A 72,089-nucleotide genomic window follows, 5' to 3' on the forward strand; every position below is an offset into this window, starting at 1 on the left:
ACGCTTGCGAGTTAGACCGAGAAGTGCTCTAACAAAAAGAACATCCCAACTGCGCATATGCAATTTTTTTACCCTTGAGATCAAGGGTTTCCCCCACCAGAACTTACAAACATGGGAATCCATTTTTTTACAGAGGGCTATCAGAATCAGAGAGCAAGTCATTTGATAAATGGGAATAGCCTGACCAACATGTTTGACCAGAAGGTATGAACCGCTTGGGATAAAAGTGATGTGTTTTGATAGTGGTAAATCAGATGTCGTTTGAGATTATATTTAAGACTTGATAATAGAAAACACTTAAAATAAAGGAAATATATAGAAAAAAATTGTAGCAATATTAAGAGGTACTGAGACTCATGATCCCACTAATTCTCAAATTCATGTGGTTCAACTAGTAATTCCAGACAATTATAACTCATAAAGTAACAAATATTGACTCCGTTCTTTGCCAAAAGTAGATTTTATAAAGCATTAGATGTAAATCATAATCATGACACGTCAAAGATACTAAGACCAAGCATACGTCATCAAAAAAATCACAAATAATCAAAATAATAATAATCATATATCAATTTAAACTAGTGTAAAAGTCATAAAAGAGTTAAATAAAATTACTAGATGTGTGAAAAATAGCTTCCTCCATTGTCCCAGTGTTAGGGTTTAGCTCCTTATGGTGAAAACACACTCAAAATAATAATTCATAGTTCAAAAGGTGTTTTTATTGAAGAAATAATATAAAACAAAGAATCTGCAACACCATATAAGCGTTACAGAATTCACTATTACAATATGTGTAGATTCAAATTAAGTGTTACAAATTCTCCGCTACGAACACTGTTGAAGAACGACACTTTGCGACTGACTTCAGCGCACCTTTGTTCTTCGTGTTCTTCAGATTCTGCACCAGCAGAATGCTTTCCTGCAGCTCTAATTCTTCGTGTTGATCTCCCCCAAAATCCCCCTAACACTCCATAATCCCTTTTAGGACTCAAACAACCTCTATTTATACACACAACAATCCTAAAATCTCCCCAAAATATTTCTTTTTCCTTCACAACAAGCTACGAGATTTTTTTTTCTCTCTTTTTTTTTAATCTTTCTACGCGTTTCTAATTTGATTAGAAACTTCCAAGAATCTCTCCAATTGATAGAAGCAAATCTATAAGGACAATATCTTCCCCTGAATCACACCTAACTTCCTTGTTTAACATCAAGATTTCCTGGACTTTCTCTAACTTTTCTGTTTAGTCGAGAACCCATGATCCTGCTAATTCCGATCGAATAAATCCACCATACCAACACTGTTTAGTTCATTCAAGTCCATCCCATTAATAATTATCGATTGAATCTATTTTAAAGTCGCCCAAAAATCAAACCCTAAAACTGTACTTCGCTGCAACAAGTTTCCCGCCAATTTACAGATTTCAAAAGGTAGGGGACGAATTCCTCTTATCCATTGCTGGGGTGCCGATAGTAATTTGGGTGCCCCTTATCCAATGTTGGGTCCCTTTACTACATACCTCGATGGGTGCAAATTGTAATTTTCTTGGATGCCTTTATCCTCCTCCGGGGTGCCTTTAACACATTTCTGGGGTACATTTAGTAATTTTCTCCGGAGGTGCAAACATAAATAGTAATTTTCGAGCCAATCTCTCCGCGAAAGCGTATTTCTCCAAAAACACCTACAAAAACATAAAAATTCATATTAAGTACAAAATCGAGCATTATCAATATATACAATTGAGATTATATCAGACACAAAAATGTGTCTATCAAAATGTTTGGGAAAATTGGAAATATTCCCCAAAATCGACTGTCATCTTAGGGATATGCCCCAGGATTCCAGTTTCTGGGAATATGCCCCAAAGTAACGGTTTCCTTCAAGAAACCGTTAAATAGTCAATTTTTCTTAACTTTCTCTCTAATTTCTTCGAGGTTTTTTTTGTTTGAATATGTTCCTGAACCTTGTAAAGGTGTTAGTATATAGTATATATATCTTTTAATTCACATATGTAATCCCAAGTGTGCGTGAATGTTGACTACCTAACGGTTTTGGATTTTGGACGGCTGGGGCATATTCCCAAAAACTGGAATTCTGGGGCATATCCCCAAGATGAGAGTCGATTTTGGGGCATATCCCCATATCCCAAAAAGTTTAGCATTGACAGACTGTAAAAAGGCTCATATGAGTTTGGATTTTGGATTTCTAAAAGGTTATAGGAGTACCCCATGTATTATTCACCAAGATCAAGGGAGTGAATATTCAAGATATTATAAAGTTGGATAGTCAGAGTATTGGGTGTGCCTTTATTAAAAAGAATACTATACTTATCAAAATTTATTTCCAGACCAAAAGTGATAGACACATTTTTGTGTCTAATTTGGTTCGATTCTATATATTGATAGTGCTCATTTTTTGTACTTATTATGGTGTCTTGTGTGTGTGTGTAGGTATTTTTGGCCAATAAACATTTTTGGAAAAATCGGCTCGAAAAGTTGTCCAAAGCACACGGAGGAAGTGATTTTGGCCCCCAGACTTTGGATAAGGGGCACAACCAGGGCACCCCCTAGACAACTTCTATCGGCACCCCTACTATGGATAGGGGGCACCTATTCTTCTTCACAATTCAAACGAGTTCTTTTTGGCGGGAATTAATGCAGTAGTGAAGCAACATTTGGAGTTGGATTTCTTGGCTGATTTGGAGAGATTCAACTGCATATTTCTTTTGGGCTGGACTTCTTGGAGCATAACAGAGTTGGTACAAGGGATTGGACCAAACGAATTGGGCTATATAAGCCGGGAGAAGCAAACAGAGGCGTCGGAAGTTTATCGAGTTTTGTTGCTGACTAGGCTTAGTTTTAGTCGAAGTTTGACGTGGAGATGGATTGGGATTCAGTTGATTCATCAAAACAAGATTGGTATGTGTCTCAGATTCGCAAAAATAGCAACAAATCTTCGAATCAATCAAATCAAAGGAGGAGAAGATATTACGGGCTCTGGTGATTTTATATATGGCAATTACATGATTCTGTTGGGTTTAATTCGAGATAGAATATTGCTCTAGCCTATTTGGAGTGTATACGGCTCATCTAAAAGCGTAAAGAAGATTTAGCAGGGAAAGAAATCCCGAGACTTGAGGTGGAGGAAAAATAAGAATAACCGAAGATTTCTTGAGGTTTAATCGACCTGTGGGCTATAAAAGGAGCAGGGATAGGTCAAGGAAGGGTTACGTACACTTTGGGGAAGTTTAGGAGAGAACAGAAAGCTGAAATCACAAGTTGAAGTTTTGTTTCTGCTGCTGCAATACCTAGAACACGAAGAACATAAGACGCACAACCAACTGTCGCAGACAAATATCGCTATTCAACAGCAGAACCTATTTATCGTTTATCAACTGTGATTGCCTAAGGTCTTTAGCTACTATTTCTCCTTTGTAACAGAGATTCTGTAACACACTCACGCTTGCAAATCGGTGTGTTATTACTTTTCATCCTTTTAATCATCTTTTGAGCCATAAACAAATATTTTAAGATCATGATTAATACAAGGAGCTAAACCCCATTGCTGAGGCGATAGAGGAAGCTATTTTTCCAACAAGAAGTGGTATATTCTATTTCATCTATTTATTGCAATTATTATTATGATTATTTTCCTTGAGCTATAATTGAATATGATTTTTACTTGAGTGATTGTGATCTATTTTGATGAAGTATGCTTAGTTTATAGACTTTTGATGCTTCATACTTGATATTTACAATTATTGCTTTTGAAAATCTACTTGTTGCAATATTTTAGAATCAAATTGAACGAGAAAATTGCATAAATATAAAGATTAGATTAAATCACTTTGAACTTGGTAAATAGTGGAATCTTAGCCTCAGTTGTCTTTTAATATTGATATCAACTTTGTCAGTGTTTTCTATAATTATTAGTGAGTTTTATATTTTAGTTTTAGAATTTAAGTCTATATTTTATCCTTCGCAAGTCTGAGAATCGAACCACTTTTACCACTATCTATAAAATACATCAATTTTTGGCGCCGCCGACGCGGATTTGTTTTTAGGGTTTTAGACTTATTTTTCTTTTATTTTGTTAGGTTTTTATCAGTTTTGTTTTTTTACATTTTTGGGTATTTATCTTTTGTCTACAGGTTTTGGATCATAAAGAAAATTGAGCCAAGGAGTTTGGTGATTTCGTAAAGACTGGATCTTAAAGCATAAAGACTTGGAGCGAAAGATTAAAGCGAAAAGAACGGAAAAGAAGACAGTTTCTTTTAGTTATTTTATTTCTTAGGGTTTTGTTTATTTTTCCTTATTAAAAAAAAACTGTATTAGGTTTTATTATTTTTGTAATTTTTCTTTTCTTTTTGGACACTTTGGACTTTAAACTTTGGGACATTATTTTTAAACCCTACGGAAGGGTAGTTTAAATATAAACTGTGTGCAGAGAAGGACGGCGATTACGATATCGCCTCGGCCCCTCGGGTTCGTACATGACATAGGAGTTGTGGCCCGAGTCGACTTCAGCGGTTCTTCGCCCGTCTGGTACGGGAGGTAAGTTTTTCGAAACACCCGCGAATCCCCTGTCAGCGGGTTTACTGTATTCCTTCGTTTGCATATATGCTGAGGACTTGAAAACGGCTTTAATTTCCTAGTAAAGGGCAAGGACTGGCCATACAAGATAAGGGTTCGGATTTCATCACCGTTCTCTTCTTGCCCGCCTTAGGAAAACGAAACCAAACGCGAACCTAAGCCTAAAATTTTGACTAGAACGAGACCTATAGGGTAACGAGCTTAATAGGAAAGTCGTTCGAAAAATATTGGTTACTCTTTTGAGCATACTTCGAAGTTCATGATGGTTTCTGTGAGTTGAATGCGTGACTGCGCCGCCTTATAATACCGGTGAGGCCTTTGGGTATCAAAGCTCCACCGAGCTTCCCTCGCCTCTATTCAACTTACTTTGACTCGGATTGATTCCAGAGGGGTTTGCTCAGATTGTAACGAGTTCCTTTTCGAAAGAATAGAAGCTGGTCTAGAAACAATCTAAGTGGAGCCATCATGCTTTTGTTTGTGCTAGAAATTAATAGGTTTGATTTGGTTGAGTCAGCCTTGTTTTGTGATTGCATAGAATTCCCTACCTTATTCTTTTGCATGCCTGAACGTAAAAGAGACGCCCTAGGTAGATTTGTTAAAGAGAAACCTAGTAGTTCTAAGCGTCTCGATTACCTCAATTTAGAAAGCCCGATTCTTGAAGATTCCGTTTTTGAACGTCCGTTTGAGGAGAAAATCCCTGATATTCCAATAGTGCCAGAAATGGCAACTTTGAAAGCTTTGTTGAACCCTACTAGGACTACTCGTCCCTCGTGTATCAGGTTATCTGAAACTGAAGCAAATTATGAACTTAAGCCTGGAACCTTACAGTTGCTCCCAATATTTTTAGGGAAAGAAAATGAAAACCCCTATTTCCATGTTAGGGACTTTGAGGAAATTTGTAGTACCCTAAAAATTAGAAACCTTGATGATGATGCTTTGAAACTCAGGTTATTCCCCTTTTCCTTGAAAGATAAAGCCAAATCGTGGCTATATAGTTTGGCTTCCGGATCAATTGAAACATATGAACAACTTACATCTGCCTTTTTGAACAAGTTTTTCCCTAGGCACAAAACATCGTCTATTAGGACGCAAATCTGCACATTTTCTCAACAGGAGGGAGAATCCTTGTATAGGTATTTGGAAAGGTTCAATGATCTATTAGCCCAATGTCCTCATCATGGTTTAGAAAAGGTTAGGTTAGTTCAGATCCTTTATGAGGGTTTAGATTATCCCACTACAACCACAGTAGAATCTATGTGTACAGGTGGGTTTGAAAACCAAACAGTTGATGATGCGATGACATATTTGCATGAAATCGCCGAAAAGACCCAACAATGGGAAAGTAATAGGGGACCCCAGAAAACAATTCTTCTAGGCAGGGAAACATTAATAGGGTAGAAGGAAACTTTGAATCAGATGCCAAAATTGCTGCTATAGCGAAAAGGTTAGAAGCTTTAGAAGTGGGTCACACTAGTGGTAGATTAGAGCCTTTTTGGGAAGGCCAGAATAATGAAGAGCAAGCCAATGCTCTCTATAATAACACTAGATTCGAAACCGTCAGAAGTTTGACCCATATTCAGAAACCTATAATCCTGGTTGGAGAAACCATCCGAACCTTTCGTGGTCTAAGGGCCAGAGTCAAGGTCAGTTTAGTAATTCTAATGCCCCCAGGTTTTGGTTCAGATAAGAACTCTTCAGGTCAGTTTCAGAACTCTTCAGAGAATAGAATGACGAGCTTAGAGGAATCTCTTAGTATATTAAAAGAGCCAGGATATGTTAGCACAGAGCCAGGACATGTTAGTAAAGAGCCAAGTTAGTTTTCAACAGGAAACCAAGCAGAACTTTCAAACTAATGCTCAGACTCTTGCTAAGTTAGAACTTCAAGTCGGCCAAATAGCTAAGACCTTAAGTGAGAGAGATAACGGAAGGTTCCCTAGTCAGACTAATCCCAATCCTAGAGGAGTTCATGAAGTAGGTGCAAAAACCATCGAATCAATTGAATGCTGTTAGAACCCTTAGGAGTGGCAGTAGTAACAATCAGGTAACCATGCCCGATAGTGAACGTACTGTAGTTCACCCCTCAGGATCTCATTCCTCAGGATCTCATCCCTCAGGACCACTAGCTGAGGGGACTGATAAAATTTCCGATGATGCCAACTCGGTTCCTGAGAGGTCTGATTCTGTGCCTAGAGCCCCATTTCCCCAGCTATTAGTACCAACAAAGAAGGAATCGAACTTTAATGACATATTGGAGGTTTTTAAGCAAGTTACCATAAACCTTCCTTTATTAGATGCAATTAGGCAAATTCCTGCTTATGCCAAGTTCCTCAAGGATATGTGTACGCGAAAGCGAAAACTTAGCGTCCATAAGAAAGCCTTCTTAGCTAGTCACGTAAGTTCAATCATTCAGAACACCACAACTCCAAAGTACAAAGACCCAGGTTCCCCTACCATTGCTTGTACAATAGGTAAACACCGGGTAGAAAAAGCTTTACTTGACTTAGGAGCCAGTGTGAACTTACTGCCGTACCATGTGTACTTACAACTAGGACTTGGTGAAATGAAACCTACTCAGATGACACTGCAGTTAGCTGATAGGTCTGTTAAAATTCCTCGAGGTGTTATTGAGGATGTTCTCATTGAGGTCGACAAGTTTATTTATCCAGTAGATTTCGTGGTCTTAGATACCCAACCTGTCCCTGACCCAGAGAACCAGATACCTGTGATTTTAGGTCGCCCATTTTTAGCTACGTCTAATGCGATCATTAACTGTCGAAATGGTGTGATGAATTTATCTTTTGGTAATATGACTATGGAGATGAACATTTTTAATGTCAGTAAGCTACCTTATGAGCTAGATGACACGTGTGTCGAAGAGGTGAATATGATAGAAGCCTTAGTTCAGGAGTCATTACCAAACATCTTGTCTGAAGACCCATTAGAAAATTGTCTATCCCATTTCGGTTTAGACTCTGACGACGATAGCACTATTGAACAGGTGAATGCTCTATTAGATTCTACCCCTGTGTTAGACACTGATAGATGGAAAGCTAGGTTCGAACCATTACCAGTTTCTAAGAATACCCTAATTCCTTCTTTAGAAGAGCCTCCTAAGTTGGACCTTAAACCACTACCAGATACCCTGAAGTATGTGTTTTTAGGACCATATGAGACTTTGCCTGTGATAGTAGCTTCCGATTTGGATAGTGATCAGGAAAGTAGGCTAGTAAAATTTCTTCAAGACAATAAGGAAGCTTTAGGGTGGACTATAGCAGACATTAAGGGTATAAGTCCTACCGTTTGTATGCATCCGATTCATTTAGAAGAAGACTCCAAACCTTCTAGGGAGATGCAACGTCGGATGAAACCTAACATGAAAGAGGTAGTTCGAAAAGAGGTGCTTAAGTTTTTAGATACGGGTATTATCTACCCAATTTCAGACAGTAAGTGGGTCCGCCCCGTTCAGGTTGTTCCCAAGAAATCAGGTATCACTATAGTCCAGAATGATAACAATGAGTTAATCCCAACCCGAGTGACCACGTGATGGCGTGTATGTATTTACTATAGAAAATTGAACAAGGTCACAAGGAAGGATCACTTTCCCCTTCCTTTTATCGATCAAATGCTAGAGAGATTAGCTGGATATAGTTATTATTGCTTTCTAGATGGCTTTTCCGGATATAATCAGATCTTTATTGCCCCAGAAGACCAAGAGAAAACCACTTTTACCTGTCCCTTTGGTACCTTTGCGTATAGACGCATGCCTTTTGGGCTTTGTAATGCCCCTGCGACCTTTCAGCGTTGTATGATGAGCATATTTTCTGATATGGTAGAACGGTTTTTAGAGGTCTTTATGGATGATTTTTCAGTGTTTGGTTCATCTTTTGATGAGTTCTTGCATCATTTGACATTAGTGTTGACTAGGTGTAAGGAAAAGAATTTAGTACTTAATTGGGAAAAATGTTATTTCATGGTTAAATCAAGATTGTGTTAAGGCACGTTGTTTCTTCAAAGGGTATAGAGGTAGATAAAGCCAAAGTTGACCTTATTAAGATTTTACAGGTCCCAAAAACCGTAAAATACATTAGGTCATTCTTATGACATGCAGGTTTTTATCGTCGATTCATTAAGGATTTTAGCTTGATTTCTAGACCTCTTTGCAATTTACTTGCAAAAGACGTTAAGTTTGTCTTTGATGATGCTTGTTTAGAAGCTTTCGAGAAGCTTAAGACTTTACTCACTATCGCTCCCATAGTCCAGGCACCTAACTGGAACCTACCCTTTGAGATTATGTGTGATGCTTCAGATTATGCTATAGGCGTCGTGTTAGGTCAGCGTGTTGACAAATTACTTCATGTGATTTACTATGCTAGCAAAACTATGAATGATGCTCAGTTGAACTATACAACTACCGAGAAGGAACTGTTAGCCATCGTTTTTGCTTTGGATAAGTTTAGATCCTACCTATTAGGTTCTAAGATCGTAATCTATACTGATCATGCTACTTTGAAATACCTTTTGTCTAAGAAGGATACCAAACCTAGATTGATTAGGTGGATCCTATTATTACAAGAATTTTATCCAGAAATTAGAGACAAAAAGGGTGCTGAGAATGTAGTAGCAGACCACTTATCTAGGCTAGTTGTTAGTTCTCCTAGTGATTCCCTTCCTATAAGGGATAACTTTCCTGATGAACAAATGTTCTCTGTTTCCCAATCACCTTGGTATACAAATATAGTGAAATATCTTGTTACTGGTCGAACCCCTCAACATTGGGGTAAACAAGATCGTTCTAGGTTTTTAGCCGAGGTTAAGCATATCTTTTGGGACGATCCTTATTTGTTTAAGTATTGTCCAGACCAGATTATTAGGAGATGTGTACCTGAGAGTGACCAGTCCAGTATTATTTCCTTTTTTCATGAACATGCTTGTGGGGGTCATTTTAGTGCTAAGAAGACTTCTTCTAAGATATTGCAGTGTGGCTTTTACTGGCCTTCGTTGTTTAAGGACTCTCATAGTCACTGTGTGTCTTGTGATCGTTGCCAGAGGTTAGGGACCATTTCCCGTAGAAATATGATGCCTTTGAACCCTATTTTAGTGATTGAGGTCTTTGATGTGTGGGGTATTGATTTTATGGGTCCATTTCCTAATTCTTTGGGTTCTCTTTACATACTTGTCGTTGTAGACTATGTGTTTAAGTGGGTTGAGGCGGTTCCGTGTAAAACAAATGACCATAGGGTCGTAATTAATTTTTTGAAAGAGAATATACTTACACGTTTTAGTACACCGCGATCTATAATTAGTGATGGGGGTTCACACTTTTGTAATAGACCGTTTGCTCTGTTAATGAAACAATATGGTATTACCCACAAAGTAGCTACCCCGTATCACCCACAGACTAACGGTCAGGTAGAGGTTTCCAATAGGGAAATTAAGCGTATTTTAGAGAAAACAGTTAATCCCAATAGGAAAGACTGGTCGTCGAGGCTTACTGATGCTTTGTGGGCTTACTGTACTGCGTTTAAGACACCCATTGGAATGTCACCCTACCGTTTAGTATTTGGCAAGGCATGTCACTTGCCTGTTGAGTTAGAGCATAGAGCCTATTGGGCTATTAAGCAGCTAAACTTTTCACTTGACAAGGCAGGAGCTCACAGAAAGCTCCAGCTCAATGAGTTGGACGAGATTCGTAGAGATGCATACGATAGTGCTAAGGAGTATAAGAACAAAATGAAACTTGTGCATGATAACAATATTTTACGGAATTCATTTTCTCCAGGTCAAAAAGTTCTTCTGTATGACACTCGTTTGCATCTATTCCCCGGGAAACTGCGCTCTCGGTGGACCGGTCCTTTTGTGGCCCGTACTGTTTTTCCTCATGGCGCTGTTGAGATTGAGACATCAGATGGTAGTAGTTCTTCAAAGGTTAACGGTTAGAGATTGAAGCCCTTTTTAGAGCCTTTTCCTACATGTGATGTTGAGGAGGTTCCTCTGGAGGACCCTGTTTACCCTTGATTGACCATCGAGGCGATTTGTATGTTGTATACTATTTTTGTCAGTTTTTGGTTTCACTTCACCCAGGTACTATCTTTCCGAACTTTCTCTTTACTATTTCCTCATGTTACTTATATTTTTGGTACTGTTCTTTCATTCGAAACATTGAGGACAATGTTAGGTTTAAGTTTGGGGGTGGGTAGAAACTTTTTGTTATAATAAATAAACTCCAAAGCCTAGAAATTTATGCATATTAAGGATACAACCTAAGTGGATGGAAGCATTTTGGTTGTAGGAGTTGAGGAACCAATCTGATTAGATGGAAACATCTAGAAGAGTCTATTCATAAAAGCACAGAGCTCAGGTGTTAGAAATAACATGATAGTTTCACCATATTTTGTTGAGTCATTTTCACTTCTATTTTTATTTTATTTTGTTTTTAAACTATGTTACTCTAAGTGATTAGGTGGGGCTCACGATTCAAGTTGTTACCAATGCTAGGGTGAATTAGAGTGATTGAGATACAAAAAAAAAAAAAAAAAGAGAAAAAGAAACTGAGACCAGACCATTTGACCAACCGGAATAAATTCAATAAAGTCGACCACTGGTACCCTTGTATATGCCAGTTGTGTTGACCTAGAGTTAGGATTATCAATCACTGGTCCCCTTGTATATGCCAGTTATGCTGATATTAGTCAGACTAGTATCTCAGTCCATTAGGATAGGTTCATTTTGGAAGAGGCCTTCAGACAGATATGAGAAACACCGTTCGCTTAGTAAACATCAAAACCATCTATGTTTTTCTCCATATCCATCTTCTTGATCTATCCATGTGATTAGTTTTGACTCCGGATATTGATGTCCATAGTGAGACTATCTGAGTAGAGCTCTGTCACTTATATATGAATTTTAGTATGCTTGAGTGCAAACTCGTGTACAACAATTGGAATTTCGCATCAGGGTACTTCCTCATGTAGTCAATAAGTATGCCAACCAAGGAGATTCTTTAGTGCTTTCCAAGGTTCTGCGTAGATAGCTAGGGTCGGGAGTATAAAGGTTTTGTGGGTATACCTCTGGTAAGCCCTCCCGAGACTATAACTCAGCCACTAGGGCCACCTAGGGGTTTAAAGGCTTATTGCATACGCTAAATGCAATCGACGATGCCTGCGTCAGTGAGTTAGGATTTTATTTTTCTATTTTATCTTTGCTCGAGGACTAGAAAATAATAGGTTAAGGGGTATTTGATAGACACATTTTTGTGTCTGATTTGTCTCGATTCTATATATTGATAGTGCTCATTTTTGTACTTATTATGGTGTTTTATGTGTGTGTAGGTATTTTTGGCCAATAAACATTTTTGGAAAAATTGGCTCGAAAAGTTGTCCAAAGCACCCAGAGGAAGTGATTTTGGCCCCCAGACTTTAGATAAGGGGCACCACCAGGGCACCCCCTAGACAACTTCTATCGGCACCCCTACTCTGGATAGGGGGCACCTATTCTTCTTCACAATTCAAACGAGTTCTTTTTGGCGAGAATTAATGCAGCAGCGAAGCAACATTTGAAGTTGGATTTCTTGGCTGATTTGGAGAGATTCAACTGAATATTTCTTTTGGGATGGACTTCTTGGAGCATAACAGAGTTGGTACAAGGGATTGGACCAAACGAATTGGGATATATAAGACGGGAGAAGCAAACAGAGGCGTCAGAAGTTTATCGGGTTCTGTTGCTGACTAGGCTTAGTTTTAGTCGGAGTTTGACGTAGAGATGGATTGGGATTCAGTTGATTCATCAAAACAGGATTGGTATGTGTCTCAGATTCGCAAAAATATCAACAAATCTTCGAATCAATCAAAACATAGGAGGAGAAGATATTACGGGCTCTGGTGAGTTTATATTATGGCAATTACATGATTATGTTGGGTTTAATTCGAGATAGAATATTGCTCTAGCCTATTTGGAGTGTATACGGCTCATCTAAAAGCGTAAAGAAGATTTAGCAGGGAAAGAAATCCCGAGACTTGAGGTGGAGGAAAAATAAGAATAACCGAAGATTTTTTGAGGTTTAATCGACCTGTGGGCTATAAAAGGAGCAGGGATAGGTCAAGGAAGGGTTACGTACACTTTGAGGAAGTTTAGGAGAGAACAGAAAGCTGAAATCACAAGTTGAAGTTTTGTTTCTGCTGCTGCAATACCTAGAACACGAAGAACATAAGACGCACAAGCAACTGTCGCAGACAAATATCGCTATTCAACAGCATAACCTATTTATCGTTTATCAACTGTGATTTCCTAAGGTCTTTAGCTACTATTTCTCCTTTGTCACAGAGATTCTGTAACACACTCACGCTGTTGCAAATCAGCCGTGTTATTACTCTTCATCCTTTTAATCATCTTTTGATCCATAAACAAATATTTTATGATTAATACAAGGAGCTAAACCCCATTGCTGAGGCGATAAAGGAAGCTATTTTTCCAACAAGAAGTGGTATATTCTATTTCATCTATTTATTGCAATTATTATTATGATTATTTTCCTTGAGCTATAATTGGATATGATTTTTACTTGAGTGATTGTGATCTATTTTGATGAAGTGTGCTTAGTTTATAGACATTTGATGCTTCATACTTGATATTTACAATTATTGCTTTTGAAAATCTACTTGTTGCAATATTTTAGAATCAAATTGAACGAGAAAATTGCATAAATATAAAGATTGGATTAAATCACTTTGAACTTGGAAAATAGTGGAATCTTAGCCTCAGTTGTCTTTTAATATTGATATCAACTTTGTCAGTGTTTTTTTATAATTATTAGTGAGTTTCCAATTTTAGTTTTAGAATTTAAGTCTATATTTTATCCTTCGCAAGTCTGAGAATCGAACCACTTTTACCACTATCTATAAAATACATCAAAAAGCAAGATAATATTTATGAATATATATAATCCTTATTATTTTGAATAAGAATCATCAGCGGAAAACAAGTGACTTATAGTTTTCCTACAAATCTTGATCCCTTGGACAAGATTTATTTTAGGTGACTTATTAATATAAGAGGATAAGGCTTCAGAACACGAAGTATAGAGATAAGGGGATAAAGGATCCCCTTGCCTGAGACCTCTTTCAGGTTTAATCAAACCAGTTGAGACACCATTAATGAGAACAGAATAGGAAAGCGTAGCAGGCATTGTATAATCAAAAATATCCAATGTTCACATAGCCCAAGTTGTATACTCTTTGAGTTGGCGAACCGAAGTTATACGGTTTTTCTACAGGATTTTTTTTACTTGAGTTCGCAAACTAGAGTCATGTTATATTTCTAATGAGACTTTTTCTCACATAAATTCGTGAACCAAAGTCAAAAAAAAATTCCACTTAGACTTGTTTTACTTGAGTTCGCAAACCTAATTGCTTAAGCCCATGAATCTAAGTTAAAGACAAATTCAACTGAGATTTTTTTCCCATTTGGTTTGCGAACCTAACAAGAGTTCACAAACCTAAAGTGCAATTCGACCGAGACTCTTTTTTGGCAATTGTTACACTTTCCTTTATTGTTTCAAGGAAAATATATTATACGTACACCTTTGATTACCATCTTTGGTGTAACTCCCTGCGGTAAAAAAGTAACATTTCCTACTAAAAAAATCAAACTTGAGAGACAAGTTGTATTTTAAATTACTTAATTGCAACTTGTTGCATAGATGTTAAAATCCCTGTAGTATATTAGATACCTTAACTACAGTCAAACCTTGATAAATGAATAACCTCGGGACCAAGAAAAAATATTTGTTTAGCGGGGTTATTTATTTATCGATAAATGAATATTTATTCATTTATACAATATTTTCTTAATTAAGAAGTTAAATTGTATAAGAAAAGATGTAAAAATATAGCTAGAGGGAAAAACAATTGCAAACTGTTTCCATCATTGTAAGATTTGGTTCGAAGATATAGATGTTCCAGAACTAGAAAATGGTCAATTAGCATCAGATATCCAAGGATTAAATGGTGTCATTTTTTATTTATGTACGTTATAGAAATTTGATGGACATCGAACATGTTTTCAACTATCCTAACGAGAACGATGCAGTTATGGAATATCCAACATACGAAGAAATTATTGAGTCAGTAATGAATGACGAGAATGATACTGAACCAGATGATAGTAGCGTCGTACCAATCATCTCAATATGCCTTTCAAGCGATGGACACTTTAAAAAATTACCCGATACAGCACGAGCGAAATATTCCAGAAATTGTGCAAGCATTGCATAAAATTAAGGATGCGATGCATTTTGGTTTGGGTGAAAAAAAGTCATTTAACCATATATGAATATATTTTTTTAGTTTTATTTCTACATATATTTTTATTTAAAATTTACTGATTATGTATTTTGTTTTATTCTTATATATATATATTTTTTATATGGAAATTTAGTGATTATTCATTTATATTTTTATAAGGACTTTAAGGATTCAATTTTTCTTATTCATTAATGCATTAAGCGAGGTTATTCATTTATCACCTTAGCCCAAGTCGGGACCAGAAAAAATTATATATTTGGCGAGGTTATTCATTTATCGAACATTCGTTTATCGAGGTTTGACTGTAGATATTGTTCACATGCACTCTAATACTTTACCAACATAGTAACCCCCACTGCCAATGGTAGTATAAGTTTGAAGCTTTTGTTTCCACTCCTCTTTATTGAATTATCTATCAATAACATAAATCTTTTCCATATCGTTTATAGAAAACCCAAATTAAAGAAAATTCTTTCACTTAATCATCAGTAATAATGATTCCTTCAATATAATTTCAGAAAATTCTTCGTGAATGTCAACGGAAGGTGATAAATTTGGACCTCTTTAAACAGAAGTTATAAAAGTATAAGAATCATATGCAGATATTTGTGGATTTAAATAATCAACTCGCTCTATTTTTTTTCCAATCGACTAATAATGTTTTTTGTAGCAACGATATTATTATATTCAAAGAAGAATATTTTCTCGTTGTCCTAGTAGGTGTGAAGTATTTAATACAACGTAGAAAATTGTTCATTTTTTTTTGTCCTTAAGAGGGCTACTGGTCATCGATTTTTTCTTTTCTGGTTTTTTCTATACTATTCTTGGTGTGGGAAGAAGAAAAGGTATTGTTGATTATGGTTTTCTTTTGTATATCATTATTGATATCTTTAACTTAAACAAACTGTTATCTTCTCAGTTTCACTCCTATATTTTGTTTATGTTATGCTTGTAATATCTATAACATATTAGCATTACAGTTAATATATTTCTTATGCATTAATTTTATCTAAAGTATAAAAATATGGCTTGTGTATTAAAAATACATCAAGTATATAAATAAAAGCACAACATTCTATTTCCCATTGTATAAATACATACAACTGTTTACCTCAACAATACTACCTATGAAGTTACTCAATTTATACCTTGATTACTTTCTTTCTTTGGTTGATGTATATATGTCTGATTGATATGAACGTCTTAATACCATGGAAAGTATTCTTACAAATGTTGAAGCACGAAATTTAAACTAGTTAGCTTTACAGTTGCTTCCGATGAGATTAGTTTTTCTTGAGGTGTCAAATATAAATTCAAAATACTTCAAAAAGTCTTAGTATGTCATGAAAAAATCGCAAGACTTTGTTCAAGAATATTCTAGGATATTTCTTATGATGTTGATGGCTTAATGGGTGAGTATTCCTATATATAGATCTTCGAAAATCTATATATCCAAATCCAATTGTGTGAATCTTTTCTTCTTTTTTTTGACAAAAAATACTATATTAAAAAATACATGTATACGAATAATTATCTGAAAGATCGAATAAAATCAAAACTACAATAGAACAAAGAAACAACGGATCGAACAAAAACAAAATAATGAAACTGAGAAATTCTGAGCCTGAAATTGACCTTAAACAAAAACAAATTTGCCGTCCCTTTGTAAAGAATAAGATCATATACATATAATATATACACATAGGAAAAAATTGATTATATAAAAATCAATAACAAAATACTAGTCCAGTTCAATAGAACCTTACCATGAAAACTAGTCCATGAATGAGCTGAAGTTTCCAAAGCTTTAAATTAAGTAACAGAACCCCAACAACCTTGTAACTACAAGAAGAGTAAACAAAAGTTACACCTCCATTATATCCCCTTTTCTACATAAAAGAAAAATAATAATAATGAAGCTATGTATCTCAAATAAGTATATACGTGCTAAAAATGTGAAACTAAGCATATAAGAAGAAAAAAAAAGTAAATAAAAAAATAAGCATAACAGAATATTGATCAAACTGATCAGTTTGTCCTGAAGTCTCAAATAAGTATATACGTACAACTCTTTCATAACAGTTCATGTGATCAAATTACCCTGAAGTGTGACAACTTCTTCTCCATCTGATCAAAATGATCAGTCATCTAATCTCTACCAAGACTCCACCATAGCGCAAGATCGATTCTTTCATTACGATATGAAATTCGGGTACGTTCAAACCCCCAACACCAGTGTATGTAGAACAATTGAGCAAATTGCAAATAAAACGACACCACATTAATTACAATTCCGAGTCTCAACGTACTCGATGGAGTTTCAAGTCATATGGGAGGTCAATGCTTAAGGACACCATATTATAAAATTATCAGCAAATAGACAAGCCAACATAACTGAGATGATAAGACAAGAAAGATGGGATGTGAAATTCAGAAGACCCTATATGAACTAGCATATATAACAACTTTAATGGTCTTTCTGGATTCTCCTCCTCCTATAATAATGCAGGCAAATACTATTATATGGCAGCCAGGTGAGAATTTTTTTATTAAGTCTTGTTAGCAGTGGTTATTTGCACAAGACAACAACTTGACACGTAATCAAATTATATCCTCTGAAATTATGCACTATAAGGTATAAGGTGTTAATATAGGTGCAAGAGCATTTGTGTCTAAATTGTTATTCTAAAGGTTATAGATGCGAATAACGTACCTAACGGTTATTGACTAGCATCACTTACAAGCATAACTATAATTGACTAGCATACAATATCAAGAGGTAGTCCGTTAAGTTCATCCAAGGGTTTTCCATCCGCAACGAAGCCATTACAATGAAGAATGCAAAGCAGGCTATACATAGTCTGATCATCCAGAGCCTGAAAGACTGATTTTAAAGGTTTCTCTGAAATATAGCCCACACATTTATTAACCATAACCCATTTAAAATAAGTGCTTAAGCTAAATAAATAGAACTTTATAATCGTCGAACATAGTCCATAAAATTATATACAATTATTATATATTGCCCAAAATAATAAGATAATCACTAATCCCTAAATCAACATCAACAACAAAAAGAAGCTAATTATCTAATTAAATTTATGTAAGAAATTTGGCATAATCAATGTTTTTGAAGAATAATCAATCCACTCAATCGATTTTAGCATAAGTATGATTGAGAAGAAAAAAAAACATCATCTTAGAGTTTTTTTTTTTTTTTTTTTTTTTTTTTTATAGATTATGGTGTTCTAGGAGAATGGTTATAGGAAAAGAATAAAATTTTAGTCAATTCCATTTCGATTGATGTTGTTGTGGAGTTTTTAAGCAAACAATTAGAATATACACCCCAATCAATATATAATCATGATTAAGAAAAATTATTTTAGAGAAAATTATTATTAAAGTTTATTTTGTTTTGGGAAAAATAAGAATTAGGGTTTATGTATAATTGCTCAATTTATGAGAACACTAAAAGAAGAATGATAATTAATTTGAAGTATGATTAAGAAAAAAGTTAGGGTTTTTGTTGATTTTTAGTAAGAGGGAGATTTGAGTTTAATTGTTAGTAAAAAATAAAAACTTGTTTGGTTTTTTGTTTTAACTTTTGGCTTTTCTTTTCATTTTAATTTATTTTTTTTGGATTATGGTTAATAAATGTATGGGTTATATTTAAGAGAAGCCCTTTTAAATAGGGTAAAGATATGCATGGTACAAGAGCTACTGGATTAGCATTCTGACCGCCAGCTGTTAACTTAGATATATGAGGTTCATATGAAACAAAATGGAACTCCTAATTGAGTAGGGGATACATTCATCTGAAACACAAAAGAAAAATATCAGATGTTTAAAATAAAAAAGACCCTAAAAGCCCTAAAAAGAAACAAAAAAAAAATAATCTAGAAATAATGAAAAGAGACTTATGGAGATGTTCGTGATTGAGAGAACCAGGTACCCGTGACGGATCATTCAGGGGGATTCCAAAATGTTGTGGGTTAGTCCGTGAAAAGTTAGGGGAGTGTATCCCTTGGAAACCGGGTGCAACTCTTTCAATCAATCCAACCAATTTCAGTGTCAAAGATGAATACTCATTCTCAATTAAACAAGGTGATACACTAATGCTCAATCTTTTGAATAAAATTAAATTGTTTCCTTGCTATTGTCGTATCTAGAGTTTCCGATGATGAGTTGGTTGTGGTAACTCCGTCTGCTTTAAGTTCTGAATATGCCTCTTTTGCTACTTATATTCGTATAAGATCTCCACTCATGTCGATTATTGAGTTACATAATTTTTCACCTTGTACTCCGCCTAGCTAGTTTAATAATTCAATATATTAATTCATATCAATAACAACTTTCATTCACAAACTTAGAACAACGTGAATCACTTTTTATTATATGTTTGTTGTGTTTTAAACTTATAATCCACATCTTTATTCCTAAGATACTATAAAAAATATTACTGGTAATACTAATATATTACAACTGATATGGACAGTCGTAAGATTTTCTTGATAGGAGATAAGATAATTGCTACTTGTAAGGGATTTATATACTGGTGGCGAAATATTGTCAGCCGATCACAAACAAGGATACAACGGAATGCTTATCTAACTCTAGAAAAATGTGCAGAATATGCTCATGACTTTATGGTTTCAGGACACATGGATCCAAAATTATCTTCTCAGGTCTATATTTACAAAGAATCCCGTGAGATTATATTCAAAGGGATTATTACTACGGATGAGAATGTGAAACTTTCTTTACATTGTATTTTCATCGATGGTCCAGAGGACATTTATTCATTTGATAGGGAGATCATTAAAGAACAATGGAAATGAAAACTTCAAACTTTTACCATCATTGGCAGTGGAGGTGATTTTGCTGGGAAACTTAGAAAGTACTTAGCATCCTTATCCAACTAACAATAGTTCTATTTTTATAGAAAATGGTAATTCTATGAAGATAAGAGGTGTTTTTATCACCTTTCAAGCTCCATACTTCCTTAGACTTGTCTTTTCAGTATTGTCCTAGATATAATAAACCCAATCTAGCTAGCTCTGAGTCTAGAAATAGATAAAGAGATAGTAAGGTCACTATACTGTTTTTCAGAGAGACCGTCTCTAGTGCATCCCTTATATACCGTGGTGCATGTTGCGGCCACTCCTATTGGCGGAAATAATTCAACTGGTTTCTAGTTTTTCATTTCACCCTTTATAAGTGGCGGCATTCGTACCTACCAAAGTGAAATAAATATTTAGATAAGTGTAAGGCTCCTGACTACGGGTTTTATGATTTAGCCTTCACCACCCTTGGAAAGCTTGGGAAAGATATGATATGATAGCTTTTTTGAAAAAGTCGAGGAATTGCACAACTTGTCATGAGTACAATGTAAGAATAGGCAACTATTTGTTTCATAGATTTGGACTGGTCATTCAGAAAGGTGTTGGAGCCCAGCTTGTAGCTCGGCTTCCAACCAACTCATCGTAATTCACTTTTTCTATTAATAAATGAAGACTCTAGCTTCAATTTCTTTTTTTTTAAAAACCTGTAAATAGGAGATTCATCTGGTTTCCTTTAACCCCTTTTTATTTTAATTTTGTCTTTCATCTCTTCCTTAAAAGAAACACCCAATGGTGGAAGTGAAAGACCATTAGTAGACTTGATGGTAAGGGATTTTCCATAGCAATTTTTGCAACATATACTGTCTAGTTTTCAGCTTTGGTTCTGTCAATTTCATACCAGGAAAAAAAGAGATTCAAAACTGAAACTGATAAACAATCAGGTGTTTACGTCATAATCATCGTCATTATTTCTTAAGTCAGTTGTTGTTTGTATCTTACTGAAGTCTTTTTCTGAAAAGACAATAGTCCCACATCACTGGTTTCCGCATAATGAAACTAAAATATAATATGGAAGGGCCGCTCCACTAATTACCGATTGGTTTTGAGTTGGATGCCCGCAGATTTTAACATGGTATCAGAGTTAGGCCCATACGTGGGATGTAGGCCGAATTAGTGGCCGCCGTGACCGAATGACTGGTCACGTGTGCACCTGTGACCAAATGACTGGTCACTCGTATGACCTGTACGTGGGTGGACCGTTACTGAATGTCACCTGCACACCTATAACCCACACGTGCGTAGGCCCACGTGTTAGTCCGAATGACTAGCCTTACACGTGAGGGAGGGTGTGAAAGGATAATAGTCCCACGTCACTAGTTTCCGCATAATAAACTTAAAATATATTATAGAAGGGCCGATCCACTCATTGTCAATTGATTTTGAGTTGGATTCCCGCATACTTTAACACTTTTGCATCACACCATGTTACAATGTACAATCCTGTTACTACTGCAATAGCACCTTCCAATCTATCGAACCAAAACACGAGTACGTGATTTTCTTACTTAGTCTTGTGCCATTTCTTCGTAAAGATTGCTCCATAAAATATAAACTTTTTGCTTCACATAGTACTCTAGGGTATCTACAGTCACACGAAACAAACAGCGGGACACAAATCATATAACCAGTGGAAGATCCAGTACAAGTAATTTTAATTGGCTCTGCGCTTTGCCAGTCCTAGTGATAAATAAAATTAGTCATTAGTCACTTTGACCATCAAAGAAACTTTTGATTTTCTATGAGTATTGTTTTTCAAGCCATCAAGGCTAGAGACGGGTTTGTTCCTAGAGTACTGTATATAAATGGTCGCAGCGTAACAGTTTAACACTACTTGCACTAACTTCAGAATCTCGGATCGCATAATTTTTCCATTTTCCTCTTGAACCCTCCGCTCCTTGTACTGTTTTCACGGGCGAAATGAAACCCTCAATTCCTATTGCTGCAAAAATAGGCATTTCGTCCCATACCAGATCCAAAGTTGAGCACAAAAGCAATGTCACGTGGTCAAATCTTCAAGTAGAGATTCCCGATGAGATCTTTTTGAGGTTACAGCGAAATCCATCTTGGTATCGAGGTGTGTATATAAACTTTTCAAAAATCTACTTTCTGAACCTAGTTTTATCAAGGATCATATTAATCGCACTATTCAAAGCAACACGAACCCTAAACTCTTATTCAGTGATTTCTCGCATGGTAAGAACCTTACGATTTACTCCGTAGGTATTGATTATGTTTCTATTTCATCAGCCCCATCATCCTCATCATCAACACCACCACCATCCGTTGAATTTCGTGGAGCTGTTCTGATATATTACCCATTTGAATCTAATAATACATGTTCTGTTTCTTTTTTGGGTTCATGTAATGGGTTAGTTTGCTTAAAGGTTTTTAGGACTGATAAAGTTCATTATCAAAGGGGACTTCTGCATACTAATTATTTTAGTATTTTTAACCCACTCACTAGACAATTTAGGGAATTCCGAACGCCTCGAAATGATTACTGGTTTGCTTGTGGATTTTGTTATGATAGCAACATTGATGATTACAAACTCGTAGCAATATCGAAAAGTGATGATGTACCTGGTTGCTCCAATGTTGATGTTTATAAAATGAAGTTAGGTTCATGGAGTAGTATTCAGGGAACCATCAGTTACGTAATTCGCTACAATAGTAGACGATCTCGTGGTGTGTTTTTCAATGATCTCTTCATTGGTTGGGAAGCAAAACCACAAAAAAAAACCTCCTTTGAAGTTATTTGTTGTTTTGATATTAACAATGAGGTTATGGCGGATATTCCATTACCTGAAAAAATTATGCCACCTCAAGATTTTCCGGGAGAAGTTCATAAGAATATGGGAGTGTGGGGAAACTGCATTTATGTAGCTTTTATTTGGAATCCAGTCAGAATGGATGTGTGGGTGATGCAGGAATATGGAGTAAAGGAATCTTGGATTAACATTTTTACCACAACCAAACTATCATGGCCCTTCCAACCAAGTCCATTTTGGAAGCCGCTAGTGTGTTTTGACAATGGGGTAATTCTAACAGATACTGATGGAAAACATTTACTATTATTTGATCCAACAACTAAAAGAGTTAGATCAGTGGCGGTCCTTGATATTGCAATGGTGGTCTGTGGTCATGAATCGAGAGAGTTATGTGGAGACCACAGTCTCACTCAACTCCGGTACTTATCTGGAGAAACCGATTAGAGGTAGGATTAGGAACGCCAAGTATGCGTAGTTAAAGAGATATGCCTAATCAATTGAATTTCAATATTGTTATCTAACACAAAGCGTGTAGAATGATGGACTGGTGGGTTTTCTTCTGGTTTCACTTTTTCTTTTTCCTTATTTGCTGTGGAATTTGTGGGTCTTGTGTCCTCCTAAGAATTTGAGTTACATTATGTTGCAGACTCTTCTTTCTTCATCTTTTACCTTTTCGTTTGGTTACCTGTTTTTGTTACCATGGATAAAAACACTGCAGATTGTTAAATTGCAGTAATTAGTGTTGGTCCACCCTTTTGAAAATGAACCCATGGGTGCTCCCGGACCGGAGGGTTTTCAATCGGGTTTCTTTAAAGCCAATTGGGAGATCTTGGGGACTGATATTACAAACACTATACAAGAATTCTTTAGAACAGGGATTATGACACAAGAGTTTAACCATTCTTTTATCATTCTTATCCCAAAAATATCATCACCTCAAACCCCAGCGGATTTCAGACCGATCAGTCTCAGCAACACGATTTACAAACTTATTTCCAAGATCTTAGCTAATAGATTAAAGCCCTTATTGAAAAGGATTATTTCTCCCAATCATCCTTTCTTCCAGGGAGACAAATTGCAGACAACATTATAATAGCTCATGAGCTAATTCATTCCATGAAAACTTCCAAAAAAAAGAAGGGTTTTTTTGCTCTTAAGATCGATCTTTCCAAAGCCTTTGATAGAATCGAGTGGCCTTTTATCAAAAAAGCTTTATCCTCATTTGGATTTAGTGAGGACTGGGTGAATCTCATATTCCAATGCATCTCCACCACCTCCTTTGCTATCCTTCTAAATGGTTCCCCAGGCCCAACATTTTCCAATTCCAGGGGTCTAAGACAAGGTGATCCCTTATCCCCTTATCTTTTCTTAATTTGCATGGAGATCCTTGAAAAGGCAACAAGAGAGAATAAAATATCGGGACTTCAAATAAATAAACATGCCCCTACCATATCCTATTTATTCTTCGCCGATGATTATTTTCCTTTCACCAAAGCGGACCTGGGAGAAGCGAAGAATTTGTTGGACATCTTATCTAAATTTGGGGAAATTACAGGCCAAATGGTTAACCTTCAAAAATCGGGAATCTACTTTAGCCCCAAAATCCATCCCAAACACGGGAAAATAATAGCAAAAATCCTCAAAGTCCAGCTGATGACTAAAAAAGACAGGTATCTAGGTACTACCCTATTCTTTGATAAAAACATGAAGGAGAAGTTTGAACCGCTACTTCAAAAATATTATAACACTTTACAAGGTTGGAAGTTGGTGGAGTATTTAGGAAAAGTGAATATACTCGTTTATTGTTATTTTTCTTTGATTTATTATTATTATTTAGCAAATAATATTTAATTAATTAAGATATTTTCTCTTTTATTATTTAGGTAACTTTTAGAAGTATCTAATAGTATTTATTTTAGTATTTTATTAGTTTAGAAAATATCCATTAGATAAGGTAGTAAGTATTTTTAATAATTAAATAAAATATTTTGTTATTAATTGATAAGGAGTTATATATATAAAGAGCTCCATGTTTTGATATTAGAGGAGAAGATTTTGATTAATTGAAAAGTAGTATTTTCCTTGAGAGTGGTATCTCGGAAATATGTGGTTTTAGATTTTTATTTTATTCAACGCTTCCGCCCTGCATCAGTTGGTTCAGAGACAGGCAACGCTCCTGCATCATGTTTCGAGGAAGAAATTATGATGTTGTTCGAAGAGCCGCTCTCAGCGATGAGAAAGAGCAAGCGGTAATAGATGATCTAGAACGGAAGGTTAAGGCGCTCACCCTCCAATTGGCTGAAATGCATCATCAGCAAGAGCCCCATCATGGTCCTAGCCTACAGCGAGTGGAGGAAGTGACCGGTGATGAACAAAAAAACTTCCTTGGCGACAAGGAAGAAGGATTTCAAGGAGTTGCACATGATTCACGAGATTCGTTGGAATCCGGATTAAAGCTTGAAATCCCAAGGTTTGATGGCATTTTTTCTTTTTCTGTGGTTGAGAAAAATAATATTGCCGTGGATTGGAATCTACCACCAATTTATGATATTTATCCTGATGATGAGATCATATTATGTTCTAGTTATGTTGATTCATACTCTCTAAAAGCTTTATGTAGTCAGGTGGATCAACGACATCAACTTCACATTTTCAAAGCGCAAATATTTTTGAGTCAAATAGCAATTATGCCAAGATTATTTAAGTCGACGGATTATAAATATTTTCATCGACGAATTATTTATACAAGAACTAATACTGGCAAAATTCGAGGGCGAATTTTTTCTGAGAAGGGGAGAATGGTGGAGTATTTAGGGAAAGTGAATATACTCGTTTATTGTTATTTTTCTTTGATTTATTATTATTATTTAGCAAATAATATTTAATTAATTAAGATATTTTCTCTTTTATTATTTAGGTAACTTTTAGAAGTATCTAATAGTATTTATTTTAGTATTTTATTAGTTTAGAAAATATCCATTAGATAAGGTAGTAAGTATTTTTAATAATTAAATAAAATATTTTGTTATTAATTGATAAGGAGTTATATATATAAAGAGCTCCATGTTTTGATATTAGAGGAGAAGATTTTGATTAATTGAAAAGTAGTATTTTCCTTGAGAGTGGTATCTCGGAAATATGTGGTTTTAGATTTTTATTTTATTCAACGCTTCCGCCCTGCATCAGAAGTCCAAGTTGCTTTCTCAAGCGGGCAGAACAATCTTAATTCAATCCATCCTTCAAGCGTACCTAACATACCAGATGCAGATGCTAGATCTTCCTAAAGAAACCTTGGATAAATTGGATAAAATCCAGAGAGACTTTTGGTGGAAGAAAGATAGATCAAAAGGAAAAGGTGGTTATATAAAGGCGTGGAAAGGCATGTGCAGGCCAAAAACACAAGGGGGTTTGGGAATAAAAAATCCTCATAATTTCAATATCGCCCTTCTAACTAAATTAGCTAGCAGATTAATAATGGAAAAAGAACAGCTATGGGTTAAACTCTTAGAAGCAAAATATTTCTACAATTCCAATCCTTTCGAGCCTACAAGAAACTATGAGTTGTCATGGATTTGGACAAGCATCCAAAAAGGTCTAGATATCATTAGAGGCAATTATATTTGGAAAGTGAAAAATGGAGCTACTGCGAGCATTCGGGAGGACAATTGGATCCCCAACTCGGACATAATAAATATACCAAGGGACAAAGATGATAATTTGCTGCAAAAAGTTCAAGAGTTTATAAATAATTAAGGTTATTGGGACAAGGAAAAGATAGATGGGTTGTTCTCTTCGGACATAAAACAAAAAATTCTAGCTATTACCCCAAATATAGAAGATTGTGATAGAATAAGATGGGTTCACCACCAGTCCGGAGATTTCTCGGCAAAAAATATATATAACTTTCTCATTACTTGTAATTCTGATAACGAGAATGATATTGATATCCCCGTGGAAAAAACTCTGGAAGTTACAGACTCTGCCTCGGATCAGGTTTTTTATTTGGAAATTAATTCAGAAGGATCTACCAACCTCGAGTAGACTTGTGGCTCATAACCCAGAGGTCTCCCCAGAGTGTGAAATGTGCAATAACCAAGCAACGGAAACGGAAAATCATCTGATTAGAACATGTCCTTTTGCCAGAGCAGTTTGGTTTGGTTGCTCCTTGGAAACAGTCAATTCGCAAGTTAACACAGATGTGATTAGCAAATGGGTTGAATATTGGATCACTGATAAAAATTTCTCCCTATTCAGGGAACAAATTGCAATCATTATTTGGTTCATTTGGAAATATAGATACGAGGTCGTTTTCAGGAAAACAGTTCCGGATCCCTCCTATTTAATTCAACAAATAAAAACTTTCATCTAGTCTTCAATTATCAAAGAAGAGAACAAATCTCAAGGCATCCGAAAACCGAAGATTATCAAGCACGAGTGGAACAACTTAAGGTCGGATTGGATAATTTTCATCGATGCATCCTTTAAAAAAGAAAATCTTTCCATGGGATATGTCTTCATTTTATACTCGGCAGACCAAGAAGCTTTCCTTCATATTTCAGCAGGCTCTAATTGGGCATCCTCGGCTTTTCATGCGGAAGCTACAGTCCTGGTAAATGCTTTAAAGTGGCTAAAAAATAATATCCTTTCTAGCGTCTGTATAGTCACAGACTGTAAACTCCTTTGGGATTCTATCTCCAAAAAGGATACAGGAGCTTCATGGGTTGCAGAGAATACTATTAAAGAAGCAACTTACTTGTTAGATAACCTTCCTCAAGCTCAAGTTAAATTTATAAACAAGGAATACAATATTGTTGCGGACTCTGTTGCAAAAGAAGCAAGGATCAGAAGACTTCACCACATATCAACACACTTGTGTCAACGTGTGCGAAAAGAAAGTATTAATTCTAATATTTTTGATGAACATGAAATTGTAGATCTTCTGTATTATATTGCTTAAGTTAATATATTAACATTTCCCATCAAAAAAAAAATGTTAAAGAGTGATGATAGACCCATCGAAGAACAGTATTGTGATGTGCACCGAGAGGGGATCGAACGACTTCAATGTCACCCTCTCTGCATTGAGATAGGGGTGGGGCATGAGTGGGCCCCACCACCCTCTCACACAGTGCTGCACTTCACTGTGTATCTAACATTTTTGAATATGGGTGGGATTTGGGTTGGTTGGTCGGGTTGGAAGGCTTGGCCGAGGCAGACCCGAGGTAGAAATCCTTTGCCCAGATTTTCCATGGAACCCGTGGAGGTGCTTCCCAAGTCCCGTCCAAGTTATATTCCTCGGGCTCGCCGGGTTCCTCGGGTTGATCCATGCTAATACTTTACAACACAAAAATTGTGGACAATTGAAGGGGTTCAGTTAAATATCCACCAATTATGTGTTCATTTTTAATTTTTGTGTACAATAGCACTCAACTCAGCATATTCTATGTTAGTTTTAAAAGAAATATTATCAAAATATTCAGATAAACAACTCTTTGCATTTTTATTCATTCAAACTAATAAGGGAGATATGATGTTTCGTACGATAACAAAAACTACATACTAATTACTAATAAAGGAGACATGATGTTTCATAATTGAAAATAAACAACTAAAAACTAAGCAAATGCAAATTGAAGGTTTATTCTTAGCTAAGATCTTCGTGATAAAACATTTTACTTCTTTTCAAGATGGAGGAAGAGCATCACCTCCCTGGACTCCAGCATTGATTTCACCTACTTCCATCTCTTCAAGTTCCTCAAATGTCTCTTCAATATCTACTTACTATAAAAATAGTTTATATAATTATATAGTAGTTTCTCGGGTTGGGTGGGTTCCTCGGATTGGGTGGGTTCCTCGGGTTAGAAATATTTGTGTCCATGCTTGCCCAAGTTTAATGGGGTTTATTAAAATTGTGCCCAAACTTGCCCAAAATTTTAAAATATATTGTCCATGCTCGCCCGGCGTTGGGGTTCGGCATGGGTTGGGTGGGTTGACCCAACCCAAGTCCCACCCCTATTTTCGAATGTTAAATGTTAGTGGGCTTTGACCCATGTGATTGAAAAATGTTTTGAGACCACCCGAGTAGTTTCTCTCTCTGTTTTTTTTCTTTTTGCATCACCCTTGGACAAATAACTATACGTTTGTATAAGAACCATTTTTTAGGGACCATGATTTTTTTTTGGGGACCATGGTCTTATTAGGCCAACCTTCCTATACTTATAAGGGGTGTCCTAAAGTTAGGTAAGTATATATTTACCCTTTACTTTAATTTAAATTAAAACTAACCTAATAACTATATAAATCTAATCATATATATCTAATCTAAATGAATCTATTAACCAAAATCAAAATCAAAATCGAAAACAAAAAGTAGGGGGGATTCGAAATTTTTTAGTTTTGAAAAAAAAATTATCCTCTTCTTCTTCTCTCTTTGCTTGACGTTCCTCGTTCAATTGAAAAATGAGTATTAACCATCAAAATGAGTTGAAAATGGAAGTTGCAGAGAGAAGTTCGGCTAGGAATTATGTGAAAAACTTTGTCGAACTAACCGAACTAATCGAACTAACCGAACCTAATGGAATTATGTGTAAAAACATTTCCCAACTGAACCCTAATAGTTCGGTTAGTAGCAAAAAATATTTCCCAACCGAACCCTAATAGTTCAGTTAGTTGCAAAAACATTTCCCAACCGAACCCTAATAGTTCGGTTAGTTGCAAAAAACATTTCCCAACCGAACTTTAGTTCGGTTACGTCGCAAAAAAATGTTTCTTAACCGAACTTTAAGTTCAGTTTGATCGTAAAAAGTTTTAAATTTTTTCATAAGGTCACACCAAATATAGAGTTCGGTTTGATCGCAAGGAAAAATTTCAATTTTTTGTAACCGAACTTCTTACTGGTAACTAATCATTACTAATCATACTAATCACTAATCATTAAGTTCGTTTTTGGTCATAAATTTGGGTAACCGAACTTAATCGCAAAAAAATTTAAAATTTCTCGCAAATTTTTTTTTTAAATTTTTTGTAATAGAACTTCTTAATGGTAACTAATCATTACTAATCATACTAATCATACTAATCATACTAATCATACTAATAACTAATTAATCATTAAACTAACACATTTAATTAAGAAGGGTAAGTTCGTTATTAAGAAAGATATTTAGATAAGGGGTGACTTAGGATTACTTATAATGTCTTGCCTAAAATAAAATCATGGTCCCCACAAAAAAATCATGGTCCCAAAAAATGGTTCTTGTATAACTGTTCCTTGGCCGTTTTGTACATATTTTTTCTTTAATATAACATTCTTATTCAAAAAAACGTTTGTAGATAAAACTAGGCTTATTTTTGAAATGTACGAGAAAGAAAAATGCAGAACCTACAATATTGGCATAAAAGCAAACACAAATAAAAAGAATAAAATAATTAGTTTACAATCATTAAGTAATCTCTTGCACATCTGTCTCCGCATCTGTCTGCCGATTATCTATTTGCAAATGGATGAATGACAAAACTTCCGTACTAAATTGTTTACAGTAGTAATTGATTGGTAAGTACTAGCTTCGCACAATTGTTTGTTTTATATAGCCCATTAAGGCTTTCGATATCCTTTGGCAACAAACTTTTGCACATTTTCGGCCTTAATCATGTTCTGATTGGAGAAGGGGTTGTTGCAAATCAATTCTGCAAACAATCTCTTCATCAAATGATTCTGGGATCACAATTTTGACTACTTTCTTTGAATCATCATCATTATTGCTTGAATAGGTTGTTGTTTGCATCTTTTTGAAGTCTTTTGCTTTACCCCATAATACAATGTACAATCCTGCTACCACAGCAATAGCACCTGCCAAGCTGTCGAACCAAAACACCAGTATGTGCATTAGATTTTCTGACTTAGTCTTGTGTTGTTATACTGCAATTAGAGTTGAATGACCGCAAATTGAATACAGGATTTTGAGAAAGTATTTATCAATCAACTTACCTTCCTGTATACAGCTCTTCATGAAGGAATAAGCAAGCCAAGATTGTAACGATAACAGTACATAAAGGGTTGAACATTGCAGAAAAAAGTGGCCCCCTTAATGAAATGCACCATGCTTGAACGAAGAATGAAAATGCAGAACCTATAACACCCTGCACACATAAACATACATGTGGTGAGCCAGATATAAGTGCAACTTTGTAGTCCTAAGTTTTTTCACATTTCTTTATATGAAGCATACGTAGTTTTCTTGAGATACATACAGAATAGAGAGCACATATGAGTTCAAAACTCGAATGTAAACGCCACGAATTAGGATTTGGTTCCAAGAAATATGTGACAACAGCTGATTGCAAGGTTGCAAAGAAACACATCCACGCGGATAAACAAAGGTGATTAGGATAACTTGCAGACATGGGAACCTGCAATAATTAGTAAAACAAGATTAAGTTAGTAACTTAGTATCTACTAATGAGAGACATTTTCTGAAGAAAGACTGCAACTAAGAAAATTAAAATACCTGCAAAATGAGCCAAAATGACCAGCAAACACAACTTCCTAAAAGAAGAAAACAACCGAGCATCCAATTATTGGGACTTCCAACAGTCATAGAGGAGTTGAAGTAGTGAAAAATGATGGAGTTCTGATCTTGTTGTTGAGGAGTAAATTCTGTATTGAGAAGCTTTGGACCCTTCATGAATGCTATGCAAAATGCTCCACTGACACATATTACTGTGCCGACTATCTTTGCCAATGTACTCAAGCTTCTTATATCAACTTTCTCTAATCTGTTTTCAGAGTCAGATTAACACTTTGAACAGACAAACTTTTTTTTCCCAACAATATGTAGATATATAAAGAGAAATCAACTTACCCAATTAATGCTGCTAGCAGAAAGGTGATGGCAGGGAGTAAGTTTCCCATTGCACTGGCTATGGATGATGAAGTCAAATACAATCCTTCAAAGTAAATATTTTGATTTAGTGTTACCCTGCACAATCAGAAAATCATAGTCACTCGTATATATCACCTTTCCATGACCAGCTTTGAGTTTAGGAATCAGTCAAGTAATTGATAAACGTTGACTGACATGGCTGTCAATCTCCAAGTAGCTTACCCAATGAGAGAAGCAGTAAATATCAAACTAAAGCTCCTCATTCCTAAAGCAGTTCCTGGTTTTTTCCTGTGTGGAGTCATTTGCATATTTGATGAACATTTGAGAGTACAGAGACAAAGAGACAAAATATTTTTTTTACTGTAAAGCTTTACCTTTGAGAAAAATAAGCAATAGGAGCAAGAACAAGAGTAGCTATGGCTTGTCTGTAAACAACAAAAACTCTAGGACTCATTCCCTGTAAAAGAACACTTCTACTGGAAAGTGCTACAGCTGCATAAGTAAACTGCAAACCAATCATAGCCATTACAGGCTTATAATCCTCCCACCTTCCCATAATTTCTTTCTTTTTTAGTTCTTTTTGCAGAGAAGATGAGAGGACTATAAGTCTGTACGTGTTTAAAAGTAGATTCAATTTTGATGTGCTTTACATAAAGTCTATATTGCCTTGGTCAGCAATCATGTAATTCCAAACTAAAAAGGAATTGTGTGTGGTGTCACTGCATGTGGGTGCATGCGAATCGGCTACACGTAATGTCTATGTGTATGATGAGGTTGGGCAGGTGAATATTGGGTTTTCTATATTCGTTTCGAGTTGGCTATAGCCTGTTATATTGCTATAAAACAAAAATGATTTGTACTGGGAAAGTTCAAGAAAGAGTTAAATTGAAAACGTAAGTGTATACGTGGTGGACACAACGGATATCCCATATGTACATATGCAGCGGTGAGTAAGCATTTGGTTCAAGGGGAGGTGCTAACTGTTAGTGCTTCCATCTGCATGTGGTGGTATTCTGATCCTAATTATTTCCTCTACTTTCTATTGATGACCTGCGGGGATAATGAAATGCAAATGATTATTTAAAGAAGTAATTTCATAACCCGGAACCATTAACTAAATGGGTCTGCGGGGATTGTCATAGCGAGTAGAAGTATAGTGTGTCTGAATACATATCCATAAACAATTTTTTAATTTTTAGAAGTCAAAAAAGAAGAAATTAGTTGGGTGTAAATTTCAGAATGATTTCTAGAAATAAAAAGGTCGATTTTTTGTGAAACAAAATATCTTTGCTTCTGACTTCTGCTACTGGAAAAGCAAAAACACTCCTGCTTCTAGTATCCAAACGCGTTAGAAATATTTTTACTTCTCATAAAAGTAGAAATACTTACTTCAGAGAAATAAGAGGTAGATCTTTTGACTTATAAGCACAAATTATCCTAGAAATCAGAAGTAAACAAAACAAAAAATTGGTTAAAAAGACTAAAATCAGCAATTGCTGGGTGAAAAGGACATTTAGATTTTGATACTGTTTAAATGGACAAAAATTTAAAAATAGCCAGGATGTAAACAGTTTCATCCTACCCATTTTCAAATACTTTTTCTTATTTTTAATTTACATCAGGATGCATCCAATTTCATCTTTGCTATTTTTTAAGTTTAAGTCAGGATGAATCCAGTTTCATTGATGCAGGGCATACTACAATTCCAGAAGATTCCGCTTAGAGGTTTGGCTTCCATGGTTTTCTAGTTTCAGTCTTTCTTATTTTTAGAATTCTTTTAGATTTCCTTTTAGTTTTCTGTTTCCTAGTTTAATTATTCTTCAAGCCTATATAAAGGCTAGATTAAGTCTTGTAAGAGCTATCTATTACTCAATCAAATTATTAAACACAAAACTTATCTTTCTCTTCTTGCTTGAATTCTCTTCTCTTCTTGCTTATAGCAATCTAGTATTGCTTTCTTTTACCTTGTTCCACATTAGTTGGTATCACCCGCTTAGTTTTAGGTTTTTCATCCTATCACTTGATCCTTTACTTCGCTTCCGCAACACCTTTTCATTCCTTTTAAGTACAAAAAAAAAAAAATATGACTGCTCAACCAGTTACTCTAGCAGCAATCGAAGCTCTCATCAAATCTCATACCGAGATTTTGGCAAAAAACATTACTGAAACTTTTGAGAAGTCCATGGAGGAAAAATTAGGGTTAAGAGATAACAAGCTTGAAGCAATGCAGAATCAGCTTTTCAAGGTTGCAAAACACATAAATATAGATTTGGATATGCCTGAGCTTGTAGACTTAGAAGACAAAACTAAAAACGATACACTTCAGTTTTTACAGAATGATGAAGTACCTAAAGATGTATTGCGTACTTTAAACATTAAGAAACCGTATGAAGGGTTCATAGGTCATTCAAAGAAGAAGCTAGTTTCTCCTACACTCGACAGTGATGATGAAGATGAACGTGAGAACGATCTAGAGAAGAATTGGATTGAAGAACGACGTTTAAAAACTGGTCACAACCCTTACAGTTCTTTACCCGAATATAAGCTAAAAGCTGATATTCCCAACTTCTCTGGAAATTTTCGTATTGAAGAACTAACTGATTGGTTCTTTGAGGTAGAAGCTTTTTTGGAATTTATGGAAGTCCCTGAAGATTCTAAGGTCAAACTTGTGACTTACAAGCTCAAAGGAGGAGCTGCAGCCTGGTGGGATAAGATCTGTGATGATCGTAGAAACGCTAACAAACCGAAAATACGTACTTGGACACGTATGAAAACTTTGATCAGGGATAAGTTCTTACCTAGAGACTTTATGCAGCAACTTTTCATCAAATTGCAGAACATTCAGCAGGGGGCACGCACTGTTGAATATGTGTGCGATTTTTATAATTTGGTGGCACGAAATCAACTCAAAGAATCTGAAGAACAGTTAGTTGCAAGATTCATTGAGGGGCTGAATAGATTAATACAAAATGGTATGACTCATTCAGTTTTTACTATGGTCGAAGCGGTGCAGCAAGCTATTAAGATAGAAAATCGCCTTCTTCGTTCTTCTAGGACTTATCCATCCAGACAAGGGCGTTATCAAAATAATTCCAGGGGTACCAATTCATCTCAAAACTTTTCTCCAGATACTGTTTTGATATTCCCAGGCCTCCTTATGATGATGTTAGCCATTCACATCGACAACCTAGCCATATTGTGCCTTATACTCCACCTCTGGCTACACCTATCTTAGCCAATCCAGTTGATCTTCAGCCGGGTCAGCAGTCTCACTCTCTGCAACCAACTCCTCCTACTACAGGGAATCGGTTTCATAACAGGCAACAACAATTTCCACCCAACAGAGAACTACTAATACTTATGCAAAATTTCGTGGAGATAAGTGCAATAAATGCCAGCAATCGGGGCACACGTCTAGTGATTGTCGGAAATTCAATGCTTTGATTGGTGAACCTCAGTTCATTAATGAAGTCACTGGTGCGCTTAATGAGTTCGAAGATGAAGACTCACCTGGTGATGGTGATGACGATGAGTTTGTTGGGATGATTCGTCCATTATTTCTTACTCAACAATGCAAGTCTCAGAGACACAGTATCTTTAAATCCAGATGTTATATTGGGGGTAAAATCTGCAAGATGATAATTGATAGTGGCAGTGTGGATAATTATATTGCTGATCACGTAGTTAAGAAGCTTGAACTACCAGTAACTTCTCATCCAGAACCTTACACTGTAGGATGGGTTAATGCCTCTAGCACACAGAAGATTACTCTTCAGTGTTATGTGTCATTCTCTTTTGAGGGTTATGAAGACACAGTTCTATGTGATGTCATTAATATGACGGCAACCCATCTTCTTCTTGGCAGACCTTGGCAATACGATCTTCACGCGGTTCACAATGGATTCGAGAATACTTACACTTTTGTTCATAATGGGAAAACCAAGGTTCTTAGTCCATCCAATTCCACTTCAAACTCTTGTGCGCAGACTGATGCTGTCGTAGCCACTGTTATTCGTTCTTTGCACCCACAACATTCTTTACATTCCCATGAAGATTCTAAGCCTATGATTGAGTTTCCTGCAAAGGTGAAGCCCTTATTATTTCAATATAATGTTTTATTTCCAGATGAACTACCAACTGCATTACCTCCTTTACGGAATATTCAACACTGCATCGATTTTATTCCTGGAGCCTCTTTACCAAACCAAGCACACTATCGCTTGAGTCCTGCTGAGCATGAGATATTACAGGGACAGGTAAATGATTTGCTTACAAAGGGTTTGATACGACCTAGCAACAGTCCTTGTGCCAGTCCTGCCTTCTTGGTTAGTAAAAAAGACAATGGATGGAGGATGTGTATCGATTGCAGAGCATTAAATCGCATCACCATTCCTTATAGATTTCCGATCCGCGTATTGATGATATGATTGATTTACTGTCGGGCTCTATTATTTTTACTAAGTTGGATTTACGCAGTGGTTACCACCAAATACGCATTCGAGGTGGAGATGAGTGGAAAACAACATTCAAGACACGTGAAGGTTTATATGAATGGCTGGTCATGCCATTTGGGTTATCTAATGCACCTAGTACTTTTATGCGACTTATGAATCAGGTTCTCCAACCCTTTCTCAGTAAATTTGTTATTGTCTATTTTGATGACATACTAATTTTTAGTCGCAGTGAGCCAGAACACCTCCAACATCTTTCACAAGTGTTTCAAGTTCTTGCTGACAACCTTTATATGTTAATTTGAAGAAGTGTACCTTCATGGCTTCTTCAGTAACATTTTTGGGATATGTGATTTCTACTGATGGTATTCATGTCGATCCTTCTAAAGTTCAAGCAATTGAAGATTGGCCAGTTCCTACTTCTATTCGTGATGTTCGTAGTTTTCATGGTTTGGCTTCTTTCTATCGAAGATTTGTGAAGAACTTTAGCTCTATTTCTGCACCTTTGACTGACTGTCTCAAGAAGGAGAAGTTTGAGTGGACGGAAGCAATGGATAAAAGCTTTATTCTTCTTAAAGAAAAGCTTTGTACGCACCAATTCTTGCACTTCCGAATTTCAACAAGCCTTTTGAAATAGATTGTGATGCATCTGTTGTTGGTATTGGTGCAGTATTATCACAGGAGGGTCATCCAATTGCATATTACAGTGAGAAGAATTCAGATGCACAAAAGAAATGGTCTACATATGAATTAGAGTTATTGGCTCTTGTTCAATCTCTTAAGCAGTGGCATACTTATCTTATACATAGGGAATTTGTTGTCAACACTGACAACCATGCTTTGAAGTTTTTGAATACTTGCTGCTAAAGTTAACAGAATGCATGATCGATGGCTTTCCACACTCAACAAATACACTTTCTCCGTGAGACATAAAAGTGGCAAATTGAATCAAGTTGTGATGCCTTAAGTAGAAGAAGTCATCTATTAACAACAATTCGTAATGAGAGTTATGCATTTGACTATATCAAAGACATTTATCCAGAAGATGAAGATTTTGGCAAACTATGGGATCAATGCAGTTCTCAAACTCATGGGGTTGATGATTTTCTTATACAAGAAGGTTTTCTTTTTAAAGGGAATCGATTATGTATTCCTCAAGGGTCTTTACGTTTACATCTTATGCGAGAATTACATGGCAGTGGTCTTGGTGGTCATTTTGGGAGAGATAAAACCATTGCCCTGATTGAAGAAAGATATTTCTGGCCATCTTTGAAACGTGATGTACAAAAGTTCGTACAAAAATGCATGGTCTGTCAGAGAGCAAAGGGTACAATTCAAAATACCGGGTTGTATACTCCTTTACCAGTTCCTGATGCACCTTGGGTTGATATAAGTATGGATTTTATACTTGGTTTACCTCGTACTGCTAGAGGTAATGATTCTGTTATGGTCGTAGTTGATCGTTACTCTAAAATGGCTCACTTCGTAGCTTGTAAGAAATCAACTGACGCTTCTAATGTTGCTTCTTTGTTCTTTAAAGAAGTAGTAAGATTGCATGGGGTTCCAAAGTCTATCACTTCTGACAGAGATACCAAATTTTTGAGTTATTTCTGGAAAAGTTTATGGATGCGCTTAGGCACAGTTTACAATTCAGCACAACTTCACATCCGCAAACTGATGGACAGACTGAGGTTGTTAATAGATCACTTGGGAATTTGATTAGAGCTAAGTGCCTGGATAATAGTAAGCAGTGGGATGTGTTATTGCCACATATGGAATTCGCTTTCAACACTTCTGTGAATCGTTCTACTGGGAAAACTCCATTTGAGATTGTGTACTCTAAAGTACCTAATCATACTCTTGATTTGGTAGCCTTACCCACCACACAGAGTACAAACACTGCAGCCGACTCTTTTGTAGACAAAGCAACTGAATTACATAATGAAGTAAAATCTAAACTGGAGAAGTCCAATTCTAAATATAAAGAGGATGCTGATAAACACAAGAGGTTTAAAACCTTCAAGGAAGGGGAGCTCGTGATGATACATCTAAGAAAAGAGAGATTTCCAGTGGGTACTTATAACAAAACCAAGATGAAGAAATATGGTCCTTTCAAGGTTTTAAAGAAGATCAATGATAATGCTTATGTTATTGATCTACCAAATGATTGGAATATCTCTAACACATTTAATGTTCAAGAGATTTTTACATTTCATGGTGACAATGAACTTCTGGTTTCTTTGGACAACTCGAGGACGAGCTTTACTCTAGAAGGGGGGACTGATGCAGGGCATACTACAATTCCAGAAGATTCCGCTTAGAGGTTTGGCTTCCATGGTTTCCTAGTTTCAGTCTTTCTTATTTTTAGGATTCTTTTAGATTTCCTTTTAGTTTTCTGTTTCCTAGTTTAATTATTCTTCAAGCCTATATAAAGGCTAGATTAAGTCTTGTAAGAGCTATCTATTACTCAATCAAATTATTAAACACAAAACTTATTTTTCTCTTCTTGCTTGAATTCTCTTCTCTTCTTGCTTATAGCAATCTAGTATTGCTTTCTTTTACCTTGTTCCACATTATTCATCCTTGTTATTTTTTTGGTGTCCATTTCATCCATACAAACTTTTACTCGTCTATTTGAACCATGTTTTAAATATATTTGGACAAATGACTCATTTTCCGTAAGCAAAAATTGTGTACTCGACCACATATCTTCAATAACTCGACCACATCCGCACTATGGAAGTCGCTATTGTCGATTAACAAGCACGGCACGGCATGAATGATAGGTAGGCTAGGTAGTATTTGAAGGGCCTGGTGAGGAACAGGTCCAATGGGTATGTATGCTCACGGAGGCCCGTGAAAGAGAAATAATACGAAAAATACGGAACGGTGTTTCGGGAGGAAGATATTACATTTCTTAAAAGCCTCCGACTTGCACCTCGAAATATTGAGTGGAATCCGAGTCTTATGCAAATCGGCTTCATCTTCTCCATTCTCTCTGTTTCCTTCTTCTTCTCTGCTTTCCACTTCTCACAACGAAATCCTCACAACATTTACTAACAATTCCAATTTCCTTACCTCTAAACTAACCTTTTCCACTTCTTCTATCAAACCTAGAACAATGGCCACTGAACCTTCAGCTTCCAACAATGGCGTTCCTGAAGAATCATCATCTTCTTCTTCATCATCACCACCCGCTTCTTCTGCCATTGATTTTCTTACTCTTTGCCATCGACTTAAGGTATTTATACAATCTCAAGAACTCAAATCAGATTTTGCTGTAATAATAATATAATAAAAATCACACCTTTTCTTTTTTATGTTTAGGCGACAAAGAGAACTGGATGGATAAAAAGAGATATTAAAGGCCCAGAATCTATAGCTGATCATATGTACAGAATGGGGGTTATGGCTCTTATTACTGCTGATATCCCTGGTGTCAACCGTGACAAGTTAGGGTTTTTCCTTCTTTTTTTTTGATTTTTGTTCTTCTTAATTTTGATTTTAGGTGTTGATGTTTTTTTTTTTTTTTTCATCTTATAATTGTAGGTGTGTTAAAATGGCCATTGTCCATGATATAGCTGAAGGTGAGTTAAGTTTATAGCTCAAAAAGTAAATTTCCATAGATGATTGTTTCCTAGAAATGCACATTGAATTAGGATTTCTGTATGTGCCCCCTTTGTTTTAGAAATTCCAATTCTTGAGTTTCAGTGTATGTGGTGTGCCCTCTGCGTCGGATTAATATATGAGTAACTGAAATTCTGTTGCATTTTTCAGCAATTGTTGGGGATATTGCTCCTTGTGATGGGGTGCCAAAGGAGGAGAAAAATCGGAGGGAGAGAGAAGCAATAGAACAAATGTGTACGCTACTTGGTGGTGGAGACAGAGGTAATCTCTTTATTCTTTAGTTATGTATTACTGCATCTGTATTAGAGGTAAGGATGAGGGAGACTTAAATTAGAATTGGGTGTGCCAGACCATTTGCATTTTATTGCTGGATCGATTGTGTAAGACTTATTCTTGCATTTAGTGAGATGAGGAGGGATTTCGCAATGTTATTAGCTTGAACTTGTTTACAGCTCTTTCTTGTGTTCTCTTCCAATATAGATCATACATTTTAGATTTCTTGATTGATTCTGAAACATTTTTAAGCATACCGTTCTGGTGGTTGAACAAAGGTTGGAATTTTGCATCAAAGGTAGGATCCATATATTGAACATATATAGATCATACATTCTAGCATTGGTGATTTGTCTACCGAGATTAACATGACAAACACATCGATTTGGAATGAGTTAGTTCGTGCTCCAAATTCAAGTGTATGCTCAGTTTTTTTACTCCAATGAATATAAAATAGTCTTGTTATGAAGCACGTATTTGGTTACCATTTGTTTGCTGGATTCACATAATCTTAGATAAAATCTTTTGAAATGAATCTCATGGTTTTTATTCCCTGTTGGCTTAGTAAATTATACTTTAACAAGTGAAAATATGTTTCCTTATCCAAATGCGAAAATGTGCTTGTGCTGCTGTGCATTTGAAGATCGAAAGTTTGGTAATCACGGATAGCATAACTGTGCTTGTGCATTTCGTACAGGATGGTGAAATTTAATAGCCAAGGATTTTTATTACTTTCTTTCTCATTCTCATTCTCATTTTATGTTGTTTTGCAGCAAAGGAGATAAATGATTTGTGGATGGAGTACGAAAATAATTCTACTCCAGAAGCCAAGGTTGTGAAAGATCTTGACAAGGTATTTCATCCTTTTATCTATTTTTTTGGTTTAAAAAATAAATAGAACAATTATTACTTTCATGAAGCCTTTTATGTAAATCTGGAGTCGTCCTACTTATTGTGCTCTCTTCACAGCTGAACCTAGTTTTCATGATTCGAATCATATCCTATTTTATTTCTTCTTATACTCATATTTTGTTGTAAAATATCACTCTTTAATGGTTAAAAACCAAAGTTGTGGGCAGTAATACTGCTTAGCTAGAGCCAAGATAACAACGTTACTGTTAAAGATTCCGTCAAGCTGTTCCATCAGTATCACGACCCTTTCAGCTAGCTAGTCTAAAGTTATCAAACCAGTCCCTCTTGTTTACAATGGTTAAACTTGAAAGCTGTTCATGGAGCCTAGAAAACACTGAACCATAATTTTTATAAGCCATAACAAATAAAAATTACGAGCTTTGAAAAGTAGGATGATGGCTATGCTATATTCCTCAATGTTTTAATGCATGAACTTTGAGAAACATGTTTGCCGAACAAGTATTGGACGCCAGTGACATTAGTACAAGGTACACACTGGCATTCAATGATTCAAGTTCTTCACCATTTAAGCTGGGATGTTCGCTTGATATCTGTAGAGGGACTGAGTGAGTTGAGACTTGACAGAATTTGGATGGTAAAAAAGGTTCTAGAAAAACCAGAGGCATTAGGTTTTGCATTTACAGCTGTATAAGAGTGACATTGATGCTAGTATTGGATACTTGTGTAGCTTTGAAGCATCGTACACTACCATGTTTTAATTCAGGCTTGGCACCAGGCGGTCCAGGCCTCTCTTGCGCCTGTGTTTCGTGTATCCAAACAAAACCTGACCAAGGTTGAACTTGCTGCACCTGTGTAGGGACTGACAGCTCCTGCATTAGTTGTACTCAGAAGAGTGTATGCGTGTTTCTTCAGTAGTAGGTCAAGCTAAGAGTTGAGCAGTGGCTTATGTCATGAAATTGGAAATTGCAGCATCATGGAATCTAGTCATTTCTCGTGATATTACCAGAACATTTAAATTTGCATTCTTTCTTTGTATAATGATAGTTGGGTTGCATGTGACTGCTCGTAATAGCATTTAGTTCACAAAGGGATATTAAACCCACTAAATAACCTGATGCTGATTGGTCTTCATGTTCGCTTTTCAGGTAGAAATGATTCTTCAAGCCTTGGAATATGAAAATGGTATTAGTCCTTTACTTCTTTTCTTCTTGTCTTGAATACTTTAAATCTTACAAATTTCTAGCCGACTCTTAACGTCATATATTCCTTAAGATTTGAAATAGATGGCTTGTATGATCGAATAGTTTATCCTGGTGTATAAAGTCATTTCATTAATGTGATTCGTTTTGCATTTGTGTAGAGCAAGGAAGGGATCTGGAAGAATTTTTTGTGTCAACTGCAGGTATAATCTATACTCTTAGTCAAGCCAGTGATATGTTCGCCTTGTTACAGAGGAATGTATTGAAGTAGAGGCATATTGCTAATCCTTTCCATTTTATTGGTAAATCTTACAGGGAAGTTCCAAACTGACCTGGGAAAATCATGGGCTGCAGAGATAGCTTCAAGAAGGAAAAGGAAAGAAGAAAAATAGACGTTGCAATTTGTGTTGAAAATCATATGATGAGGTTTTAGTTGTACAAATCTTTCTCTCTTGATGTGCGTCAGATTTTGCTTCGACGCATAAACCCTTCGTTTGATAATGTGAAGCATTAATTTCGCTCGTTCGCCGTTAAATATTTGAAGTAGATTGGCAACTCCTCGACAGTTGATTCTACACCTTTTGTTCACTTTTCCATTTCTTTGCTCATTCAGTAAATTTTGCTGCCCATTTACTGTTTGTTAGGAATCAAAACCGGTATATAGGCCCATTTACTTCAGAGATGGCTCAGTAAAAAAATTCAGCTTTAATGGAGCTAGTTTTTTTTTTTTCTTCTTTCTAGAAATCATTATGAAATATTTCAGAAATTAACATGGAAGGTAGAGTTAGTTTACCCTCTTGTTACACAATCTCAGCCCCCATCCACTTCGGTTCCTTTGACTAGGTTATCTATGAGGCTCGCTGGTAGGCTAGCACAGCAACATGTTCAATTAATGTAGTAGTACGTTGTTGGAGCTTAGCTTGTTAGGCTTCCAACTAGTTAATGTAATAATAATAGTCTATAACTTAAAAAAAATAAAAAGAAAATAATAATGAAATTATATTGTCCAAACAAAATTTTGCCCATGTCATTCTAGGATGGTGGTAAAGTCCTCGGCACAAATTCTTTACCAATAAAAAAAGTAACTCCTCATTTTGTATCAAAACAGCCTCTCAGATGTGGATATGGTGTACAAATCGGCTTTCTCTAGCCGAAAAAATAGGGATCAAAAGTCAGGGGCCTCAGGGCAAAGGCGCCAACCTGAGTTTGTCTATAAATTCTGCAATAGGGTCTCGTTTTTTCTTTCACATTTCTCTGCAACCACCACCAATGCTCTAGGCGAAGCACACAAATTCAAGAAACTCACAAATTCAAGAATTGAGCTATTGGCAGTGAAAAATCGAAATAGTATCTGCTCTAATTCATGGAGGAATCTTACTGTTCAGATTGCAAAAGTGTTACAGCCGTGATAAATGATCATTCGACCGGAGACACAATTTGTTCCGACTGTGGACTTGTACTAGAAACAATTGATGAAACATCTGAATGGAGAACATTCCTTGATCAATCAAATCATAATGATCCTCATCGTGTTGGGGATAAATCAAATCTTCTTCTGTCTAATAATGGTTTAACCACGTTTATTTTCATTCCTCCTTCTTCTAAATCTCTTAGGCGTTTTAATCTGAAAGATCCTGACAAGGGTCTTATCGAGGCGTTCAAGGCGATTGAGGCGATGTGTGAGAGATTAGGGCTTGTTTCTACTATAAAGGATTTGGCTAATGAGATATACAAGAAGATGGAGGATGCGAAGAGTAGTAAAGGGAGGAATAAGAATGCAATGTTTGCTGCTTGTTTGTATATTGCTTGCGAGAAGCTAAAGAATCCCAGAAGGATGAAGGAGATCTGTTGGGCTGCGAATGACCTGAAGAAGAAGATTCTTGGACGTGCCATTACAGAGATTAAGAAATTTTTGGATAAAAGTATGGATGATGGGAAGGCTAGAAGTGCTGGTGATTTCTTGAAGCGCTTTTGTTCTCTTCTTGGTATGAGTAATAAAGCTGTAGAAGCTGCTCAACAAGCATATGGAAAGACTCAAGCAGCAGTTGTAAAGACTGCAGAGCCGGTGATTGATATTAGGAGGGCTCCTATAAGCGTCGTGGCGTCGATTATTTACATGATAGCTCAATTGTCTGGTGACAGAAAACATATTCAAGATGTTGCTGATGCAACTGGAGTTAAGCCAGCCACTATCAAGAAATGTTACGAGGAAATTTATCCTTTTGCGTCGCGACTGGTACCAGCTTGGTATGCTAATGAGGAGGACCTCAAGAAGTTGTGGAGGCCTTGAAAGAAACGGAAACAAAATCCGCCATTCATGACTGCAATTGGTGCATGCAAAACTTGCCGTTTCTGCAGATGATTGTTTGTTTCTGTTGCGGTATATTGGCAACGTTAGATTTACTTGGCCATTTTGGTCCCCCAAAGCACTGACAGGGCTAGGAAAAGGTGTTGCATTACTAAAATGCCTGGAGGATGTCAGTTTTGAGGTCTGATTGTAGTTTTGTAAACATAAGTCAGATGTTAATATTCTTCTGTAGTTAGCTTGACTAGTCGTCTATGTGGAACACGAGTGGAGAATAACAAAGTTTTCATATGTAGATGCATAAGATTTTCAATACAAACTTGGACATGAAAAATAACGATTACCTCACTGGCAGTTAATGATCCAAGTTCTTCACAATTTAATGTTAGGATGTTCGCTTGATATTTATAGAGGGACTGAGTGAGTTTTTTTTTCTGATAACAAGGACTGAGTGAGTTGAGACTTGACAGAATTTGGATAGTAAAAATAGGAAAACCGGAGGCATATTGCTAATCACTTTTTCAGTTTCTCATCCATTTGCTTATTGGGTGTAAACCGGTATTTTGGCCCATAATGGATAGCCCACTTTCCCAAAATAAGACCCGAACAAAAAAACTTCCATAAGTAACAACTTAGTTTGTTTATAAATTTTATTAGGGGTGTGCAACGGACGGACGGATTAGGATCACCTGCGTCCAGTTCGTCAAAATTGAGGATTTGGAAAATCCAATCGCGTCCAGCCCAATCACCACATCCGCGGATCAGCGGGTGATATGGATCGAATGCGGATTAACCGCGGATTTAGTCAAAAAAAAAAAAAAAAAAAAAAACAACAACTAGTTCTACAGAATACGGTAATACCCTAATCTAATCAACTAATCAACAATCGTCTCGCTTTATGTTCAAAGTTGATTTGAGTGAGGAACAGAAATACAGGTACTGCATAGGTGCTAGCATGTATGGATTACAAGTAGAAGTCACACTAACTAAGAGACGAAAATAAAAAGTGAAGAGCAGATGGAGATGAATTTTCATTTAACAGGTTCGGGATCCTTATATAAACAAGAGAGAAAAATCAAGTCCGTGTGATATATAAAGTGAACAGAAGTATTTCGAGATAAAAAAACTGATAGAAGTTTTTGTTAAAGCAAAGATGGGAAAGAGCAAAACACTAGAACAAGAAGAAGGGACGATTAAGAAAATCCATTAGTATAAGAAAAAATGGCGGAAACAAATAATCATGATTCAAGCTCAAAGCCTAAAAACGTTACTTGTGATATTATACGAATGAAGTGCAAGATAAAAAGAGGGATGGAAGAAACGTACAATAGCTATGGTTCGGGTGAATCCGCGGATTTCTAAGTCCAACCATAACCAAACCGTTAAAATGGGGATTTGATATTCCCGTCCGTGTCTGGCCCATAGATCTTGCGGATTGGGTTTTACCCGCAATTTTAGACTTTTTGCTCACCCCGACGATAAATGCAATAATGGTTTGAATCCTCGTTCGAGGAAATTTTCCAGACTGACTTCGGCAAATCACGGGTTGCAGAAGCAGACATCCCAATTTGTTTTGAACTGATACAAAAATTTTCATTTTTTGGCACATTAGCTACATTTTGATACGAAAAGTGTAGCAAAATATTAAAAATCAAAAGCAAAATGTTTTGATACTACAGTTTGAAAGTCAGAAGCAAAATATTAAAAGTCAGAAATAAAATGTTTTGATATTACATTTTGATACCGTTAGTCAGAAGCAAAATATTTTTGCTTCACACAAAGTTTGACTTTTTTGCTTCTAAAAGTCAATTTTGAAATTTTATATCCAGACTTAAAAATTTATTGTTTTTGACTTGCAGAAGTCGAAAAATTATTTCTGAATGTGTATTCAAACAGGTTCAAAATCCCAATAGGAAGGTTTCGGATATCCTAAATTTAGCTCATCGATAGCATATTTGGATACCAGAAGTCAGAAGCAAAAATATTTTGCTTCACTAAAAGGTCTTTTTTTATTTTTAGAAATCATTATGAAACTGTGTTGCCAAACAAACTTCTTGTTTTATTGCTTTTAGAAGTTGAAAATTAGCCCGGTGTATGCATAAGTCAAAAACTTCTTGTTTTTTGTTTTCCAGAAGTTGAAAAGCTACTTCTGGATTTGTGCTCAAAATCTCAATAAACTTATAATCATGCAAGGTTTCACTTTTTCATACACGGAGCGAAAGTATCACTTTTCTGAAACGGGGCGAAAGCACTCGCAGACAAACTCCATCTTCAGATTCTTCTTCGGTCGGCCCTCCCACCGTGGCAACTACTGTACCAGTATGATGAGGTTTTAATTGTATAAATCATTCTCCTGATCTGCGTTAAATTTTACTTCGACGCACAAACCCTTTGTTTGATAATGTGAAGCATTAATTTCGCTCTTTCTCCATTAAATATATTTGAAGTAGATTGGCAACTCCATGACAGTTGATTCTACACCTTTTGATAGTGATCAGTTTTCCATTCTTGAAACCTGTTTTGAGGTATACTCATTCATTATCCCATTTAGGGTGGGTTTATAAGGAGTGTCTAAAGGTAGTGCAATTACCTATATATCCTTAAACAAATTAAATTACTAGAGTGCCTTTATCCTCAAAAACCTAAAATCAAAAATCAAAATAACCTTTAAATTTAAACATCTTGGACTCCAATTCAATCAAGCAGAGGAAACACGAATCAAAGTGAGTGATGGTGGAGTGTGAAATCCAAATATCAATTGCTCTCATCTTGTTTGTAACAAACCCATCTTGTTTTTGATTGATTTTATTTTGTTTGATCGATAGAATATGATTTCAAAGATGAAATTAGGGTTTTCAGAAGATCAGTTCGGCTGATCCTGGAATATCAATTTTGAGTCGAACCTAGTATATGATTTAGAGAAACATTATGTTCGGCTAATGCAACTTTGTTAGATTTTGTTCGAATTAGCCGAACCTAGCCTTGTTCTTCGTTTTGAATTTTCAGAAGATCAGTTCGGCTGATCTTGGAATATCAATTTTGAGCCGAACCAAGTATATGATTTAGAGAAACACTATGTTCAGCTGATACGACTTTGCAAGATTTTGTTCGAATCAGCCGAACCTAAATTCGTCAGTTACAGAGTGAAGTTCGGCTGACAAGTTATCAGCCGAACCGTTCATCTGGTCAGTAGACCTAGGTTTTAAAAATTCAATTTTTTGACAGATTCAACTTATAAAAAGGACATAAACCTCGTATAGAAGTCTACATCTGATTTGGATCACACATTTTGGTCACTTCTAATCACTAAAATCTCAAAACCCAAGTTTTTTTTCACTTTTTCTTCTTGTTCCTCTCAAAAATCCCAACCCTCTCACATAAATTTGATTTCTCTACTAATTTACCACTAATTATTTAATTTATTTAATTTTTAGTCAATCCTTAAAATTCCTAATTAATCAAATCTAATTATAATCATTAACACCAATTATGTAAGGGTAGTTATGCCATTATCAAAAAGGGTGGATAAGGTGATGTTGTTTTTTATTTAGTGACCCTAATTTGACATTATTTAGTATCCCTCAGAAAAATTCAGTATGCCTCAAAACAAGTTTCTTTCTTTGCTCATTCAGTGAATTTTGTTGCCCATTTTTTGTTTATTATGTTGGCCCATAATGGATAGATAGCCCAATTTCCTTTTAGGTTGCTCCAGACCCGAATAAAAAACTTCCAAAAAGAACCCAACAGTATAGTTTGTCTATAAAGACAACAGTGGTGTAGTCACTTGGTGAATATTCATTTTTAGGGAAGTTCCTGCCTGACTGGCGAATCATGGGACCCAGCGAGAGCTCAGTAAAATATTTCAGCTTTTATGGCGCATCTAGCTATATGCAAAATCAATTCGTCTATGATCATGCCAGGTTTCAGATATCCTAAATGTAGCTCACTGATGACATATTTGGATACTAGAAACCGAAATCAATCCCATCAAAAAATTTCTTCACAGAAAGTACTTTTTTTGTTTTTAAAAATCATAATGAAATTATATTGTCAAACAAAATTTAAATTTTGCAGATGTCATTATAGTACGGAAGTCGGAGTCCTTGGTCAGAAACATCAAAGAATTTCTTCACAAGAAGCTAATATCATGTTTGTTTTTAGAAATAATTATGAAATCATTGTTATGCAAAGGTACGAGGTTTGTCTTCATGATAGCCAGCGCTATCAGACGGATGACATTTGACGGGGACCCTGATCCGGTGGTCGTGAAGCTCCGGATGGAGTTTTCAACTGGACGGCTAGAAATTTTTTTAATCTCGGTTTATTTTTTCCGTAAATTGGGTTTTAGTTTGTTCTTTTACTCAGCGTAAGAAGGAGAGGCAGACAGAGCCAGATATGGTTTCTTCTTTTTCGTTTCCTCCGTCGAGCTAAACCTGAACAACGACAATCCATACTTAGAAGAAAAGTGAAACAGGTGTTTGATCTTCTCTTTTGAAGATAAGAGATGAGAAGAAAGATGGAGATTTTGGTTAGCAAACCCAAATTCTAGGGTTTGCTCTCTTAATCTTTGGCTTATCTCTTATTTTGATGTTTTCGTGTTTGTCGATTCTTAAAGGTTTGGAAATTTCAGTTTCTAAAAGAATGTTATGCCCAATCAAATTTCACTTTCAGAGACGGCGTAATGGTTTGGAAATATCAATTTTTATTGTTTAATTTTACACTTTTTGCTGTTTTATTTATTTTGATTTATGATTTAAGGGTTATTCTGAATTATGGTTCACAGACTCTATTTATTCTATGTCTGGACTTCATCCTTCAGTATCTCTGACTTTGCGTTGTTTTTTTTTTTTTGGTTGGCAACTTTGCGTTGTTAACCTGTTTTTCTTGGATATTTTTTCCCAGATTTCTTTTCCTGAAATATGGAATACGGGAGGTCCTTAGGAGGCATAAATAGCCTCATTTGAGAGGCTGGGACAAGTTAGAAGCTGACACAAATAGCTACTTGGGAAATGCCCCGTCTTAATACCAAGACCAGCAACATTAGAGTGACGTGACAGTGAACCATCTTTCCTGGTAAGAGTGAACCATATGCACCATATTCTTCTCTGCTATTGTTTCTATATTTTATTTCTTTTGCTTAGGTTTCATGGTTGCTCTGATCAGGTTGATGACAAGAAATGGCTTATCAACCAAAACCTTATAACCTATTGGAAATGCGGGAGTGACACTGTGTTATGCATACAGACGAGGCATGCCGGAGAATCCCTACACTCAATTTTGATTTTTCCTCTCAAAACAGAAGTTGGTATTCTCCGAGAACTCCTCAATGCCATTATGATTCACTTTTCTATATCATGTCACTTCAGACCACCTATCATGATTCATGAAAATATGTCATCATTGGTTGTTTGAAGTTGAATTGTCAGTCGTTGGTCCTTGACCAATGAACATATTTAAAGCTAAACAGTCTTCCTCTCATGATAATCAGAAAAAGTACATGGAGATGAATTGATGTATTACTTATGTCGATATGAGGATGCACCTTTCAACATTCAATGTCAGAAAAATATGGAAATAAGATTCATCCAGACAGCTCCTCATCTCCGATACAAAAAGGTGGAATATTAGAAGATTTTTATCTAGAATTAGATTAAATGATTAAGCCGTGTATATCAAAAGGTTTTCTGATGCATAATTTTTATAAATAGTATGCTTCAAGATGAAGTATGAAATCATTAGTTCTGGGATTACAGCGATTGCAGGCCCGATGTAGTGGTTTCGTCTTTTTGTCACCATTTATTTATTTAGGGCTGTTCCGTGATATGCTGCGCAGGTGATGTAAACGTCTGTAGCGTTTGCTATGTCAGTTTGTTTGACAAAGCATCTTATAACATACTCTTGATTTTCAGGTTTAACTGAGAACTTTGGTTGCCTGGCATCGATTACCATTGTGATACTGGGTATGTTGAATATCACTTTAATCATGAAACTTAATTTTAAGCATTCCTGTTATTTAGAGTTTCTACTTTCTTATGCTATGTAAGGTTGTTATCAACAAAGGAAGGCCTTGGCTGAATAGATTGCAACTCTTTGATTATGATTCTATGTAGTAGGAAGTCCATGACAGTTATCCTCAAGTCCGATTGTGGAAGGAATTCAGTTTAATGGTGATTGCGATTTTTGCGGTGGTTGTTCAAAAAACTGTGGACTTGGAGTAAGTTCATATTTTCCCTCCAAATATTTGCTTATTCCATATTTGGGTAATTTACAATAAAAAGCTACTGCTGCTTAAATTAGATGTTTAATGAATGCGGACATCCATACATTGTTTCGAAGAATGCTATCCAATATTGACCCCCCAAGTTTCAATATATGAAGGTTTTTTAGCTATATAGGTTTCTCACTGGATTGGTTTCTCCAAGATGCCCAACACAATATCTACGACAAGTGATCCATCCTATACAAAGTTGGTTCCAAATTATCGTAGGTTAGACTTAGTACGTAGTGGTTAAAAATATTGGGCTTCTCAGTGTTTCGATGTGGGGTTTTTATCCCAGGTGCCAAGTATGTCCATTAATGTGTCAACTACATGTCAAATTATGATACTGATTGTGTATTTTTATGTCAGTTTTTTTTCTTTTCGCATATTGGTTCTTTTTTGTGATGCTGAAAAAGAAGTTTTGTGGATTAAATTATGATAGGTGGTTCATTATATTTTTTTATTTCTGAATGCGTTTTTGATGGTAATTGGATTCCTTTGTTGGTTTATGTATAGTGCTTGGTTATTTGTCTGCTGGTGACTCATATGAAGGTATTTTTAGTGGTTCTTTTTTTTCTGCATCTTAATTGATTCTTATTCATTAATACCGTGTAAGCATCTCCGAAGCAATGTGTGTTGTCCCCTGCCAGGATCGTTTGGTTTCTGGCTGAGATTACTGTGGATACTAAATTTGACCATGTGCATTCCAGATAGGTTGACAGGTGTGTCAATTCTGCTCTGTATGTGGTTGTGATGCAAAATGTTGGCGACTCAGATTTGCATTATTGTTGATAGGTGGTTCATTATTTTTATGAATGCATTTGATGGTAATGGTATTCCTAGCCGATTGCATTAATTGAGATGCACATAAACTGCTTTTCGACTAAACTTGAAAGATACTCAAGAGTAGATAGTAATTTTTCTGAATGCATTTGATGGTAATGGCATTCGTAGCTTATTGTATCCATTGAGATGCTCAGAAACTGCTTTTCGATTAACTTGGAAGATACTCAAGAGTAGATAATAATTTTCTCATAGATGATTTCACCAAGTGTGGTGATCGTAATACAATTTAACTTGGGAGTAACCTTTATGAACTGTCTTCACTTCAGTATAGGAAAAGCTTCTTATAGGCAAGGGCAGGATGGTTCCTATGAGTTGCCAGCACCTGAGATTCACTGAAACCTTTTTATAGTTTGAAGTGTGCTGCTTAACTGAAACTTTATCGACCCTATGGATAAAAGTTTACAATGTTAGTAAGAAAATCACTTCACCACTATCACCTATATTTCTTCATTTTTTAGACTATGTAGGGGTTCAGGTGAATTCTGGAGGTATTTTAACACCACCAGCCTGACTATTTTATGCCACCCATACCAACACCACCACTACGCTTTCCGGACACTCTACGAGTGTTGTTCCTGATCTGGGGGGTACTTTACAGGGTGATTGTCTCTTACTCTCTCCCACTGTATTTGTGCAGTATCATTTATGGACAGGAAATAGTAGCTGCATAAAGGTACTGAGTTTGATAAGATGATTCCACTATTTGAATTGCTATTAGAAAAGAAGATCAAGTAAAACACAATTATACTCTTATAGATTTTTGTTTTTTCTACCTTACCTAATTTATTTTCCTTATTCTATGTTTTGACATTGAATTTGTTTTTGTGATATCAGCAACGAAGAAGAACATATCTAGCATTGCCATTCAGAACCTAAACAACTTCACTACAACAATTATGGAAGAGTGGTGGCTTAATTTGTTGGTTTTTCTGTTTGATCCATATGATCTGTGGTTCTTCATTTAACACACCGAGTTGAAATTACAAGAAAATAAATATTCAAACTCAACCCGATTATTTAGATATCGGTAAAAGATCGAAAGCAACTATTCATATGTCTCAGATGCTAGAGTAATGACCGGTTAATCGCGCCACCTGCCGAGTAAGTTATCACACATTTATTCGATTTTAATGCAATTCGATCTAATTATATATTTATATGGTTTAATATACTGTATTTGGTTAATGTGGTATATTATTAATTGACTAACGGGTTGAATATGATCTTTGCAGGCAACAAGTAGTTGGATGGCTACCGGTTAGATTTAATAGGACAAACAATCTGCAACCAAAGAAGAACATCGAAGGAGAGAACTCATGAATTATTATGTGAAAGTTAGTATGGATGGAGCTCCTTATGTTAGAAAGATTGATCTTAAAGTTTACGAGAGATATTTAGAACTTCTCAGGGGATGATATGTTCAAATTCAATATGGGTCATTATTTTGAGAGCTAAGGCTACAGTAGTTCAGAATTTTGTACCTACTTAACAATATCATCCCTGGATGCCGGTTGGAGATTTCCAAAAAGGAGTGAGTTCTGCTCTTAAAATGTGTTCGTCTCATCATGTGAAATGTTGAAAATCATGAGAGGGTCAGAAGCTAGAAGTTCAGAATATTGTGCATATACCAGAAGTAATAATCAAGAAGCTAACGAATCATGCAACTGCTTGGGGTTCTCCTAGAAGAAACAAAGAAAGAGTTTTTTTTGTTTTTTTGACGCAACATGGCAAGAGTTGAATATCTTTTTCCCATATTCTAAAGGTGGCTTCAATAGCTGGCACACAATAATGCATGGTGAGTTTTTTCTTTTGTCCTATTACTTTTTGCTTCTCCTGTTATTCTCCTTTTGAATTGTTGAACGACAGAGTGTTCAAGAGTTTAAGGAATGAGATGCATCTGTACTGGTGTATTATGACTTTAAATTTAGAAAAATCTGAAACCTAAAGTTTTGTAGATTTGGTTTTAGTTGATTTATATCTCTTTGCACCCGTCTTTAATTAATCTCAATCTGTGTAGATGATATACACCAAGCCAAGCAGTTGCAAACAAAAGATGCATCCACATTGGGTATTGTGTCATATAGATTTTCTATTAATTCTTAGCAAATTGTACAAACTCAATTTCATTTTTGCATTCATTTTCTTTTCCTTTGGATTTTCCTTGAGCGTGATGACATACATATCTGCAAGTGAGACTACTTATGTTTTTACTTTTTAGCAGATTATAAATCTTTCTCATCAGTTCCGAACGAAAAGAAAAACTTGGGTCTGGAGGACAAAGATAATTATGTTTGTCACTACTACATTGGCAGGAACTGAAATAAATTGGTAAGTGATTATTTTATTGTATAGTTTGGAATTTTTTAGCATGACTCTCTTATTGCTGAAGGATCTAATTTGGCTGATATTTAAAAGTTTAGTGTAAGATGATCAATATGCAGTTGGAAATTTCATAATGGGTAAACTTCTACTGATCCATGTCTTCGCAGGATAGCGTTTCCTTTCCTTCACCAATCATCTTCGACGGAGGTCCATCAATGGGGTTTATGCCCTCTACTTTGTCAAAGGTGAAAGGTTGTCCATGATTCGTTTCTAAAGATACTGGGTACCTGCTATAAGTAAGTTGAAAGTAAATTCTCTGCTTGCTAGCCACTTGCATTAGGAAATGATACTTGTCGTCTTAGCTCAAATGACAGAGCACATGGTTCTCAACCATGTTGTTGTGGGTTCGACTCCTACAAATGGCACCGTTATATGAGTTTGATAAAAGCTTACATACTTTTTATGCCGATTTTAGCTTTACAATATTTTTAGAGAAGGATAATTGGCATCATTGTTCAACATCTATCTTGAGTCTCCTTTTTATGAATTCTAAAGAAACCACGAATTTGCAAATAACAGGTAAGCAGCGTCGTTTCTTATTTCTTAGCATTTTTTCTTCTCCTCTATATTCATTATAGGTCACCATAGCAACCATCTCTTTCTTGATTGTAAAATAGAAAGCTTTGAACTGAAGTCTTAGTAATTTACTTTTTCGAGGGGGATATAATTTGTGGATATCGAGAGGGTGATCTAAGGGAGCAAATGCAAATTTTCTTTTTCGCTTTTTTGAAATAATTTTTGCAGTAAAATTTTATGTAACCTTCACAACAAGGATATATACAGGTTTACTTCACATACAAATTGGCATTGTTTTGTTCATTTTGCATTGTTGTAGAGGTAGTAGTTGAGTATAAAGAAGGTGCCCTGACTTGGTCTCCTCAACTTAATTGTGTAGTTCCCTGACTTTGACTTTAACAGATTGCAAGACGATAATAGTTGAGAATAAAGAAGGTGCCATAAAGAGGTATTTGGTCTCCTCAACTTCATTGTGGTGGCAAACTCTTTATGGGAGAATGAGAGAAACATAGGATTTTTTTTGTTGACATTTCCTTTGCTTTTGTGAATTATTGAAACATGAATTGAAGGGAATGGTTTGATCACATAGGTGTTCGCTAAATCTCGAACTTTGTGATTTCTCTGTTGTTGAGAACTCCTGATGCTCATATGTAGAAGTTTTAATCTAAGATTACAACTTTGTTGCTCAAAAAATGTTGAACAATAATAGGGGGATGGTAAGTGCAACATTTTTTCCACTTTAAGAATGGTTAGTTATTGCAGTTAAATTTTCTTTTCGTATTGCTGATCAATCTTAGGTCGACACTTCCACTATCACATAATCTTGCAAATACTACTAGGGGAGGATGGGGTGATTACTTGACGTGGAAGTAGAAATTGGAATATTATATATATGATGAAATGACAGGAAAATCATTTAACAAAAAAAATTCAAGCTAATCAAATCTATGTATTTTATCTATTTTGCAACAAAATGTTTATTCCTGTGTATAAATATATATGCACGGGAACAGATATAGGAACGGGTTTAGATGATGTTTTTTGTATTCATTTTGTATAACAATTGCAAAGACTTCGCTGCTGGGAAATGTAGTAATTCAAGTTTATGAAAGAACTGGCTATGGTGAGATATGGTAAGTTCCATTTTCTTTTTTCTACATCAACTTTTTCATTCCTCTAACCTAGATTCCGCTTTTTTAATCATATGCCTCGATAGAGAAGTCGGCATGGCAGGGGTTTGTGGCCATTATGTTGTGATCTGAAAACTTAAAGTTTTATTCGTGCAAAAGTTTTTTCTGCTGAAGTTTTAGATGAAAAACATACAATGTTCTCTTTGATACACTAAGAAAATGTACCAAACATGATCCGTGTGGTTGCAAAAACCCAATCACCCTGTTTGAGAAAAGAAAAATGCACTAAAGGTTAACCAATCGTACAAGTTACAGGTTGATCGTACGTTTTCGGATGAAGATGGATATCCAATTTGTCGTTGGAATAATGATAGAAACGATCTAATTGTCTGTAACTGACACAGACAAACCACACAAATGTTTATTTTTCTTAGCTATAAGGTGCATCGGATCTGATCAACTTTAAAGTGTAGCTAAGGGATATCACTAGAACACCACTGGCACGGCGAAGAGGGTCGACCGAAGAAAAACGAAACATCGATTGCATAACGCGTTATACATTTTTTTTTTGTTGGAATGTTATTTTTGAAGCATATACATTGTTTTAGTGGTTGTATAACCAAATTAGTGGATGCATGAACCAAAATACGACTATATAAACTGTTATGCGCGAAAGTATCATTTGTCCTAATACAGGGTGAAAGTATCACTTTTCCTGACACGGAGTGAAAGTATCATTTTTCCAGACACGGAGTGAAAGTATCAGTTGAAGATTGAGAACAACAATAAGATATGAATTTGGAGAACAATAAAAAAAATAAAAATATCTATTGACCATAAGATAGTTAAAATTTCTAATAGAAACCTCATAATAGATGAAGAACATATCATTATCATCAAACTGATATTAAAAGCGGAAGAATGAAAGAAACCATTCAAAAGGATTCCCTGGACACACCATAAAGGTCCAAAAGAATCAGATGACAAAAGGAGTTGCAATATTTTACTGAATCAACAGATTGAGTACAGTCATACGAGATTCTCTGGGTACGGTCCCATTGAGCAATATAAATCTAAGACGAAATGAATCAAATATCTAGAAGATGGAAAAATTATGGACAACTATAAGAGAACACATAATCACGAGCTGAAAAGGTTTATATAATATCTAAAATTAGACAAAGATTATGGTACTATGTTTGATCAATTTTTAGCACTGGAAGGCACTGAAGTGATCAACAAAAAAGATTAGAATTCAGCAACTGGAGAAACCAAAATTTAACCTGGTATATTGTTGTAAATAGGCATCACTTGCAAATAGGGAGGAAGTCTTTGAAGATGCACCAGTAGACACTATGGGGTGTGAGAAAGCTGGGAGTCTTCTTCCACCAAATAAGATGTTCAAACTGTAAATCTACAATTGCTTTTGTTATTCTTACTACGAATATCTTAACGTGGTGTTGATGGTGATTTGTTATTGTAGATTGAAAGTGATTCATGTTGGAAAACGATTAATAAAAAATAATTTTTAAAGTTTTAATAAAAATTATAATTTATTATTTTCTTCCGTGAATGAAACTTGTTAATCCCACATTGTGGAGTTTCCAATTTTTAGTAGTTTTAAGAAACTATATAAACCTTTTAGTCCCACATCTGGGAGTTTTTCTTCTTAAGTTGCATTTGCCAATTATATAAACAAATTCACTACTTTTGTAAAATCTATGGGAAAGTGGTTGCTCTATATTTAGAGGGAACCCTAAGGGAAAAAATATTTTATAGTGTTTCTTAAGAGTTCGCGATTTTCCTTTATGGTTTTTTCGGAGTTGCCAAGCTCAAGTTGAGCATCTACTACATATGCTAGTAATAGGTGTAGTAGGGTGTTTTATCCTTAAGGGAAACGTGTTGAACACGTGACTCATTCTGTTTTTCCAAAGTTTTGCCTTGTTGTTGTTGTGGAGATATGAGAAGCTCGTTCGTTTCGTCAATCGATCACTTCCATTATAAAGGAGCTAAGTCTCAATAACTTTTGCTTATTTGATTTTTCTTTATTTTGATTATTGCACCCAACAATCTTAAGACATTAAAATTTGTAATAATCGAAAATGGTTGGTTGGTTTGTGAATCATGGATGTTAATTGTGGAGTGAAAAACAAAAACGAATTTTTGGTCAGCTGTAGAATTTCTAGTTTATCTCTTAACCTAGAAGGAATTTTGGTAAACTCTTTTGATACAACGTAATAGAAATCCTGATAGTTACCCACGTAAAATTTCAGAATTTTTGGAGTTGTAAAAGTATTTTTTTGATATTTTACAAAAAAGAGAAACGTTCTTGAAAAATTCTGACGGGCAAAATTTTGTTGTAAACTAAAGTAGTTTTTATGGGGTAACCATGAGTTTTTTGATATGGTGGTTCAAACAAAGTTTATAAATCTAGATATTATCTTCAAAACTCATATTTTATCTGAACTAAGGTTTGTGAGATGTGGTGTATAGGTGATTGGGAAATTACAGTGTCCGTGGTCAGAGTATAAACGAAGTTTGTGATATGAAATTGAAAAGGAACATGGCTACCAGGCGCATGTGGATGAACACAAGTCTTCCAAAGCTGACAAAGGCGAGAACATCAAACACAAATCTAATCATAGTCTTCATAAGAAAGGTATGTTTCGTAAAACGGAATCCGGCATTACTTTAATTAAAGGTGATTGTTATGTTTGTAAAATTCCTGGCCATACGACAGTAAAGTGTAGACAACATAAAACCTTAATAAGTAGAAACTTAATGATAATTTAGTTGAAACAAATTAGAACGAGTTCATTGACATGATGTCGGAAGTTATTTTAATAACCAATGTGAGAGACTGGTGGGTGGACCCTGGAGCCACTAAGTATGTTTGTTGAAACAGAGACCTGTTCACCTCTTATCAGAGGATAAGGGATGTCGAGAAACTCTATATGCGTAACTCATCTGCGACAGAGGTTGCATAAAAGGGAAAGGTTGAGCATAAGCTCATATCTGTAATATTCTCACACTGAATGAAGTTTTCATGTTCCGAGCATATGAAAGAATCTTGTATCTTGTTCTCTTGAAGATGGTAAAAGATTTAAGATCTTAATTAAATGTGGAAAACTTGTTATAACTAAGGGCATTGATTTTTTAGGCAACAGTTATAGGACTTAGGGTCTATATAAGTTTAAAGGAAAATCTGATGAAGTGAACATAGTTGATTCTTGTGCTTTCTTTTGCGTGTCTTTGAATGTTTTACATGGTAGACTTGGAACCGTAAAATTATAAGTCAATGCATAAACTGCCTAGCATATGCTACGTACCCAAATTTAGTTTGGATCTTGAACACAAAAGTGAAATGAATATGCTATAAAATATTTTAGCACAAATGTTCAGAGTAATTCTAAGCCCTTAGAATTAATTCAGTTAGGCCTAGTTGACATGAGTTCAACCCAAAACCGCTATGGTAAAAGATGGTTTATAACTTTCGTGGATGATTGTACGAGGTACTATCTTGTATACTTTCTTAGGGATAAGGATGATGCCTTAGAAGCCTTAAGATGTATAAACTTGAAGTTCAAAACCAATTAGAATCCTTGAAATAACAACTGTATCCTTAAGAAGATGATAATTGCCATGTTGATTAGTTCAGGATTTTCTGCGGGCCTTGTGGGGGGAGGCAGTCCTCTTAACTAGTATATCCTGAATAGAGTACCCTTTTAAGGATCAGACGAAACTCCATATTATTTATGGAAAGATTTACAACCTTCTTATGCATACGTTAAAGTGTGGGGGTGTTTGACTAAGATTGTCATTCCTCTTCCTAAAAGAACTAGATAGAAACCAAAAATGTTGATTGTGTCTTCATATAGGGTATGCTGAGTATAATTCTATATATAGATTTTTGGTTGTGTGTTCTGATTTTTCATACTTTGGTGTGATTTTTCTGACTTTGTTGTGAATACTATTACATAATCTAGGGATGCTGAGTTCTTTGAACATGTTTATTCTTAAACTTGTACCTCATTAGAGATGTGTTGTTGATCCCCTAGATTTACTTTCAAATAGTCAGAACTTGTCTTAAAGGAAGATGAAGTTAAGGTTGAGCCTAAGAGAAGTAAAACAATTAGACTTCTTATGAAGCCGACTTCATAACATGCCTAGATTAGTCTAAGCCCTGGACTTGTAAAGAAGCCTTTCTATCTGCTGAAACCCCATTCTGGTAAGAAGCTTCATTTAGTGAAATGGACTCAGTCCGTCGGAACCTGACTTGGGAGGTTTCTAGTTTACCTCCAGAGAGTAAGACCATGAGATATAAATGAGTCTTTAAGAGGAAACATTAGGTATATGTAACTGTGGACAAATATTAGGCTAAGTTGGTAGCTAAAGGCTATAAACTAACAGAAGGTGTATATTTCCTTGATTCTTATTCACATGTGACGAGATTTACTTCCGTTGAGATGCTAATTGTTATTGTTGTCATAAAAAAATTAGAGATACATCAGATGGATGTTAAGACAGCTTTTCTAAAATCGTGAATTAGATATGGAAATTTACATAGACCAACCTGAAGACTTTGTAGTGAAAGGTAATGATGACAAAGTTTGTAAGTTGAACAAAATTTTGTATGGTTTATAAAATAAGCACGTAAATAGTGACATGGAAAATTTGATCATGTGATAATGTGTAGTGGATTTAAGTTAATGAATCTGACAAGTATATTTACAAGTAACTTGTTAAGGATGCCTGTGTGATTGTATGCTTGTATGTTGATATGCTTATACTTGATACAAACATAGATGTGATTAATTCCACTAAAAACATGCGCTGAATGAGAACGTTGACTTGAAAGACTTAGGCCCTGTTGATGTAATCTTAGGGATGAGGATTAGAAAATAATCTAACATATGCAGTCTTAGTCATTCTCATTATGTTGAATTTGTGCTTAAGACATACAATCAGTGTGATTGTAAGCCTTCTTGTAATCCGTACGATTATTCTTGTAGACTCAAGAAAAAAGGGTAATGGAGTATCTTAACTTTAATACTCAAGATTTATAGGATGTCTGATGAATTTAATGAACTGTAAGAGTCCAGACATTGCCTATATTGTAAGTAAGTTAAGTAAATATAATTGTAGTCCAGAGCAATAGCATTCAGATGCACTGAGTAGAGTATTATGGTACCTAAAATACTCTACTACCTTTTATTTGATTTATGAAAGGTATCTTGCTGTCCTTGAGGGACTTTGTGATGTAAACTGGATAGTTGACTTAGAGGAGTCTAAGTCTACGAGTGGATATGTTTCACTCTAGCATGAGGGTTTGTTTTTGGAAGATTTACAAACAAACATATATTGCTCAATTCATTATGGAATCTAAGAGTATTGATTTAGATAAAGCACGAGAGGGGCCGAGTGCCTAAGATGCTTTTTAGAAGACATTCCTCTCTGGCATAGGTCTTTTCCAGCTATATCTATACATTGTGTTAGCCAAGCTATAATAGCTAAAGCTGAAAATAACTAATCTCAATCGGCGTTATTTCCATTGATTGGATAAAGTCCAAGGAGAATATCGCGCAACCTTTGACGAAAGGTTTATCCCAAGAGATAGTTAGAAATGCATCGAGGGGGAAGGGGATTAAGCTCATAAATTAAACTTGCATGAAGGATACTCAACCTTGCTGACTGGAATCCCAAGATCAAGGTTTCGAATGAGACAACTAATTTGTAGTGGGTAAAGGTAAACACTATCAGAGAATTTTATTCTCTGTCCCTTCCCTATGGTGTAGACGTGATAGTGTGACTGCATGTGAAGGATGACTTTTAAGAATTCTTAATGAGTTCTACAATTTCAATTTAAGATTGAAGTGGGGTGTAGCAGTAACACTCTTTATGGAAACTCACCTATCTGAATGAGGAAGTGGGCCGCTTCCTATGAGAATATGAGCTTTGATTCTCTAGAGCATTCTGAGAAACAGGATATGTCCAGGGCCAAATTGGACAAAACGGCATGAGCTTGGCAGCAACCTTGGAGATATCACACGTGGTTGTTATCGTGAATTACATCAAATGATAGCAGTTCAAGACATAGTTCACTGTCTCTAGCAAGTAATTCCGGTAATATCTCACTAAGCAAAGGTTCAAGACCTCATGGACACCTCTGTATAAAATGGTATTTCCTGCGCTTTTTATGTGATTTTCTTTTTGATGGTTTTGGTATTACTGGAACTTAGGACCTAAAGGTCACTAAGGGTTCACTAGTTCATGCTTTTTCACTTTGGTGAAAGATACCTATAGTCTCACCATGTGAGAACTAAAGATCAAAGCTCTCAATACTATTATGATTTGTGCAATCCATAGTATGACCCTGGGGTCAACACACTTTTGTGTGAGGGAGAGGACGTAGAAATGACTAGTATGATTTCAACACTTGCACGACCAGTCTGTTTGGATCGTGAGGTTGGGATGTTGGTTTACCAAAATCTATCTGTGTTTTCATGTTTTATTGAGTTTTCATTCATGTGGGGGATTGTTGGAAAACGATTAATAAAAAATAATTTTTTAAAGTTTTAATAAAAATTATAATTTATTGTTTTCTTTTGTGAATGAAACTTGTTAGTCCCACATTGTGGAGTTTCCAATTTTTAGTAGTTTTAAGAAACTATATAAACCTTTTAGTCCCACATCGGGGAGTTTTTCTTCTTAAGTTGCATTTGCCAATTATATAAACAAATTCACTACTTTTGTAAAATCTATGAGAAAGGGGTTGCTCTATATTTAGAGGGACTCCTAAGGAAAAAAAACATTTTTATATTGTTCTCTCAAGTGTTCGAGATTTTCCTTTATGGTTTTTTAGGAGTTGCCAAGCTCAAGTTGAGCATCTACTACATATGCTAGTAGTAGGTGTAGTAGGGTGTTTTATCCTGGAGATATCCGTCCTGTGAGGGCTATAACATCACTCTTGAGTGTAGCCGGGCGCTAATGTCTTAAGGGCAACGTGTTGAACACGTGACTCACTCTGTTTTTCCAAAGTTTTGCCTTGTTGCTGTTGTGGAGATATGAGAAGCTCGTTCGTTTCGTCAATCGATCACTTCCATTATAAAGGAGCTAAGTATCAATAACTTTTGCTTATTTGATTTTTCTTTATTTTGATTATTGCACCCAAAAATTCATGGGGTTGCTTTTTCAAGCTTCGAACTTTATAAATTGTGGTGGTTGTTTGGCATACAACTGTATTGCGTTTGAGTAGGTCTGTGCTCCGAGCTGTCACCAAAGAAAAACGAAATTTACAGCGAAATATGTAACAATTTATTGGATAAAGACTTAAAAGAAGATGCAGAGTCTGATAATGCGCGTGATGAAAAGCAACTAGAGAAGCATCTTGACAACATTAAAAATGTAACAGTTTCTGTTTTCCGAATAGAAGTGATTTCATTTCTAGGAAAACAAGAAACCGAGCAAGTATACAAAGCACATATATCAAGGAGTGTTTTTCCCAAATCATGGAGATGAAGAGAAAATAAATTAATATGGAGAATATATTTATGAGGATGAACGAAAACTAAGAACATGATAAAATTAAAATAACATCTACATCGAAAATTACAATGTCAACATGGATGGAATCTGGAATCGACAAAGAATGCAAATACCTCAAAAAAAAGTTTTATAATATGTAAAATTGAAGAAATAAACTGGAAAGTTGAGCACAACCCAAATAAGGATTCAATTTCGTTTTTTGTTTGTTACAAATTCCCAAAGGATAACAGTTTCCTTATTAGAACTGTTTGCTTTTGCTAGACAATTTCAGCTTCAGTTATAATTAAAAAAATAAGCTACATAAATATAACTCGAACTAAATTTAGTAAGATTAAAAAAAAATATGCTAACAAAATTTGTGAAATCAACGAATTTATGTAAGCTAACAAAAATATACTAACAAACTTTCTTTCGTTGATTTCAGCTTCAGTTACAATTCAAAAATAAGCTACATAAAAAATCTATATAAAGAGCACAGAGATGCACCTTCATAGTTAGAATCACATACAAAGCATATCACCTTTCTCGCCTCCAAGGTAAAAACAATAAAACTAACTTTTATGTTCAATCCTTTTATTTTTGATTTCTGTATATATCGAAGGAAATTATCGTGCTTTGTTTTTAATAATATTGCATTGCTTATAACAGAAAAACGAAGCCAAGGATTTACTCTTGAATGAACGGGACCCATGTATCCGATGAAGACGCAACAGAAACATGTGATAGTATAAGGAACTAAAGACGCGTCTTTACAACCCTAAAAAGCTAAACAATTTATGTTTACCAACAACAATGCTGCGAAAACAGATACTTACCTGTATCAACTATGAAATTATGTGGTTTCTAAATCGACAACCCTGAGAACCAAAGCATTCAGAATATTAACTTACCCAAATTTTCCTGTTTGTGGGATCTGAAGATAGATGACAAGTGCGCCGAGTATGGGTCTGCGAGAAGATTAAAGAATTAAGCAGAGCGCAAGCAAAGGGTCTGGAATTTAAAAAAAAAAAAAAAAAACTAGAGCAAGTGTACATAACCAACATTGACAAAATTTGGAACCAAGAACGAACTAGACAACATAAATTTGGGAAATCAGTTGAAAGAAATTTTATGACTTATTGATTACGAAAATTACGAATCAAGTACATGTGAATATGCTTTTGGGATAGAATCAGAAAAAGAACATTTATACAATTGTATTTTTATATATAAATATAAACTCATTCAGTGTTTTAAGTTTGCTTGGAACTAATTGTACCATTGAATCTAACATATATGATCATTCGTCACAAAATCAGACGCCAACCATATAAGATTTAACAGAAGATTGGATACCAATAACCATTCAAGATTTGAGATACAACTTCACAATGGATGGTATCATAGAATTTAAGGAACAAACATAATACAACGAAGATATACTAATGCTAAAACTATCTAAGATATTACCTGATCTTGGTTTTCCTGCTGAATTCCTAGATGGCGAAAAAATTACACGCATATTGCATCGGAAAATCAATCTGCGTATTGGATCGAGAATAGTGATAATCAAGAATACAATTGAAGTCACGATTTACTTGGAGGAACCAATAATCGCAAGAGGTACCATACTTTCGGTTGTGAAATTAACCGAAGACTATATCAAAGCTACGAAATTATATGGACATGGTGAAATAGTTTACATACAAAGATAAACATCATAAATATATTTCGAATCATTGCATTTCGTGTTACGATGGAAGCGGTTTCCTACGAAAGTTGACGAACAATAGGAACAACAATGGGAACTAATAAAATCTCTTAAAATAAGAGAGTGGTGTATAATGGCCATGTTGAGAGCCTTTTAGTTTATATGGAAGAAAGTATAGTTGCAAAGGTTTCTGTGTGGCTTCTCGAATGAAACTATATAAAAAACCATTATGCACATATGAGGCTTATCCAGGAAACTATTACGCTTCAATTACAAACCTTCTTTGTTTCTTTAAAATAAATATCTTCTATTTTCTTTTTTCAATTTCTATATTATACACTATGATATTATTATGAGTTTTTTTTGGATAAATTAAAGACCTTCTTCGTTTTTTCTCTTCTTCCAAATATCTTTCTTTTTTCTTTTTTGTATTTTTTATGGAAATGTGATCGTACAAATATATGAAACTTCCATATTTAATTTACTAACCATATAAGCATGCAAAGTATGATGCATACAATAAAGATGAGAGTATAATGCACAAATATGCTTAACTGTACATATTGTTTGATTGATCGTCTTATTGTGCCAAGATACAACGTTAATAATGTATATAGCAATACAGTAAAAAAACAGTAACAAAAAATAAATATAATTTCTATGATGATTAATCCCACACATCACAACTTTTGTTAATTAAAATACATGAATTCATCTTTTGTTATCAATATAGTAATCGTTCAAAGCGAGTAATATATACTAAATAACCTTTAATATTAAAAGATAATAGATAATTAAAAGCATCACATGTAACAAAAAACTAACTAAGAAGCCATTACAAGGTTCTCATTTTATATCAACAAAGCACCCGACAAGTCGCATGATATCATCGAGCCGGAGGAGTTTATAATAAATCAAACACTTGAAATTGAATATTTTGAGGACATGATATATGTCGAAAAATCTGAACAATGCCTCACATGGTGAAATGGATACGCGAAGGTCATCTGTACCAGAAGTTAGGCTTAGATACATGCAGAATAAAAAGTACGAGCTTCATAAATTTTAGTTTTTAAAATTTTGTTGTATAATTCCCATAATAATCCTTAAAAGAGTTGACCTAATTTGAACACTTTTGTTCAGTATTAATCTTTAAGTATGTTAGAAATATGTTTTATAGAAAAAAAAAGTCACCTCATCTGTTGCCCTCTCATTATTATCTCCATTACGCACTAAACTAATTTGTAATTGCCAACATTAATCTATCTGTTCATTGCTGATCTATTTCGGTTTTTAGGAACGATGACTGGTTTTAAAACTAAACAAGGAAAATATTGATAAAACTAAATCAAATGACTGATATTTTTTTTAAGATATACTTTGTTGGAACTGTGTGTCTAAATATAAATTGTTTCTATTGGTACTGGTGTTGATGTTATTAGGTGTTTATTGATGTTATAGAAGTGTGAGTACCCTGGAAAGATATAAGTTATCTATTGTATAATTGACTAAATGTAGTATTTTTTAAAGTATTTGGATATACTAAGTAAGTTGTGGTCTTTTCTAATGTATTGTTAGAAGGAAATAATATATATAGAATTAATACTATAAGGAGAGGTTGAGCCGGGGCCTTAGTTATATTATAAAAACAAAATTCTTCCAATATCATTATAGTATAGTGCTAAAATCGTCGGCACCAAATTCGTTACCAATGAAAAAGTAACTCCTCATTTTGGTGTACACATATCGGCTTTCTATCAGGGAAAAGACGGCAAGCCGAAGTACGACCCGAGTTTTTTTGTCTATAAATTCTGCAATAGGGTCTCATAAATCCTTGTTTTTTCTTTCACATTCCTCTGCAACCACCACCAATGCTCTAGGCGAAGCACACAAATTCAAGAAACTCACAAATTCAAGAATTGAGCTACTGACTGTGAAAAATCGAAATAGCATCTGTTCTAATTCATGGAGGAAACTTACTGTTCATATTGCAAAAGTGTTACAGCCGTGATAAAAGATCATTCGACTGGAGACACAATTTGTTCCGACGGTGGACTTGCATCAGAAGCATACTCAATTGGTGAAACATCTGAATGGAGAACATTCCGTGATGAATCAAATGATAATGGGGATGATTTAAATCTTCTTCTGTCTAATAATGGTTTAACCATCATTACTCCCTCTTCTAATTCTTCTCTTAGGCGTTTTAATCCTGACAAGGGTCTTATCAAGGCGATTGAGGCGATGTCTGAAAGATTAGGTCTTGTTTCTACAATAAAGGATTTGGCTAATGAGATTTATAAGAAGATGGAGGATGTGAAGAGTAGTAAACGAATCAACAAGAACCAATTCTTGCTGCTTGTTTGTATACTGCTTGCAAGAGACTAGGGAAACCGAGAACAATGAAAGAGATCGATTCCGTTGCGACTGGTGTGACCAAGAAGGAAATTGGACGTGCCAGTAAACATTTGGAGGAAATTGGAAATGGGGACGCGGAAGGTTCAACTCATACAAAGGATGCTGGTTATTTCGTGAGGCGTTTCTGTTCTATTCTTGGTATGAGTAATAAAGACGTGAAAGCTTCTCAAGAAGCAGTTGAGAAGACTGCAGAATGTGATATTAGGAGGAATCCTGGAACGGTTGCGGCGACGATTATTTACATGATATCTCAATTGTCTGATGATATTAGGAGAAAACTGATGCGATATGTTGCTGATGCAACTGGAGTTGCACAAGGCACTATTAGTGATTCTTATAAGGATATATATAAGAATGCGTCGCAACTGGTACCAGCTTGGTATGCTAATGAGGAGGACCTCAAGAAATTGTGTATACCTAAAAGATACCGAAAAAGAATCCCCTGTTCATGACTGCAATTGGTGCAAACTTGCAGTCCGTTTCTGCAGATGATTTTTTTGTTTCTGTTGCGGTATATTGGCAACATTAGATTTACTTGGCCATCTTGGTCCTCCAAAGCACTGTCAGGGCTAGGAAAAGGTGTTGCGTTACTGAAATGGCTGGAGGATGTCAGTTTTGAGGTCTGATTGTAGTTTTGTAAACATAAGTCAGATGTTAATATTCTTCCTTGGGATACAACTAGAAGTTTCAACTTGAAAAGGATAAAAAAGTTCTGGTAAGTGCCCGAATTAGCTCGAATACTACTACTATCATAACTTGGAGCAAATATTTCCTTGATCGCTGTCGCATACCGCATACCTTCTGATTAATATCTAAAAGAGTTGAAGTAGAATCAGATTCAACCCCACATTCTTGCAGCTCATAATGAATTTCCAGTTACCAGAACTCATATCGTAATTGCTGTAAATTTTGAAGGACTTGGTAAACAAAAATTGAGCATTTCTCAACATTGTGATCATACCAGCATTTCACTCATTGTTAAGTAGATAGTACCCTTAGAAAGTCAAAAAACTTGTAGCTTAACCTGAGCCAATACATGGAATGAACAGAATATTACAATGACACCTGAGAATCTGCTTTAAGTTGGTTTGACTAGTCCTCTACGTGGAACACGAGTGCAAAATAAAAAAAAAAGAGAGACCAGACCATTAGACCAACCAGAATAAATTCAATAAAGTCGACCACTAGTACCCTTGTATATCCATCTGAGTTGATCTACAATTAAGATTGTCGACCACTGGTTCCCTTGTATATGCCAGTTGTGTTGATATTAGTCAGACTAGTATCTCAGTCCATTAGGATAGGTTCATTTTGGCAGTGGCCTTCAGACAGATATGAGAAACACCGTTCATCTAGTAAACATCAAAACCATCTATGTTTTTTTATATCCATCTCTTAATCTATCCATGTGATTTGTTGACTCCGAATATTGATGTCCATAGTGCAACTATCTGAGTAGAGTTCTGTCACTTATATATGAATTTTAGTATGCTTGAGTGCAAACTCGTGTACAACAATTGGAATTTCGCATCAGGGTACTTCCTCCTGTAGTCAATGAAGTATGCCAACCAAGGAGATTCTTTAGTTCCTTCCAAGGTTCTGCGTAGATAGCTAGGGTCTGGAGAGTAAAGGTTTTGTGGGTATATCTCTAGTAAGCCCTCCCGAGACTATAACTCGGCCACTAGGGCCACCTAGGGGTTTAAAGGTTTGTTGCATATGCTAAATACAACCGACGATGCCTGCGACAGTGTGTTAGGATTTTATTTTGTAAATTTGATTTGCTCGGGACTAGCAAATAATAAGTTTGGGGGTATTTGATAGACACATTTATGTGTCTATTTTGATCACAATTTTTTGTATTGTTAGTATCCAATTTTGTACTTATTTTGGTATTTTATCTTTTTGTAGGTATTTTTGGACAATAAATGTTTTCGGAGAAATCGACACGAAAAGTTGATAAAGGCATCCGGAGGACACCTACTATTCAGACTCTCATTTTGGATAAGGGGCAGTCAGTTGATAAGGGGTAACCCATCACTATTTGCACCCCATGGCTATGGGCACTCCTACTCTGGTTAGGGGGCAACCCATCTTCATCATTTGAACTTCAGTTTGGCGGGAAATTTTGTTCACGTCTGCATTTTGTTCACGTCTGCATGATTTGCTGGAACGGAGTTGGAGAGATTTAAGGAGATTCGATTGCGTATTTCTTATGGGCTGGATTCTAAAGGAGTAAACAGGGATGGTATAAGTTATTTAACGGAGCAGGACTGGACTATCGGGTTTCCTACAAAACAGGGGAAGAGAGTATCGTCGGCTTCTGTGTGTTATTATTGGAAGTTTTGGGAAGATATAAGAGGAGATTTAGTACGAGTTTTACATGGAATATGGTTAGTATCTCTTTGTTGCAACAATACAGGAATGGTAATCGAATTAAAAACGTACAGAAGGGAAGTTTTCGACATATCCTAACAAAGCAGGGAAAGCATATATCTCGCGGTTCTTTTTGGTTTGGAATAGGAAATTACTTCGAGTGAAAGAAGAAATATCCAGTTAGATTCGGTTTTATCTAGTTTGGGAAGTTTGGAACAGCACGGACTCAACAGAAGACGTGTAAAAAGAAAATAAAAAGGAAAGAACCGTAGCTTTGCTTGGAAGAAAAGAGAAGAGATTTTCGGGATTAAATTGCCCTGTTGTGTATAAAAGAGTCTGACCGAGACCTTAGGTAAGGAGTCGAGAGTTGGGGGGTCTATTAGGACGATGCAGAGCTAAGAATCAAGCTGCAGGAGAAGTTGCAGCAGCAGGAGGAAGAAGGCTAAGCTGAAGAACACAGCTGTAAAGGACAGTCGTTTTGTAGGGTCTTAAATTCAGAATCCTGTAACAGTCCATTAGTAACAATTATCTTCAGTTTGCAGCAATTTTTGTAACAGTTGATTCTGTAACAATTATACCTGTTACATATTCGGCTGTAATACTATTTTTCTCAATAAAACACCTATTCAACCATGAGTTATTATTTTGAGCGTGTTTTCGACATGAGGAGCTAAACCCCAACACTGGGATGACGGAAGAAGCCTTATTTCACAATGGTTTGGTAACTATATTTGATTCCTTATGACTTTTTGCACTTATTTTAATTGATTTATGATTTTCACTAATTAGTTGTGATTTTGTTTGATGGTGTATGCTTAGACGTAAGAGCTTTTGATACACCATGCTTGTGATTTTCATCTAATGTTTTAGAAATCTAGTTTTGGCAAAGATAAGAGTCTACAAAAGCGTTAGAATTGTTTTGAGTCATTACATGAACCAATTGATTGTGATTAATGGTAGAATCCCGAGTCTCAGTTCTCTCGATATTGTGACAATATTTTGTGTATATATTTTTATTATTTAGTCTGAAATCAAATCTTTACAGGTCTTTGAACGAACTTTATTTACCACTTGAAAAACTACATCATTTGCTAATCTATTTTTTTGGTCTGCAATGCACATCACAGGTTCAAGATACATTTGGTCATATAGTTGCGCTTTTAATGGGGAGACTGCTGGAAGATCTGAGAAGTATGGTTTGATATTTTTTTTCATACTTTTATTTTCTTGTATATCTTGTGGGTTTTATCAATATTGATATCTGAACTAATCTTGTCGACCATTTTTTGTAGGAATCATGAAGAGTAAAATGAATCTCAAGAATATGGAACTTATAATCTTGTTGAGCTCGTGTCAAGGTATACTTACTCACTCTTTCTATTTGTGCTATGTGGTGTGTGCATTGGCAGAGAGATATTTCAAGTGTTTGTAGGAAGGTTCATAATTTATAGGTAATCTTTCATTACCATTATTCTAGTGTCTGATGATGATAATCTCTATTGACAGGATCTATATATCCATGGTGGTTGGCCTCCATGTGGAAGATATGAGCATGCGTATGAGGTAATACGCCGTGTAGAGTCTCTTATTATAGGGGATCTTTACTTTATACTCTTAATGTACCGTTCTAATTCGATTTGATGTTTTATTGTTTACTAGGCCTCCAAGTTAATCATTGCTGATTCAGATACCATTCACGATTCTCTCGCACGCGAAGTTAAAGAAGTTGTCCCTGATGAATAAGAGGTAAAGTTGGTTCGACTGTAACTTGCTTGGATTCATTATTGTTGATTTTAAAACTGATGGAAACTTCCAATCTTTTTTTTATCATAGGTGACTAAAGTGGTACCTGCAAGTTAAAACATCCAAGAGTTTTGGTTTTGATTTAATTTAGAACTTAAAGAAGAGAATAACAAAACTTAACAAAAACTTCTTTTTATTAATTGATTGACATAATGAACTAGTTTTACTAAGCACATATATATATATAAGTTTTCCTTGGACTACAAGGAAATATAGTTTCCTAACTTAAACTAATTTCTTAAAATACAAAAAGACTTATTTTTAGAACCAACTCTTAAAGGGAAAACGTGTACTATGTGTCACACGGTTTGTATGCCTTAACACCCTCCCGCAAGCGTAACGGGTGATCTTGAACTGTGAGCTTGAATCTTAGTAGAGAAAACCGATCTTTAGACAGAGGTTTGGTGAAGATATCTGCAATTTGATCTTTTGAAGACACAAATCTAACATCAAGAAGTTTCAAAGCAACTTGATCACGCACAAAATGATAATCAATCTCAATATGTTTTGTCCTTGCATGAAATATAGGATTAACAGTAAGATATGTGGCACCAAGATTATCACACCATAGAACTGGAGGTGATTGAGTAGAAACATGAAGTTCGGATAGAAGTGATTGAATCCACATAATTTCAGCAGTAGCAATAACAAGACCTCTATATTCTGCTTCAGTACTAGAACGTGACACGGTTTTCTGTTTACGAGCACTCCAAGATATAATATTACCACCCAAGAATACACAATAACCACTGGTTGAACGTCGATCTTCAAGAGAACCAGCCCAATCGGAATCAGTATATGCGCTAAAGGATAACTGTAGAGAAGAAGACGGCCGAAGAAGAATACCAAACGTAGATGTTTCTTTAAGATAACGAAGTATACGCTTTACTAAGCCCCAGTGAAACTCAGTGGGTGCATGCATAAATTGACAAACCTTATTAACAACATATGCTAGAT

At 35.5% G+C, this 72,089-nt stretch overlaps 3 protein-coding genes, 1 long non-coding RNA gene and 3 pseudogenes across 23 annotated transcripts; 5 read left to right on the top strand and 2 right to left on the bottom strand.

Annotated features, from left to right (window-relative positions):
* Positions 1-5,677: 5,677 nt before the first annotated feature.
* Positions 5,678-5,777, bottom strand: LOC113284833 (annotated as a pseudogene).
* A 15,932-nt stretch (positions 5,778-21,709) lies between these two features.
* LOC113279565 (F-box protein CPR1-like) lies at positions 21,710-23,004 on the top strand. The gene is made up of 2 exons (XM_026528251.1): positions 21,710-21,866; positions 22,013-23,004. The coding sequence occupies exons 1-2, from the start codon at positions 21,710-21,712 to the stop codon at positions 23,002-23,004; spliced, it is 1,149 nt and encodes a 382-aa protein (XP_026384036.1).
* Positions 23,005-30,021: 7,017 nt separating this feature from the next.
* Positions 30,022-32,017, bottom strand: LOC113277783 (WAT1-related protein At4g30420-like). Its single transcript, XM_026526777.1, has 7 exons — positions 31,817-32,017; positions 31,665-31,730; positions 31,422-31,538; positions 31,068-31,335; positions 30,811-30,969; positions 30,548-30,699; positions 30,022-30,417 (listed from the first exon to the last, which is right to left on the bottom strand). Exons 1-7 carry the CDS (start codon positions 31,996-31,998, stop codon positions 30,204-30,206), a joined length of 1,158 nt encoding a protein of 385 aa, XP_026382562.1. The 5' UTR covers positions 31,999-32,017; the 3' UTR covers positions 30,022-30,203.
* Positions 32,018-38,826: 6,809 nt separating this feature from the next.
* Positions 38,827-42,453, top strand: LOC113277784 (HD domain-containing protein 2-like). Its single transcript, XM_026526778.1, has 8 exons — positions 38,827-39,134; positions 39,221-39,345; positions 39,443-39,480; positions 39,671-39,781; positions 40,567-40,646; positions 41,812-41,848; positions 42,027-42,068; positions 42,181-42,453. Exons 1-8 carry the CDS (start codon positions 39,015-39,017, stop codon positions 42,255-42,257), a joined length of 630 nt encoding a protein of 209 aa, XP_026382563.1. The 5' UTR covers positions 38,827-39,014; the 3' UTR covers positions 42,258-42,453.
* A 775-nt stretch (positions 42,454-43,228) lies between these two features.
* Positions 43,229-44,155, top strand: LOC113279566 (annotated as a pseudogene).
* Positions 44,156-48,534: 4,379 nt separating this feature from the next.
* LOC113282637 lies at positions 48,535-54,866 on the top strand. 20 transcript variants are annotated; one of them, XR_003327073.1, is made up of 11 exons: positions 48,549-48,720; positions 49,073-49,243; positions 49,334-49,475; positions 49,659-49,786; positions 49,924-50,003; positions 50,080-50,130; positions 50,215-51,948; positions 52,110-52,376; positions 52,508-53,070; positions 53,497-53,603; positions 53,765-54,866. It is a non-coding gene; the product is annotated as an uncharacterized LOC113282637 (long non-coding RNA). The 20 variants fall into 20 exon arrangements; XR_003327065.1 differs by having other exon boundaries at positions 50,281-51,948; XR_003327062.1 differs by lacking the exon at positions 49,924-50,003 and adding an exon at positions 53,293-53,343 and having other exon boundaries at positions 50,281-51,948.
* An 11,637-nt stretch (positions 54,867-66,503) lies between these two features.
* On the top strand, positions 66,504-67,408 carry LOC113279567 (annotated as a pseudogene).
* The last annotated feature ends 4,681 nt before the right edge of the window (positions 67,409-72,089 follow it).

The sequence above is a fragment of the Papaver somniferum genome, chromosome 5 (assembly GCF_003573695.1).
Source record: "Papaver somniferum cultivar HN1 chromosome 5, ASM357369v1, whole genome shotgun sequence".
Classification (NCBI taxonomy): domain Eukaryota; kingdom Viridiplantae; phylum Streptophyta; class Magnoliopsida; order Ranunculales; family Papaveraceae; genus Papaver; species Papaver somniferum.

Excerpts from the sequence above, each read along its gene's own strand:
- LOC113277784 (XM_026526778.1), top strand. The coding sequence starts at position 39,015 with ATGGCCACTGAACCTTCAGCTTCCAACAATGGCGTTCCTGAAGAATCA. Across the intron at positions 39,346-39,442 it reads CCTGGTGTCAACCGTGACAA|GTGTGTTAAAATGGCCATTG; the intron begins GTTAGGGTTTTT and ends TTATAATTGTAG. Across the intron at positions 40,647-41,811 it reads TTGTGAAAGATCTTGACAAG|GTAGAAATGATTCTTCAAGC; the intron begins GTATTTCATCCT and ends TTCGCTTTTCAG.
- LOC113279565 (XM_026528251.1), top strand. The coding sequence starts at position 21,710 with ATGAAACCCTCAATTCCTATTGCTGCAAAAATAGGCATTTCGTCCCAT. Across the intron at positions 21,867-22,012 it reads AAATCCATCTTGGTATCGAG|GTATTGATTATGTTTCTATT; the intron begins GTGTGTATATAA and ends TTTACTCCGTAG.
- LOC113277783 (XM_026526777.1), bottom strand. The coding sequence starts at position 31,998 with ATGGGAAGGTGGGAGGATTATAAGCCTGTAATGGCTATGATTGGTTTG. Across the intron at positions 31,539-31,664 it reads TTTACTGCTTCTCTCATTGG|GGTAACACTAAATCAAAATA; the intron begins GTAAGCTACTTG and ends CTGATTGTGCAG. Across the intron at positions 31,336-31,421 it reads CTGCTAGCAGCATTAATTGG|ATTAGAGAAAGTTGATATAA; the intron begins GTAAGTTGATTT and ends CTCTGAAAACAG.